We start from the raw sequence: 72,089 nt of genomic DNA, 5'->3' as shown, positions 1-72,089 counted from the left end.
GAGCCCGTCCTGCATCAGACCCTCCCCTCCGAGCATTCTAAACAGGTAACCCTCTTTATTATATTTTGATATGATTTTCTCGGCATTTTACTCTCCACCAACACCTGACCCTCTCCTGGTTCGTATGCTACCCCTCCCTCCCCCCACTTTTGGGCAACGTTACCCACCCGTCCCTCCCCAGCCACCCTCAAACCCGCAAAGCCCCAAGCAAAGGCAACCCCTTGCCCCCCTTTTATCTCTTCTTTGTGTTCATACTTACCACCATCTCGTCTTAAATTCCACCCCTGCAGACATTGGCTCATATCCTTCCTCCACCCTCTGATTTCCTGCAAGCCTATCGTTCAGTCTCTTGCTATCTAGGGCAGCTTGTTTATTTCATATCATTGAGGTCATGTAGTATTTGTCCTTCAATGTCTGGGTTGCTTCACTCAACATAAGGTTCTCAAGATTCATCCATGTTATCACATGTGTTTGTAGTGTGTTTGTTCTTACAGCCGAGTAGTATTCCATTGTGTGTATATACCACATTTTATTGATCCACTCGTCTGTTGATGGGCATTTGGGTTGATTCCAACTTTTGGCAATAGTGAACAATGCTGCTATGAACATTGGTGTACATATATTGGTTTGTGTTCTTGTTTTCAGTTCTGCTGGGTATATTCCCAGTAGTGGTATTGCTGGGTCATATGGCAAATCTATGGCTAGTTTTTTGAGAAACCGCCATACTGTTCTCCAGAATGGTTGGATCCTTCTGCATTCCCACCAGCAGTGGATGAGTGTTCCCCTTCCTTCACATCCTCTCCAGCACTTGTATTCTTCTGTTTTTTTCATAGCTGCCAATCTTATGGGTGTAAGATGGTATCTCATTGTGGTTTTGATTTGCATTTCCCTGATAGCTAGAGATTTGGAACATTTTTTCATGTGCTTTCTTGCCATTTGTATTTCTTCTTCGGAGAAGTGTCTGTTTAAGTCTTTTTCCCATTTTTTAAATGGGTTGTTTATCTTTTTATTTTCAAGATGTAGGAGTTCTTTATATATGCAAGTTATAAGTTTCTTATCAGATATATGATTGCCAAATATTTTCTCCCACTGTGTGGGCTCCCTTTTTACTTTCTTGACAAACTCCTTTCAGGTGCAGAAGGCTTTAATTTTGAGGAAGTCCCATTTATCTATTAGTTCTTTTGCTGCTCGTGCTTTTGGTGAGATATTCATAAATCCATTACCTATTACAAGGTCCTGTAGATGTTTCCCTACACTGCTTTCTAAGGTTTTTATGGTCTTGGCTCTTATATTTAGGTCTTTGATCCATCTTGAGTTGATCTTTGTATAAGGTGTGAGATGGTAATCCTCTTTCATTCTTCTACATATGGCTATCCAGTTCTCCAGACACCATTTGTTGAATAGGCCACTCTCTCCCAGTTGAGAGGGTTTGGTGGCTTTATCGAATATTATGTGGTTGTATATGTGAGGTTCTATATCAGAGCTTTCAATTCGATTCCATTGGTCTATATGTCTCTCCTTATGCCAATACCATGCTGTTTTCACCACCGTAGCTTTATAGTATGTTTTGAAGTCAGGTAGTGTGATTCCTCCAATTTCGTTTTTCTTTTTCAGTATGTCTTTGGCTATTCGGGGTCTCTTTCCTTTCCAAATAAATTTCATAGTTAGTTTTTCTAGTTCCTTAAAGAAGGCTGCATTGATTTTTATTGGGATTGCATTGAATGTGTAGATCAATTTTGGTAGGATAGACATCTTAATAATGTTCAGTCTTCCTATCCATGAACAAGGAATAGTCTTCCATTTATTTAGGTCTTCTTTGATTTCCTTGAACAATCTTGTATAGTTCTCAGTGTATAAGTTCTTTACCTCTTTAGTTAAATTTATTCCTAAGTATTTGATTTTTTTATTTACTATTGTGAATAGTATTTGTTTCTTGATTTCCTCCTCATCTTGCTCATTATTGGTGTACAGAAATGCTACTGATTTTTGCGCATTGATCTTATAACCTGCGACTTTACTAAACTCATTTATGAGTTCTAGAATCTTCATTGTAGATCTCTCAGGGTTTTCTATGTATAGGATCATGTCATCTGCAAATAATGAAATTTTGACTTCTTCCTTTCCAATTTGAATGCCTTTTATTTCTGGTTCTTGCCTCAGTGCTCGAGCAAGTACTTCTAAGACAATGTTAAATAGGAGCGGCAACAGTGGGCATCCTTGTCTTGTTCCTGAGTTTAGAGGGAAGGAGTCTAGGATTTCTCCATTGTAAACAATATTGGCTTTAGGTTTTTCATATATACTCTTTATCATGTTCAAAAAATTTCCTTGTATTCCAATCATTTGGAGTGTTTTTATCAAGAAAGGGTGCTGTATTTTGTCAAATGCTTTTTCTGCATCAATAGATATAATCATGTGATTTTTTTCCTTCAATCTGTTTATATGGTGTATTACGTTGATTGATTTTCTTATGTTGAACCATCCTTGCATACCTGGGATGAATCCCACTTGGTCGTGGTGTATAATTCGTTTAATGTGTTGTTGAATACGATTAGCAAGTATTTTGTTAAGTATTTTTGCATCTAGGTTCATTAGAGAAATTGGTCTGTAATTTTCCTTTCTTGTGATGTCTTTGTTTGGCTTTGGTACTAGGGTAATGTTGGCATCATAGAAGGAGTTGGGTAATGTTCTTTCTGTTTCGATGGTTTGGAATAGTTTCAGCAGGATTGGTGTCAGTTCTTTCCAGAATGTTTTATAGAATTCACCTGTGAAGCCATCTGGCCCTGGGCTCTTCTTAGTTGGGAGATTTTTAATAACTGATTCTATCTCTCTGCTTGTGATTGGTTTGTTAAGATCATCAATTTCTTCTTTTGTCAATATGGGCTGTTTATGTGTTTCTAGGAATTTGTCCATTTCCTCTAGATTGTCATTTTTGTTGGAATATAGTTTTTCAAAATATCCTCTTATGATAGTCTTTATTTCTGTGGGGTCAGTGGTGATATCGCCTTTCTCATTTCTTATTTTGTGTATTTGCATCTTCTCTCTTTTTTTCTTTGTTAGTGTTGCTAAAGGTTTGTCAATTTTGTTAATCTTCTCAAAAAACCAGCTCTTGGTCTTGTTTATCTGTTCAAGTGCTTTCTTATTTTCTATTTCATTTAGTTCTGCTCTTATCTTTGTTATTTCCTTCCTTCTTCCTGTTGGGTTACTTTGTTGTTGTTTTTCTAATTCCTTCAAATGTGCAGTTAGTTCTTCAATTTTTGCTCTTTCTTCTTTTTTGATATATGAATTTATGGCTATAAACTTCCCTCTCAGTACTGCTTTTGCTGCATCCCATAAATTTTGGTATGTTGTGTTATCATTATCATTTGTTTCAAGGTAGTCATTGATTTCTTTTGAGATTTCCTCTTTGACCCACTGTTCTTCTAAGAGTGTGTTGTTTAATTTCCAAATCGTGGTGTGAAATCTGGGCTTCTTTCCCTTGCAAATCTCCAGCTTGACTCCACTGTGGTCAGAGATAATGTTTTGTATGATTTCAATCTTTCTGAATTCGTTCAGCCTTTCTTTGTGGCCTAGCATATGATCTATCTTGGAGAATGATCCATGTGCGCTTGAGAAAAATGTATATCCTGCTGTGTTTGGGTGTAGCGATCTATATATGTCTATTAGATCGAGCTCCTCTAATATACTATTCAGATGTTTTGTTTCTTTGGTGATTCTCTTTTGAGATGTTCTGTCCAGAGTTGATAGTGGTGTATTAAAATCCCCCACTATAATTGTAGATGTATCTATTCTTTCACTTAGTTTTTCCAGCATTTGCCTGACGTATTTAGAGGCACCCTTGTTAGGGGCATAGATATTTATGATTGTTCGATCTTCTTGACAGATTTTCCCTTTGACTAAAATGTAGTATCCTTCTTTGTCTCTCACAATTGTTTCACATTTAAAGTCTATTTTGTCTGATATTAATATAGCTACTCCTGCCTTTTTTTGGTTATTGTTAGCTTGTATGATTGTTTTCCAGCCTTTCACTTTCAATCTCCATGCGTCTCTGGGTCTAAGATGTGTCTCTTGTAGACAGCATATGGATGGGTCATATTTCCTTATCCAGTGTCCCAGTCTGAATCTTTTGATAGGTGAGTTTAATCCATTGACATTCAGTGTTATTACTGTCAAGGAATTATTTGTGTTAGCCATATTTTGATTGGATTTGTGTTTGTCATATTTTGTTTGTATATTTTTTTTTTGTCTTTTTTGTTGTTGTTGTTGGTCTTATACTCTCCTCCAACTTTGCCTTTCCTGTTTTTTCCTTTCTTCCTGCAGAACTCCCTTTAGAATTTCTTGAAGGGGAGGTTTCTTGTTGGTATACTCTTTCAGTTTCTGCTTGTCTGCGAATATTTTGAACTCTCCATCATGTTTGAATGCTAGTTTAGCTGGATAGAGTATTCTTGGTTGGAAATTTTTTTCCTTTAGTACCTTGACTATATCATACCACTGTCTTCTTGCCTCCATGGTTTCAGAAGAGAAATCAGCACTTAATCTAATTGAGCTTCCCTTGTATGTGATGGTTTTCTTTTCTCTTGCTGCTTTTAGGATTTTCTCTTTGTCTTGAGCATTGGATAATTTGACAAGTATATGTCTTGGGGTGGGCCTGTTGGGGTTTATGACTTGTGGAGTGCACTGTGCTTCTTGGATATGTACATCTGTCTCTTTCAGTAGATTTGGGAAGTTTTCAGCCATTATTTCCTGCAACACTCTTTCTGACCCCTTTCCCTTCTCTTCACCTTCTGGAATGCCTATAATACGTATGTTTGAGCATTTTGCATTGTCATTCAGGTCCCTAAATCCTAATTGGATTTTTTCTATCTTCTTATTGACCCCTTCTACTATCTGTTTGATTTCTGATGTACTGTCTTCCACATCACTAATTCTCTGCTCTGTCTCTTCTAGTCTGCTGATATTTGCTGCAAGTGTATTTTTGATTTCTTGAACTGTGGTGTTCATTCCCATCATATCTGTTATGTTTTTGCGTATGTCTGCAATTTCCCCTCCAAGTGATGTCTTCATGTTGTTAACCTCTTTCATTACTGCATCAAATTTGTCGGTGATAAATGTTCTGAGATCTTTCATTGCTTGTGCCAAGTTTTGCTCCCCTTCGTGATTATTGGTTTGTTGATTGGATTCAGCCATGTTTTCCTGATTATTGGTTTGGTTCGTAGATTTTTGTTGCTTTCTGGTCATCTCTTTATTTTGACGAATTTAATCAGTTCCTTAGCTTCCTTGTCTGCTCTTGGAGGTTAATTAGTTGTTATTTTTGCACAGGTGTTATATCTTCTCTTTGTCACTTTTTTCTTCTTATTCTAGTTACTTGTTGTTGGTTAAGTTCACTTTAGAGGAAAGTATTAGTGTTGGGGAAAGGCAATTGTGTAAGCAAGGGAAAAGTGTAAAGTTGTATTGGTGATGTATGTTAATAAAGCAGGAATATGAGATCTGGAAGGATGGAGGTTAGATTCATGTAGATTGTATAGAGTTATAGCTGTAGGTAGAGTACCTTTTATGAAGTTGATGACTGAATTTGGGAGGAATATGGTATGAACTACACAGCTATTGTTTTCATGAGAGAGGGAAAAAGAAAAGAAAGGTAATAGTTTCAAGAGTGGATAATAGACAGAAAACAGAACAAAGGTATTAGAAATTAAGAGTTAGACACTTTGTGGATCAAAGAACGGGAGGTGGGGGGTGGAATATAGGAGAGACAGTAGATGATAGTGGATATCAAGATGCAGGGGAAGGGGGATAGTGTAGGTAGCCTAAATCAGTTCACACAGAAATGAGGCAGTGGAGGATGGGAAAACCCAGCAAATGTGAGGTGTTCCCTGTAGCACCTATTGTATACTTGAATTAAAGTAAAAATAAGTGGAAGATGAGGGACAAGAGGGAAAGAGAAAACCGAAAAAAAAAAAAAAACAAACTAATTATAATAAAGAAAAAAGAAAGGCAAGAAGAAAGGAAGAAAGAAAAAGAGGATGGGCAAACGGTGGGGAACGGATAGGGAGAAGAGAGATACAGGTACACACGTGTCACAATTGCAACACTATCTAAAACAACAACTTCCCCCCGCTTTGCCCTAAAACCCCCCGTCTGTCTGCCCAAATGGGTCTGCAAGCACCTCCCTTCCCACAAACCCCCAATAGGCCGCCCAGGGCCCACGAACTCCCCAGTACTGCAGATGCTCAAAAAAAAAAAAAAAAAAAAATTAAGTAAAATTAAAAAAAAAATGAAAAACAAAAAACAAACAAACAAACAAACAAACAAAAAAAAACAGAAACCCCTCCGCAGGCCCGGCTCCGCCCGCCGCGGAGGCTTGGACTGGCTCTGCCCGGCTCCTCACGCCGCCTTGGCCTGGCCTGGCTCCGCCCAGCTCCGCTCGCTACAGCGGCCCAGCCGGCTCCGGCGTCCACCTCCCGCCACCGCGGCCTGGACCGGCCCTGCCCGGCTCCGTACCCACCACGGCCTGACCCGGGCCCGCCCGGCTCCAAACGCTACCGCGGCCCGCAGCCGGGGCCTGAACCGGCCCCGCCCGGCTCCAAGCGCTACCGCGGCCCGCAGCCGGGGCCTGAACCGGCCCTGCCCAGCTCCAAACGCTACCGCGGCCCGGCTCGGCCTGGCTCGGCCCCGCCCGGCCCCGCTCACCGCCGGCGCAGCGCGGCCCGGCTCCGGCGTCCGCCGCTGCGGCCCGGCCTGGCTCAGCCCCACCGAGCGGGGCTAGATGCCTCGTCTCCGCCTACCCAAGAAGGGAATCCTCTACAGGTAGCTGGGATCTCCGTGTATATTTCACAGACGAATCCTCTCTGTTACCTTCCCTCCAAATCGATGTCCAGACACCTCCGGACCAGCAAAAATCCTGAAACAATCCGGTCCCAAAGAGTCTCCAACGCCGCCCAGCTGATTCCCTGCAGAAGACTCTAACAGGGATGTTCACTCAGCCGCCATCTTGCCCCCTCTCCCACCCTTAAGCTTCTTACAGGAGTTTTCCTGTTTCTTGTTTTGGACTTGCTTTTCTTTTCATCTCTCCCCCTGTTTTTTTCCCTACTCAAATTCAAGTTCCCATTCTCAGTTTGAACTGGTTTTGGGAAGATTCTCCCAGTTTCTTGCTTGTGCATTTGCAATAAATCACCTTCTCACTGAGAGATGTGTTTCTCCTTTGTGGTGCTGGAACAGGCATGCCGTTCTGTTGGAATGGCCATGCATACGTCAAGAGAATCAGAGCTATGAATTTCAAAAAGTGAGCAGGCACCTAGGTGGAGGAAATTCAGTATAGCACCTGTCCCTCTAGTGATTTTAGGTTCTAGAACTCCAGATCAGGGTTTTCCCATAAGCGGACTTGCTCCCATTCAGTGAGCCTCCCAAACCTCTGAGTGCTAAGGAGAAAGAAGCATGTGCTATCAGGACAGTCCCTCTCTGAGGAAATCACTACCAGAAATTCAGCCAGACTCAGTATTTGGTGAAGGCATTTGGTCAGCCTCTTGACCAAAGAACTGGTGTCAAGGAATTCTTTGGAAAAAATACCCCTCAGCATGCTCACGAGCAGATAAGGGATGTTCTTTTGGGTAAGTTCTAGGCATCACAAAGGCATCATGAAGGTGGTAAGTTCTTAAGATTATGTTCTGCATCATCTCTTCAGACTGTTACCAATACTACTATTAGTTCTAGTACTATTAGTGACAGAGTAACATATACCTAATTGTATCTCTTCTCCTTCCCCTCTTCAGAAAGAAACCACCCTTCATTGAGTGTTTTACTGAAAATAAATAGCAGTCACTATCCATTCCATGACCATGAAGTATTCATGGGCTCTGAGCAACATCGTCACCTCAACTTTAAAATGAAGAGCTGAGGGTTCACCGTGAGGAATTAGAGAAGATGAATTGGTTGAGCATCTGAGTTTACACAGTTTAAGAAAGAGTCATAAAATCCAGGTAAACCCAATCTCTAAAACTAGCTGAAGTTTTACCACAAGTGCCCTGGAAACATTGAATCAAGTAATGAAAGCACAAGACCTCTGGGCTGGTAGGAGCTTAGAGGCTCTGGGCTGGGACAGTTAGAGTAACTTCCAGGCTGCCTCACAGGCAGGCTGTTTCACTGCTGACTTGGCCACGATGAACTCTACCGAAAAGTTTTTTTATGTTAGACCATTGATTCTAACTGTCCCCATAGGATCTCATTTACTCCAGGTCATATTCTTCCAGTAAAATCATAAGTTCCCAGGTGCCTGAAGTAATGACAAAGGGTGGAGACAAGCCTCTCTACACTACCACACAACGTAAACCCGCTACCATTTAATACACTTGTTATGTTGCTTTTTTCTAGAGAGAAACTCTTTCTGCATCCAAACTTTCTCATACCTATTGTAGCCCTCTCACATATCTAAGGAGACCCCTTCCTCAACTCTAAGTCTTGGCTTTCCAACCTACCCCACTAATTTCCAGGTGAGAGGTTCTTAGTGGAGTCCAGTGATTTCTCCTTCCTCGAGATTCATCTCAAATCTTGTTCCAAGAAGATGGGCCAAATTTGAATTTCTATGGATTTGAAGGATGTCAGGGACCCTGATAACACACCACCTTATCCTAAGTGCTTACCTTTTGAAGTCACCTCAGTACACTTGGACACTGACCACCACTATCTGACATCCTCTAGCAAAGATTCAATTCTATGCCCTGAGAGTGAACCGCCCTGAGAGTGAGCCGCTGCCAACAGATTCTCAGGAATCCACGGAAAGGGTGGAGAAGTTTGAATCTCAACAGGACTAGAATGGAGCACTCAGACATTCTACAGGGGGGAGGGGCAGAGGGCAGGTGGGCTTGAAGTGGGGGAGGGTATAACCTCATCCAGGACTCTGACAGGGGAAATTGCAGGTGGTCCCTTCAGAGTATACTGGGACAGCACAATTATTAGGGACTTTGTTAGAGCAATTTATTGAGTCTTCCTAATTCATAGCACAAAGATTTCTTCCTAGGTTCTATACTTAAATTATTTATAAATAAACATTGGTTTGTGCTGGAAAGCCCCTCCACATCAAAGAACTCCAGGCTTGTATGCTTACAGGAAAAATCAATGCTTTTTTCTCATTAATTGGTTGTTACATGTTTAAAATTTACATTTCAATGATTTTGATTGCTTTTAACAGGTAAACATTGCATGGTGTGAAAGTCAAATTTTGCACAATGGAAAATGTAGTGAGAAGTCTTCCACCCACCCACTTCCCCTGGCATCCCAGTCCACATCAGCAGTGGACACTAATGTTTTTGCTCCTTTTGCATCTTTCTGGGAAAATATCATGCAACTAAAAGCAAACACGATGTAAATTCATTATAAACATTTTATGTTTATTTCTGATTTTAAACAGTTTATACAAGAGTATATATTTGTTATCTAGTGTCAGTTTTACTGCAATTACTGTCTTTCGGCTGGTAGCTTGTTTTCAGCTCTTCTTTCCTTAGCATATGCTACAAGAAGTTCTTCACTTAATAAAACCTTTAAAATATCCCTAAGAATAATGCTCCCAGTTGTAGCAAATAAAATAATAAACCCCAGTAAATTTTGAAATTCAGTAAACAATGAATTATATTCTAGCATAAGCATGTCTCAAATTGTATATGCCAAATATGCTAATACACATTATTTTTATGAGATTTAAGTTTAACTAGGTGTCCTCTATTTCATCTGGCAATGCTACATAAGAAGTGTAACCCATTACGTTTTTAATGGTTACCCCATAAAGAAAAAGAAACCACTGAACCTACAGTAAAGACAACTGAATTTGTATCTGTGCTCCACCAAAACCCGTGATTTTTACATTTCTACTGAATCAGAAAACAGTCACAGGAAGTATTACAAAGTCTGGATTTTTATTCTACTTCATTGCTAAGAAGCCTGCTAAGAATTTCGCCTCAAGTTTAAGGACTCAAGAAAGCCATGAACTAGTTTCTGGACTCAGATTACCAAATGTCCTATGAAAGCTATAAAAAAAAATAACCTTCAAACAAAATCTTACTGAGTCCACATTTACTGTACATATTAAATAAACTCACTAAAAAATATTCTAATATGGGAAAAGTCCTAGGATACAACTAGCAATGGAGTTCAGAGGAAGCGTAGCTTTGAAGGAGTTTCCAGATCCCAAATACTTTGCCAGGATGGTTCTATAAGGAACCCTGCTTCTGAATAGAAAAAGGGCATATTCTTTGAAAGGCCATGAGCCAGAAGAAAAGAAATGCAGCCAAGGCTTGCATAAGCAATCCTTCCAATCTGAGGACATGGCCCTAGGCTAGACCTCTTCTAAAACACTTCACGGAGGACCCTATCTCAGGGCATGGGACTGTCTTCCACATCTGTGAGTCTAAACATCATGAGTGGTCCTTTCCCACATGCTTTCTCCCAGAGCCAGGGATGGCTGCTCGGGTTCCTGGAGAAGAGGCATGACCTGAACACGCCTCACAGAGCCTTTAGGCTTCACCTCCTGCCTCTCCTCCATGCCCCTCCCAGGACCTGGTCCCTGCAGGACCTGGCAGATTGGTGCTTGGGCACGTGGCTGTGGGGCAAGGCTCTGTCACGTGTTCTCTGGTGCTCCAACCACCTCTGATGTCAGTTGGGAACTGGTTTCAGAAGGGAAATGCATGTGCACAGGGAGGAGGGTGAGTCCATAACTGTGAACCCCAGGGTCTGTGGGGCAGGGGTTGTCCCATCACGCTAGTCCCACCACTTCCACCTGCTTTTCTATGTCAGTTGTATAAAAAATAAAGGTGAAGAGTGCGCCAACTCGTGACTTTCTAGTGGTGTCTCTGGGCTCAGGACTTTGTGTGCTCCTGTGAATCAGGAGCTTTTCCCTAAGGCTGTGGCTCTGCCCTCATTTGTCCCTTCTACTGTGGGGGGAGCATCTGTACCGTGGGAGGGAGGAGCACTGCAGACCAGACTGGCTGCATTTGTTCAACTAGATGGTATAGAGTTAAATTAACTTTAAATTGTTAATAATGTGACCTAAGTCTATATCTGTTACATTGTGATAATACAAAAAATGAGGGAAAATATTTCAGTATATAAAATACCTTCTATTGAGGAAAGAGGGAACACTAAACATTAAGTGCAAATCCAGCATATCTTGGATATTTCACTATATTATTTTTAAAGTAGAAATATTAACCAGTGTTCCTGAGGAAACCATTATTTTATCACGAACGTGAGAGTCTTTGCTTCATGGAATAATAAACAGTTTTTCAAGGTCTGGTGTCAATTGTGATGGATTTTCAAGCACAGATTATATATAATAGATATAAGATTTGGGCAAAAATGGACAAAAGTATGTGAGTCAATTGACTAAATGCAATTTACAAAAGATAATGTGTGTTTTCTAACTACTTGTAAAATTTGTGCTGCACATGCCATATGCTATTAAATGATTGAAATGTATTCTCTATATTTATATATATACACACACAGAATTATTTTAGAGAGAGTTGGTTCACAGTGTTAAACCTGGCTACATACCACTACATACATAACTGGGGCTTTAACTACTTTTATGATTGTACCCAGGAGCTGAGTTCCTCCGGGTGGAAGTGTGATTCATGGGGTTGTTAGCAAGTCAGTTAGTGTATTTGAGGATAGAAGGATGTTTTGTACCTGATTGTAGGTATGCAGAGAAGAGGTTGATTGTGTATCTGAAAATGTGATATTCTATACATGTATTGCTGGGCCTCTTATGGACTGTAGAAATTCAGGGTGTGTGAGCTCTATTGTGCATGTCTTTTGGAAGTGTGTTCACATGAATTGAAAGTTTGACACTTGTATTTGCATTTCATAGGTTGGGTGGAATGTGATAGATACCTTGAAATCTGTGAATCAGTGGTGTCTGTGTGGATATTTGGGGTGAAGTGGAGGACCTGACTATTTTTTCAGTGAGCCTGAGGCTTTGGGTTCTTGGATCCTGTGAGATGCAGTGCATGTATATCAAGGAATTGGTGTTATGTATTTGCAGTTTGAGGCTATGGAAACATTATATGCTGTGTGTGCTTTCCCCATGATTCTTTGGGAATTTTGTGTGTTTAAGTTTGGAATTGCCTCTGCATATGCATATGGGCAATGCTAGGGAACATGTCAGTACATTAGTTGGTAGTGACTCTGTATCTTCTGTATATTGGTTGGATGTGTGGGATAATTGAAATGTACTCAGGGTACGTTGAGTGGTGATGTATGTTTGGGTGACTTTCAGGAGTTGTGCATAGATATTTTGGTGTTGAAGGGAAACTGTATAATAGTGTATGAAGCTGGCAGATGTATATGTTCAGATGGAAGGATTGTTGGGTTTCACGTGCCTATTCTGGAAGATGCTGGAGATAGGTTGATGATCATTAGCAACTGTAGGGACTAAGTAAATGCCAGAGCTGTATGTGTATTTGGTGATACAGGGTGGTATTTTTTCATATTTGTATTGTATAGGGGAATTGTGGGTAAAATTGAGGCATGTGGTACATTTTATATATAATGTGTGTGTACTCTGGGTCACAGTAATTTGGATGTATATTTCCCAGTAGTATGTTATTGAAGCTTTCAGTAGAGAGTTATTAGTATGTCTTGTGGACACTTGGTATGTGTATATATATCTCATTGAATGGTGGGGTTGTGTGTTTATACGTGGAAGTGAACATCTACGTGTGCTTGAGCTGATCTCACAAATCCCACACCATGGTTTTGCTTAAACAGCATATGTTGGTGTCTCATTTGAGACTGGAGTCCAGGTCAAAGTGTGGGGAAAACTTGCTTCCTCTGAAAGCCTGTAACATTCTGGTGCATCTTCTGGGAATCCTTGCAGTTCCTTGGATTGTTTCTCAGCCTCTGGTCAGTTGGTGGTATCCTTTCCTTCCAAGCTTCTGTGACTTCTTGCTTCTCTTCCTCAGGCCTACAGCCATGTGGAGCAGGACCCACCCACCATTTAGATGGGCTGTGCATGACCTGAAAATGAAAACCAGAGGAAATCCTGTTAACACTGGGTTGACAGCCACAGGAAAGTGGATTAAGGTTAAACACAGGTCAAATTGCCGGACCTAATTCAATCTACCACAGTGGGATGATTGTATGTATTGGAAGTATGTCTAAATTTTCGAGTTATGGGAGTGGGGGTATCTAAAACCCCCACATGAAAACCACAAAGACACAATGTGGGGAGAGACTGAGGGTGTACCTTGACCTGGGAGGATGGAGCGCGATCTGAGGGCTGCAGGCCCCAGCCTGGCATTGCTGCCCCCATGTTGGATGTGAAGATTGAGGCCCAGAGGCAACAGCCCTCAACCTAGGGGCAGAGCATGTCTTACCCTCCTCTTCCCATCTTAGGTCTTCACTGAGTGGCCCTTATGGACAGGCTCCCTGATGCCCCAGACTCTTCTACTTTCCAAAGGCTGGTGACAGGCCCTGTTCCCTTCAAATTCTACACCAAGGCATGGGGTCACATGGGCCCTGCCGTAATGCACTGGTAAGGTCTGAGGAGACTCTGAAGGTTATTTTGCCACCACTGGGAAACTGCTCCTAAAAGGAAGTCTTTCTGATTTCTGCTGCAGGAATGTGGGACTGAAGGTGGAGGGTGTGTTCCAAGAGTCAAGGAAGGAGGTCGAGGACCTGCAGATGTGGAAAGCAAAGCATGCTGGATGGAGCCCAGACAAGGCCTGACAGAGGCCAGGCATCAGGGGTGAGGTCAGAACAAGGTTTGGCTCTGCAGTAGCAGGTGGAGAGAGCATGTGAGGGATGAGAAGACCCCCAACCCCAACCCTAACCCTAATAGTCACACCTCCCCTTTTCCCAGACTCACCTTCTGGCTGCTGCTTCCTCAAGCAGGAATCCCTGTGGTATCATCAGCCTAGAGCTTACTAGTCTAGGTTCTGGCTGCAGGCCAAGTTCCCTGCTTACCCATCCTTCCATCAGCAAATATATCTTAATATGATGGCCCCAGATGACAAATGGGTATTAAAGCAAACCCAGTATCTCATCATTGGACATCTAGAAACCATAAAGTTCAGAAACCTGCTGAAACATTGGGACAGATGTGGCTGGAGGCAGCCCTAGCATGAACTAGCCATGGCAGAAGGGGAAGCAGCAGCGGGAGATGAGAGTATCCTCCAGGTGAGGAAACTGCTGCCCCTGTTGAGAGGGGTCACCTGGAAAAGGCTTGATGGAGAGGTCCTGACCTTGGAGGGCCAGGCTTGTTGGAGGTAGCTCCATCCCAGGGAGGAACCTGAGCTGTCCTTCCTGTAGTGGGTGCCTTCTCTGCATTCTATCCTTCCCCAGCTTCAGGGAACACAAGAGGGAGCCTGGGGTCAGGGCTAGAGCAGAGCCTCTGCTTCCAGAAAGCCTGGCTCAAATTTGGTTCCCCCATGTTGATTCCATGCCCTTTATGACTGTTTTAATAGTCTTCCCCCTCTGAGCCAGGTCTCAATTATTTGTGAAATGAGGATAACACTGCTAGCTCTGTAGAGCTGTAAAAATTATAGTTAGTACATTCAATTTATAGGAGCTGTTATTGGCATATTGTGAGTTCTCATAAAAAAGTTCCTTCTTACTTTTACTAGTTAGAACACAACTGCCCAGTCCCCTTATGCAGTCCACTCTGATTCCAAACAAAATTAATTACAAAACCCCCTATGTGATTTCAGTCATCTAGCACTGGGACCTGACCCATTCAGCTCTGAATTCTGCACAGCAGCCTTCACAGTGTTTGCACAAAGGACGCCACAAGGAAGTGTTTGCTGAATAAGGATTAGATGACCTGAGGATGTGTTTTTAGCTGCTTCCAAGGGTCAGAGTGCAGTAACTTGCAGTAACAGTCTCCTCTAAACTTGGTGAGTTAGAAGTCACAGCTACCTGTGGCAGAAGGCAAATGACAGAGTGCTTCTCTCCAGGCCTCCTTGCCCTTCCCCTTGTCACACTGCAATGCCTCCTGCTCTGCCTCTGGGACCCGGTTCTGGGCCTTCCCCTTGCACATCAGCCAGTGACAGGTGCATGTGCTCATGCTCTCCTCCTGAGGGTAAGATGTCGGCCAGACTGCTTTTCTTTAGTCAACCCTGACATGTGAAGGAGCCTAGATCAGAGGAGAACTTCCAGAAGAGCCAAGCTGCAAACCCCCACCCTCAGACACCTGAGGGAAATCTACACCTATGGCTGTAATCACTTGAGCTTTGCAGTAGTTTGTTTATCTGCACTATTGTGGCAGTGGATAAGTGGTATACCTGGAAAATATGAACCTCAGTGCCCAGATGCAGATACCCCAGGAAGAGGATTCCAGTGTAAGGTAACTATTTTTATGTGAGGAAATTGACTCTCCCCTTGAGCATTCAATTCTTCTCTTACATTTTCAATCACGGGTTTTTTGTTAACATTCAACCTTATTTTCATTCCCTAGTTTCTATCTGCAGAGCCCACTAGGATTATAGCACTAAATCTCATTGCTGAATGTACATTTCAGAAAATCAGTTTGCATGTGAGTCCAGGCTAGAGATATTTGTTTATAGCTGGTTTCCTGCACTATTATACAAGACCTGCATGAGGCATCTTTACCATGACATTGATGCTCCACAAATAATTGTTGAGTGAAGAAATGGGATGTATCTGTTTGAATCTCTAAAATGCAATCTGGGAGTCAGAGGTTATTGAACAAGATGGTTAGTAAAGAATCTCTATAAAAAGATGCGTAAATGGGTATGGGCAGAGGGAGTAGTCAAATTGTGACATAGACCCCAAAACTGTCTCAGCTGGCCAGGTGGATTGTGGCTCTAGAAAGCCTGCCATTTCCTCAGTTGAACTGAGTTATCCAGACGTTTCTCACTTGCTTCCATCAGGCAATGGATTATGAGCCTCCTGGAAAAGGGTGAGGCCTGCAGAAAGTGGCTCCCTGTCCTGACAATCTCTGCAGGTGCTGCCATCTAGGCTGTCTTCCACCTACATTCCCATCTACTAGAGACTGGAGGCCTTCCGTGCAGATGCAGAGAGATCTGTGGCCCACAAAATGCATCCCTTTTTAGGTTTGGAGCCATTGCTTTATAGGCATTATTTTTTAATGTATTTTCTTGAAGATACATATATTATGAATATTACATTTAAAAATATAAGAGGTTCTCACTTACACCAACCCACCCCTCCATGCATTCTGAGTGTGTGTGTGTGTTCTCCAGGTTGTGTGAATGTCAGTGTGTTTATGGAGATGGGAGTTTCTGTGTATATAAGATGCACTAGTGTATGTGAATTCAAAAGGTGGGGACCACGGGTGTGTCAGAGTGAAGTTTAGATGGTAAATACATGTGTGGGGTGGTGGAGGTTTCTATATATACATGAAGACTTGTGGGCTGGGTGTCCTAGGGCTGTGGACAAATTATGTGAAAATTCAGGGAGTTTGTAGGTATATTCTACATGTTTGGAGAATGCAAGGAGCTCAGGTGAACTCTGGAGTGTGTGCTAATTCACAAGTCTATGTTTACCCTTCTAATGCATTCATTGGAGGATTGGCGATTAGTAATTTGTGGGTATTCATGGAACAAAGCAAGTCAAATGGCCACCTATGGGTTGAACAGGGAGGAGATTGTAGTATTTTCTCATCAAAGACACTGTAGAAAGGAACACCAAATATTCTGCCTAGCAGCACAGTGGACCACTTTGGAAACTTTTGCATATGTGTGTTTTGGGGTGGCTCTGTTTATTTTGAGGGTAAAGTGACTTATTGTATATGTGTCTCTTTGTGAGGTGCGAATTGGGTCTGTGTCTATTCAGAGCATATGCATTAAATACGTGCTCACGCTGCCTGGGTGGGAGTTCAGGGCGGTTTTTTTTTTTTTTTTTTTTTTTTGGTGTGGACCAAATTTGGAAAGGAGTGACTGGATTTTGTGGGGGGCTGGGTTTGTGAAGGTGAACATATTATCGGGGCGTGTGGGCACATTCTGTTCATAGTTTGTCAAGATGGAGGCTTGTGTGAGTTTGTATTTGGGGTATGAGGTTATTGTGTCCATTTAGCTGAAAGAGGGGCTGTCGTGTGTGAGATTTAGGAGAGTGTGGAAAAGTTGCTCTTCGTCTTCAGGTTCTGTGGCATCGTACCTTGGTGTGTGTTCACAGGATTTGGGGGACTGACTGTTCCTTAAGTACTTGATAATATCTGAGTTTATTGTGAATGCATTTGATTGTTGTCAGAGTCTATGGGATTGATTTGGGGGTTTTGTGAGTTTTGGTGTATTTTTTATGGGATATGAGGATATGTTTACTACTAAGTGCTTGTTTGTCCATGGATGTTTAGAGATTGTGTTTTTGTACTAAAGATTATTTTTTACTGGGAATTGTGGGGTTTATATAAATATATTTTTAAAGTTACATTAAAAAAATATGGGGTCCCATATAGTCCACACCCCCTCACCCCGCTCCTCCCACATCAACAACCTCTTTCATCATCATAGCACATTCACTGCACTTGGTGAATACATTTTGGAGCACTGCTGCACCACATGGACTGTGGTTTATATAGTAGTTTATACTCTAACCCAGTCCACCCAGTGGGCCAGGGCAGGACCTACAATGTCCAGTCACTGTCCCTGCAGTACCACCCAGCACAACTCCAAGTTGTGAAACTGCCCCCACATCATATCTCTTCTGCCCTCTCTCTACCCTCAGCAGCTATGTTGGCCACTTCCTCCACATTAATGGTACATTTTCCTCCATTACTAATCACAACAATTCCAGAATAGAATATCAGTAAGTCCACTCTCATGCATACTCTATTCCTCCATTCTGTGGACCCTGGGATGGTTATGTCCACTCCACCTCTATATCGAGATGGGGCTTAGATTCCACATGGATGATGGATGCAATTCTCCTGCTTGCAGTTGTAGGCCCTCTTGGCTCCCTGGTGTGGTGGTTGACCTTCTTCACTTCCCTGTTTGCTGGCTGATATAAGTTCATTAAAATAGAGGGTAGGAGCTGCAGGTCTGTTGAGGCTAAGGGCCTGGCTATCACATGGACAGTCCAGGGATTCAGGTCCCCTGAGCATACTCCAAACCCCAGTGCCAACCACAGGTCCAGTAAAAGTAACAGGATTGGCTTCCGAACTCAGGTTCAACTCCATCCCACTCAGGAACACCAACTCCAAAGTAGGGCCAACAGACATGGCACTGAACTCCATTGCCATGACCATAGAACCTTGAGGTCTCTGGAGCCCTCAGAAGAACCAATACCTGGGGTTGTATCTACTTTGGCTGTCTCTGGGACCCTGCTGAGGCATGCATAAGAGTGACCCCTCTGATGGTCTCCTGACTGTTTTGGAGACTCATAACCATATAAACTCATATTTTTTGTACAAGGGACTCTGATTGTACATTGGAAGTTCTGGCAAATATATAATTAGTGTCAGAGGTTCTTCAGGCTTCCGTGCATTTGTGAGATTGTTACCATGTATATCCATTAGGCAAGGGAGTGTCTTGCATGTGTCTGGTTGTTGTGGGACTGCAGTTTGTGTGTCTGCAGATTGTAGGTAGATGGTTGTTATGCTGGCACAGGGTGTCTTTTTTGTTTAATATTATTACTATTGAAATCATGGAAATGCTCTAATAATGTCGAAGTGATGAATGTAAAACTTTGTGATTATACCAGATACCACTGATTGTATGTTTTGGATTACTTGAATGATTTGTTAATACATATTAATACAACTGACTCATTTTAAAAATAAATATTATCCATGTATGATTCCCCGCTATATAAATAGAAGTGAAATACATTTTTCTGAAAACTGCTTTAATATAAGTTAGAGTGCATGTGGAGGAAAGGGATCCATCATTAGCTGATGGTGTGAGGGGAGAATGGTGGAGCCCTTGTGGAGGACAGTTTGGCATTTCCTCAGCAAGCTAACTACAGAACTGCCATGTGCTCCAGCAATCCCACTTCTGGGTATATAACAGGAAGAATTGAAAGCAGGGACACGAACGGATCTATGAACACCAGTGTTCATAGCAGCGTTATTCGCTATCGTCAAAAGATGGAAACAACCCAAATGCACATGAACAGAAGGATAGATAAGCAAACAGTGGTGTATACATACCATGGAACATTACTGAGGTATAAGGAACAATGCTCATTAACACACAGGATAACCTGGATGAATCTTGAAGACCTCATGTTAAGAGAAGTGGGCCAGGCACTGAAGGGCAAATATTGCATGACCTCACTGATTTGAATTAAGCAGTTTGAGCAGTCTCATGGAGCTAGTGTCTCCAGGGGACACAGAGGGAATAGGGGTTGTGAGCCTATGCCCATATGAGCAGTAAATAGGATAAGGTGGAAGGGTGTAGTTGTACAGGGGATGAGGATGACAGTGGTGTGGTGATGATATTGAGATCAACAGTGCTGGTCTGTGAGTCGGGTAGAGTGGGGGTTTGTACTATCCATGGGTTGGGAGGAGGGTCGAGGGAAGGAACAGATAAACTCTGGGGATTTGCAGATCTGTGCTTAAAACTACAATGTTGGGAATATTTGCGACGGTTTGCTCGGTCAGTAGAGGTGGGGTCTGGCTGCGGACGAGGGGTCGGTCCAGCTCTGGATGAGGGGTTGGTCCCGCTTGGGACGAGGGATCGGTCCCGCTTGGGACGAGGGGTCAGTCCGGCAGCAGACGAGGGGTCGGTCTCACAGGGGTTGCGTGATTCGGCTGACGGGGTCGCCCAGCGAAGCCGGCGATGAACGGGTCGCCCGGCGAAGCAGGCGATGAACTGGGGACAAGGGAGGCCAGGCCCTTGTTGGGGGCCCTCAGGACTGGAGGGCGCATGGCAGAAGAACTACCGTGGAGACAAGGTAAACACGCAAGTCCACTTTATTGAGGGAGAGGCAACAGTTTTATAGGGGCTGGGGAAGGCTGATTGGTCGAAGCCACGCCCTGTTCTGATTGGTTGCCGGCGAAATGTCAGTGGGCGGTACTGGATGGGGGAGGGGTGGTGGTTAGGGATTGGCTGTCGCTGTTGCTGGGGAAAGGGGCAGGGTTTAGGGATTGGTGGCTGCTGTTGCTGGGGTGGAGGGCAGACTTGAGTTTCCCGCCCACGCCTGGCTGTTGTTGCTGTCGGGGGAGGGGAAAAGGGCAGACTGGAATTTTCCACCCTGCGCCTGCGCAGGGAGAAGAAGAAGGGTGCCGCCCCACAAGGCATGTGTGGCGCCATCCGGGAGGGGGGGCAGCCGCGGAAGCATGGCTGCCGAGAAGGGGAGACCTGAGGGCACTCTGCGCCCATACCGAGCTCCCTTCAGGGGTGGTGGTGAGTCCAACCAGCCACCCTATTATGGGGGCAGTGGCTTGGCCTGCCGTGGCTGCTCCCCCGCCAGCAAACCACACTTCAGCCCGAGGGGTGACCGCAAATATTCTTTTAGCAAATATGGCAGGGAAAGATTACTGGTATAGGTATTGGATGGGAGTGGCATACAGGAGAGGTTGTACCTGGGGCAGGTTTCTCTGGAATATGTAAGTGCTCATCTTGTCATTATGTGTTATCTCAGTGGGTGGAGACCCACACAATAAGCAAGAAAATATTAAATCCCAATCAGGGGAGTCATGTTATCTTCTCAAATAGAGGGGCAAGAGACTCTCGAGAACGTAGGCAGTGTCTAATAAAAGAAAAGAGACAATTATGTCAAGTACTCAATATTATTGCAAGTAATTATGAGTCATACTCTTCAGAAAGTGAAACAGTGGGTACCACAGGTGCTGGGGGTGGGGGAACAAAGGACAGTTTTAGGGCATTAGAATTGTTCTGCCTGATCTTTCATAAGGGGAGACTCTGGAAATTTAGGGTACTACATAGTAGAAGACTTCAGAAAACAGAAAAATATTTATTATTGTGTTTTGAATTTTGATTCCCAATACGAAGAACTTTTAATGAATTTGAGTACGTTTTGGTCAAAATATGCCAAAACCCAGAGGCTAAATCACAGAAATATTTCATACACTGAAATATCCTCATACTAAATTACTCTTTATGCATGCAAAGTATTTTGGTTGATTGATGTTTTAACAGACAGCCTTACCCCGTCATTGATTCTCATAATTCACTGGTAGATTCCAGGTGGTTTCTTTGGCTATATGATGATTGTGCACGTGATTTCCAAGCTTTAAAACACATTTCTTTTTAACTTTTTTTTTTTAAGATTTATTTTTATTTATTTAATTCCCCTCCCCTTCCCCGGTTGTCTGTTCTCTGTGTCTGTTTGCTGCGTCTTGTTTCTTTGTCCGCTTCTGTTGTCGTCAGCGGCACAGGAAGTGTGGGCGGTGCCATTCCTCGGCAGGCTGCTCCCTCCTTCATGCTGGGCGGCTCTCCTTATGGGTGCACTCCTTGCGCGTGGGGCTCCCCTATGCGGGGGACACCCCTGTGTGGCACGGCACTCCTTGCGTGCATCAGCACTGTGCATGGGCCAGCTCCACGTGGGTCAAGGAGGCCCGGGGCTTGAACCGCGGGCCTCCCATGTGGTAGATGGATGCCCTAACCACTGGGCCAAAGTCCGTTTCCCTCTTTTTTAACTTTTTAATCTCCATTGTAAAGACCTGTATTGCACTGTTGAATAGAAATGGTAATGACTGCTGTTCTTTGTCTTTTTCCTAATGTTAGGGATATGGTGCTAGCATGTGGCTGGTACTTGTGATGTTTGCTCTAATTTGTGTTGGATGTATTTCTTTTAGTTTGTGGAAGGTCTATTGATAATAAGTGGAAACTGTTACCACAGGTTATTTTCATCTGTTTATGTTTTCATAAACATTTTTTTATAAGTGTTCTGTAAGGATAATATTTCTAAAAATTTCATCAGAAGTATGAGGGATTTGCTTATAACCCACCCTTCCCCCTCCCACAAGTTTCCCTCTGAGTAATGTCTTACAATTGTGTGGTACATTTATTACAATTGATGAATAAAACATTAAAACATTACTACTAACCAAGGTCAATAGTTTACACTGCAGTTTACACTTAATTCCAATGCCTTAAAAATGCCCTATTTTCTACCTAGTATTCCCAGCCCCTCCCCTCAGAACCTCTGCTAAACACTATCTTTGCATCAATGTTACTTGTTCTTCCATTGTTACAATATTAGGTCAGAGGGGGCAAGATGGCAGCTGAGTGAACTTCCCTGATAGTATCTCCTGCAGGGAGTCAGCTGGGCGGTGTTGGAGGCTCTTTGGGACCAGGCTGTTCTGGGATTTTTGCTGGTAGGGAGGTGTCTGGATGTCAATTTGGAGGGAAGGTAACAGAGAGGATGCATCTGTGAAATATACACGGAGCTCCCAACTGCACGGGGAAAATTCCATCCTTGGGTGGGCAGAGCCACGGCATCTGACACCGGCGCAGCACAGCGTGGGGAGCCGCCAGTGCAGCACAGTGGGGTTTTTTTTTCTTTCTTTTTTTTTGAGGCTCTGCGGTACTGGGGAGTTTGTGGGTCCTGGGCGGCCTATTGGGAGGTTGGTGGGATGGGAGGCGCTTCCAGACTGATTTAGGCAGACAGACGGGAGTTTTAAGGCAAGGTGGGGGAATTTTTGATTGCGGACACAACAATAGCATTTCCCCTAGAGTCACGCCCTCCCCCAAGCCCGGCTACTGATCTATAGTGGTCTTAAAGTGATAGCAACAAAGAGACGCTACCAGGGTCTCCTGGGTGGGAGACATTTGGAAGCTGATTAGGGGAATATTTTGCAAAGCGTGAGAATTTCAGGTTTGGACTCTGTAATTAGCACTTTGGGCTGGAGCCCCTCCCCCAGACCTGGCTATTGATCTGAGTCATTAAATTGGCTGCAGCCTAGAGGCGCCCCCAGGTGGCCATTCCTGGGGACCACAGGGTGGGAGGGTTCCTGAAGTCAATTGGTGATATATCCATGCAATAGACCCTAGTGAGTGAGTGAATTGTAGGGTACAGAACACAGGATAGAGCTTGTGGATGTGACCTCGCCCATAGGGCTAGCACCCAGCTGTGGGAATCCCAGAAGGCTGTGATGCACTGTGGTGCTCCCAGGCTTCCTGTTAACCGGACTTGAGGTTGCCAGGTCTGAGTCCCCTGGACTCTGGTGGCCCACACCCCAGAGACTCACACCTCTTGAGTCCTCAATATCTCAGACTTTCCATCCCTGAATCCTCCATGCCCTGAGGCCCATCTGAGGTCCTTGAATGTCCTAACCCTTAACGTTTGCGGTTTTTCTTCTTTGGTTTGTTTTGTTTTTATTTTTATTCTATTTTTATTTTTTATTCAATTTTTTTAATGTTCTGATTCCTGGCATTGCATTATCCCCTAGTCTTTTCTCCCAGTGTATCCCAAAGTCTTTTTTTTTTTTTCCTCTCTCTCATCCACCATCCTCTTCTATTTTACCTTAACAATACAATAGGTGCTGCAGGAAACACCTCACATTTGCTGGGTTTCCTCATCCTCCACTGCCTCATTTCTGTGTGAATAGAGTTTGGCTATCTACACTATCCCCTTTCCCCTACATCTTGATATCTTTCATCATCTACTATCTAACCTATATTCCACCTCCCTTTCTTTGATCCACAAAGTGTCTAACTCTTAATTTCTAATACCTTTGTTTTGTTTTCTGTCTGTTATCCACTCTTGAAACTATTACCTTTCTTTTCTCTTTCCCTCTCTCATGAAAACAATAGCTTTTTAGATCATACCATATTCCTCCCATATTCAGTCATCTACCTCATTATAGGTACTCTACCTACTGCTATAACGCTACACAATTTACATGAATCTAACCTCCATCCTCCCAGAACTCATATTGTTGCTTTGTTAACATATATCTCCAATACTACTTCACACTTTTTCCTTGCTTACACAATTGCCTTTCCCTGCCACTAATACTTTCCTTTAAAGTGAACTTAACCAGCAACAAGAAATTAGAATAAGAAGAACAAAGTGACAAAGAGAAGATATAACACTTATGCAAAAACAACAGCTAATTAATCTCCAAGACTAGACAAAGAAGCTAAGGAACTGATTAAACCCATCAATATAATATGATGACCAGACAGCAACAAAAATCTACAAACCAAACCAGTAATCAGGAAAACATGACTGAATCCAATCAACAAACCAAAAATCAGGAAGGGGAGCAGAACTTCGCACAAGCAATGAAAGATCTCAGAACATTTATCACCGACAAATTTAATGAAGTAATGAAAGAGGTTAACAACATGAAGACAACACTTGGATGGGAAATTGCAGACGTGTGCAAAAAGATAACAGATATGATGGGAATGAACACCACAGTTCAAGAAATCAAAAATACACTTGGAGCAAATATCAGCAGACTAGAAGAGGCAGAGCAGAGAATTAGTGATGTGGAAGACAGTACATCAGAAATCAAACAGATAGTAGAAGGGGTCAATAAAAAGATAGAAAAAATCCAGCTAGGACTTAGGGACCTGAATGACAATGCAAACACGGAAACATACGTATTATAGGCATTCCAGAAGGAGAAGAGAAGGGAAAGGGGTCAGAAAGAGTGTTGCAGGAAATAATGGCTGAAAACTTCCCAAATCTACTGAAAGAGACAGATGTACATATCCAAGAAGCACAGTGCACTCCACTAATCATAAACCCCAACAGGCCCACCCCAAGACATATACTTGTCAAATTATCCAATGCTCAAGACAAAGAGAAAATCCTAAAAGCAGCAAGAGAAAAGAAAACCATCACATACAAGGGAAGCTCCATAAGATTAAGTGCTGATTTCTCATCTGAAACCATGGAGGCAAGAAAGCAGTGGTATGATATAGTCAAGGTACTAAAGGAAAAAAATGTCCAACCAAGAATACTCTATCCAGCTAAACTAGCATTCAAACATGATGGAGAGTTCGAAATATTCGCAAACAGAAACTGAAAGAGTATACCAACAAGAAACCTCCCCTTCAAAAAATTCTAAAGGGAGTTCTGCAGGAAGAAAGGAAAAAACTGGACAGTCAGAGTTGGAAGAGAGTATAAGAACAACAACAAAAAAAGACAAAAATAGAAGGGAAAAAATACAAACAAAATATGACAAACACAAATCCAATCAAAATATGGCTAACACAAATAATTCCTTGAAAGTAATAACACTGAATGTCAGTGGATTAAACTCACCTATCAAAAGATTCAGACTGGGACATTGGATAAGGAAATATGACCCATCCGTATGCTGTCTACAAGAGACACATCTTAGACCCAGAGATGCATGGAGATTGAAAGTGAATGGCTGGAAAACAATCATACAAGCAAACAATAACCAAAAAAAGGCAGGAGTAGTTATATTAATATCAGACAAAATAGACTTTAAATGCGAAACAATTGTGAGAGACAAAGAAGGATACTACATTTTAATGAAAGGGAAAATCTGTCAAGAAGATCAAGCAATCATAAATATTTATGCTCCTAACAAGGGTGCCTCTAAATACGTGAGGTAAATGCTGGAAAAACTAAGTAAAACAATAGATGCATCTACAATTATAGTGGGGGATTTTAATACACCACTATCTACCTTGGACAGAACATCTCAAAGGAGAATCACTAAAGAAACAAAACATTTGAACAGTATATTAGAGGAGCTGGAACTAATAGACATATATAGATCATTACACCCAAACATAGCAGGATATACATTCTTCTCAAGCGCACATGGATCATTCTCCAAGATAGACCATATGCTAGGCCACAAAGAAAGGCTGAATGAATTAAGAAAGATTGAAATCATACAAAACAATATCTCTGACCACAGTGGAGTCAAGCTGGAAATTTGCAAGGGACAGAGGCCCAGATTTCACACCACGATTTGGAAATTAAACAGCACACTCTTAGAAAAACAGTGGGTCAAAGAGGAAATCTCAAAAGAAATCAATGACTACCTTGAAACAAATGATAATGATAACACAACATACCAAAATTTATTGAATGCAGCAAAAGCAGTACTGAGAGGGAAATTTATAGCCATAAATTCATATATCAAAAAAGAAGAAAGAGGGAAAATTGAAAAACTAACAGCACATTTGAAGGAATTAGAAAAACAACAACTAAGTAACCCAACAGGAAGAAGGAAGGAAATCACAAAGATAAGAGCAGAACTAAATGAAATAGAAAATAAGAAAGCACTTGAAAAAATAAACAAGACCAAGAGCTGGTTTTTTGAGAAGATCAACAAAATTGACAAACCTTTAGCGAGACTAACAAAGAAAAAAAAGAGAGAATATGCAAATACACAAAATAAGAGATGAGAAAGGCGATATCACCACTGACCCCACAGAAATAAAGACTATTGTAAGAGGATACTTTGAAAAACTATATTCCAACAAAAATGACAATTTAGAGGAAATGGACAAATTCCTAGAAACACATAAGCAACCCATAGTGATGAAAGAAGAAATTGATGATCTTAACAAACCAATCACAAGCAGTGAGATAGAATCAGTCATTAAAAATCTCCCAACTAAGAAGAGTCCAGGGCCAGATGGTTTCACAGGTGAATTCTACAAAACATTCTGGAAAGAACTAACACCAATCCTGCTGAAACTATTCCAAAAAATCGAATCAGAAGGAACATTGCTGAACTCCTTTATGATGCCAACATTACCGTAGTACCAAAGCCTAACAAAGACACCACAAGAAAGGAAAATTACAGACCAATTTCTCTAATGAACTTAGATGCAAAAATACTTAACAAAATACTTGCTAATCGTATTCAACAACTCATTAAACGAATTATACACCACGACCAAGTGGGATTTATTCCAGGTATGCAAAGATGGTTCAACATAAGAAAATCAATCAACGTAATACACCATATAAACAGATCGAAGACAAAATATCACATGCTTATATCTATAGATGCAGAAAAAGCATTTGACAAAACACAGCACCCTTTCTTGATAAAAACACTCCAAAAGATTGGAATACAAGGGAATTTTTTGAACATGATAAAGAGTATATATGAAAAACCTACAGCCAACATTGTTTACAATGGAGAAATCCTAAAATCCTTCCCTCTAAAGTCAGGAACAAGACAAGGATGCCCATTGTCTCAGCTCTTATTTAACATTGTCTTAGAAGTACTTGCTCGAGCACTGAGGCAAGAACCAGGTATAAAAGACATTCAAATTGGAAAGGAAGAAGTCAAAATTTCATTATTTGCAGATGACATGATCCTATACATAGAAAACCCTGAGAGATCTACAACAAAGCTTCTAGAACTCATAAATGAATTTAGTAAAGTCGCAGGTTATAAGATCAATGCCAAAAATCAGTAGCATTTCTGTACACCAATAATGAGCAAGACCAGGAGGAAATCAAGAAACAAATACCATTCACAATAGTAAATAAAAAAATCAAATACTTAGGAATGAATTTAACTAAAGAGGTAAAAAAACTTATACACCGAGAACTATACAAGACTGTTCAAGGAAATCAAAGAAGACCTAAATAAATGGAAGAATATTCCTTGTTCATGGATAGGAAGACTGAATATTATTAAGATGTCTATCCTACCAAAACTGATCTACACATTCAATGCAATCCCAATAAAAATCAATACAGCCTTCTTTAAGGAACTAGAAAAACTAACTATGAAATTTATTTGGAAAGGAAAGAGGCCCCGAATAGCCAAAGACATATTGAAAAAGAAAAATGAAATTGGAGGAATCACACTACCTGACTTCAAAACATACTACAAAGCTACAGTAGTGAAAACAGCATGGTATTGGCATAAGGAGAGACACACAGACCAATGGAATCGAATTGAAAGCTCTGATATAGAACCTCACATATATAGCCATATAATATTTGATAAAGCCACCAAACCCTCTCAACTGGGAGAGAGTGGCCTATTCAACAAATGGTGCCTGGGGAACTGGATAGCCATATGTAGAAGAATGAAAGAGGATTACCATCTCACACCTTATACAAAGATCAACTCAAGATGGATCAAAGACCTAAATATCAGAGCCAAGACCATAAAAACCTTGGAAAGCAGTGTAGGGAAACATCTACAGGACCTTGTAATAGGAAATGGATTCATGAATATCACACCAAAAGCACGAGCAGCAAAAGAACTAATAGATAAATGGGACTTCCTCAAAATTAAAGCCTTCTGCACCTCAAAGGAGTTTGTCAAGAAAGTAAAAAGGGAGCCCACACAGTGGGAGAAAATATTTGGCAACCATATATCTGATAAGAAACTTATAACTTGCATATATAAAGAACTCATAAATCTTGAAAATAAAAAGATAAACAACCCATTTAAAAAATGGGAAAAAGATTTAAACAGACACTTCTCCAAAGAAGAAATACAAATGGCTAAAAAGCACATGAAAAAATGCTCCAAATCTCTAGCTATCAGGGAAATGCAAATCAAAACTACAATGAGATACCATCTTACTCCCATAAGATTGGCAGCTATGAAGAAAACAGAAGAAAACAAATGCTGGAGAGGATGTGAAGAAAGGGGAACACTCATTCACTGCTGGTGGGAATGCAGAAGGATCCAACCATTCTGGAGGACAGTTTGGTGGTTTCTCAAAAAACTAACCATAGATTTGCCGTATGACCCAGCAATACCACTGCTGGGTATATACCCAGCAGAACTGAAAACAAGGACACAAACCAATATATGTACACCAATGTTCATAGCAGCATTGTTCACTATCGCCAAAAGTTGGAATCAACCCAAATGCCCATCAACAGATGAGTGGATCAATAAAATGTGGTATATACACACAATGGAATACTACTCTGCTGTAAGAACAAATACACTACAATCACACATGATAACATGGATCAACCTCGAGAATCTTATGTTGAGTGAAACAACCCAGGCATTTAAGGACAAATACTACATGACCTCAATGGTATGAAATAAGCAAGCTGCCTCAGAGAGCTAGAGACTGAACGGTAGGCTTACAGGAAATCGGGGGGTGGAGGAAGGAGGTGAGCCGTTGTCTGCAGGGGTGGAATTTATGATGAGCTGGTGGTAAGTATGAACAAAAGAAGAGATAAAATGGGGGCAAGGGGTTGTCTTTGGGTTAGGCTTTGTGGGTTTGAGGGGGGCTGGGGATGGGCAGATGGGTAATATTGCCCATAAAGTGGGGAGAGAAAGGGGTAGCATACAAACATAGGAGAGTGTCAGGTGTTGGTTGAGAGTAAAATGCTGAGAAAATTGTATCAAAATATAATTAAGAGGGTTATCTGTTTAGGATGCTCGAAGGGGATGGTCTGATGCGGGACGGGCTCCTTGGGAATGTCTGAATGCTCATTTTGCCAGAGTGGGTGGTACCATTGGGTAGAGACCCAAGTAGTGAGAGTGGGGGTGGACCCACATCCTGGGGAGGACTAATGCCATCAAATAGAGGGAACTGTATCTCTCGAGAGAAAGGGTGGCTCCCAGGGCATTGGGGCAGTTGAGCAAGTTAGGCCCTGAACACTGTTGCAAGTATCTCTGGACGTGGCTCCTTGGGAAACGGAGGTTGGCTGTCACTGTGGGCACCAAGGGGAGGGGAAAATGGATGTTAAATGTGTGGAACCAAGGTAAATGTGGGGTAAGAGAGGAGTTTCCCGAGAGTACACGAGGATGAATATAAAACATGTAATATTACACGATAAACATATAGGGGACGACAGACTGATAATGTAAACCATAATGTAAAACATAGGATAACTAAAAATTTAGAAAACTGTGTGTCCTAAAGTATGCACCACAATGTAAGCATGATGTCACCTTGTTTGAAAGCTATTGTCTCAGACTCTGTACACCACTTTAAGTAAATATGATGTGAATAGGTTGTAAGAGTATCGCTGTGGAAGGGAAAAGGTTTTGTGGTGGATGTGTGGGAGTGCTGTATATTGTATATATGAATTGCTGTGGTCTAGGGCTCTTGTGAAGAGAAGTTCAATAATTAAGGAAAAAAAAAAGGATAGGATGTAGAAATTTTTCCAAGTCAACACGTATTCTATATCTAACCTTTAAACCCATCGCTATATGCCATTTTGCTAGTAAGGGATCCTGACATTATATTGGGCTTCAATTTTCAGGAAGTTCTGGATCACAGAGTGGTTCAACAATGGCAGTGGAGGAATACTGGTATAGGATACTATTGACAGGTGATATATGGCTGACAGGGAGCTATACAGGGCATATGTCCAGGGTGCATGGTAATGTTTGGATATACTCATAGTGGCAACAATTAAAAACTACAGCTGGGTGGGTACTGGGTGCCTGGCCGGGGGTACTCTGTTGTGGTCCCTAGGGGAACAGCAGCAGTCCCCCAGATGCAGCAGCAAGGACCGGGAAGGAATGAGGGTCCAACAGTGAGCCCCTGATACTAATGACTATGCTTATGAGCCTATATGTCTGAAATAAGAACAAGGCCTAGAGCAGCACTGTGCCTGGGAATTTCCTCCTGACAGCCTTCATGTTACTCAAATGTGGCCAGTCTCGAAGCCAAACTCAGCATGTAAATGCAATGCCTTCCCCCCAGCGTGGGACATGACACCCGGGGATGAGCCTCCCTGGCACCGAGGGATCACTATCCACTACCAACTGATGATGCAACTGGAAAATGACCTTGAATTGAAGGTTCGATGCGGATCAACAGAATATCCCTGTCTACATATAATAACATGACTTTAAAATGCTGTTTGACCTAATGTAAGGGGGAAATGGAAAGGAGAAATTAGTTTATATGGCTACGAGTCTCTGAAAAAGAGTCTGGAGGCTGTCAGAAGGATTGCCCTTATGCACAACTGAGCAGAGTCTAAGAGACAGATAAAGTAGATACAATCCCCATGTACTGGTTCCTTGGAGGGCTAAAGAGACCCACGGGTTCTATGGTCATGGGAGATGGGGTTCACTGCCATGTCACATGGCCCTTCTTTGGAGCTGGTGTTTCTGCGTGATAAAACTGGACTCAGATGGGATCTCTTTTCATAAGACTTTCATGCTACTTTACTGGAATTGCAGTTGGTGTTGGGGTTTAAGATATATTTAGGGAATTTGAATCTCTGGACTGACAGTGTGATGGCTGGGCCCTGAGCCTCAGCAGACTCCAGCTCCTACAATCTGATTTATTAGACTCACCTCACTCAGCTAAGATGGAGTTGAAGAAGGACGGCCGCCACACCATGGAGCCTAGAGTGCCTACAACTGAGAGCAGGGGGATTGCATCCAGTATCCATGTGGAATCTGAGCCTCCTCTTGACAGGGAGGTGCAACGGACACAACCAATCCAAGGTCCACAGAGAAAAGGTGGCTTTCGAGTGGGAAAAGTGGACATGGTGGCTGAGGGGTGTGGGGAGTGGCAGGAGGAGATGAGATGTGGGGGTGCCTTTGGGACTTGGGGTTGCCCTGGATGGTGCTTCAGGCACACCGGACGTTGTGAGTCCTCCCAGGGCCCACTGGATGGAGTGGGAGAGAGTGTGGGACTTGATGTCGACCATTGACCATGGGGTGCAGAGATTCCCAGAGATGTACTTACCAGGTGCAATGGATGTGTCATGATGATGGGAGTGAGTGTTGCTGGGGAGGGGGGAGTGGTGGGGTGGGGGTGGTGGGGTTGAATGGGACCTCATATTTTTTTAATGTAATATTTTTACAAAATCAATTAAAAAATAAATAAAATTAATTGCTACCTTAAAAAAAAACAAAGAAAAAACAATATTAATGTTTACTTTGTCCATGGTTACTGATCACCTTAATTGGTTCTTTCCTACACCGTACATTTTTTGGTGTTTTGATGGCCACTCTCTCAGATTCAGAGGTGGTTTAGATCTTATGGGGCAGATGGAAAGGGCTGTTTTGCTTGCAGTTGTAAATATTCTATTTCAGATGACAGTTGTCCTTCATCATCATTTTGTCCGGTGTCTTTGGTAGACCCCTATAGGTGAATCACAACACTGACCTTAGGATTTTGGAGTGAAACCCTGCCATCCTCTGCAGATAATGACTCCCCTTTTGAGAAACAGCTTTTGGCCTGCTGCTGGGCCTTAGTAGAGACCGAATGCTTAACTATGGGCCAAGTTACCATGAGTCCTGAACTGCCTATCATGACCCACCAAACCATTAAGTCGGGAGGGCATAGTAGCACTCCATAATAAAGTGGAAGTGGTATATATGAGAAGGGCTTGAGTGGGTCATGAATGCATGAGAAAGTTACATGGGGAAGTAGCCCAAATGCCCATGATCACCACCGCTGCCATGTCACTTTCTCCTTCCCAGCCCACAGCTTTGGACTCTTGGGGAGTCCCTTACAATCATTTGACTGAGGAAGAGAAAACTCAGGCCTGGCTTACAGATGGTTCTGCACGATATGCAGGTACCACCCAAAAGTGGACAGCTGCAGAATTGCAGCCCCTTTCTGGGACATCACTGAAGGACAGTGGTGAGGCAAATCCTCCCAGTGGGCAGATCTTGGAGCAGTGCACCTGGTTGTTCATTGTGCTTGGAAGGAGAAATGGCCAGAGGTGCATTTGTACACTGATTCATGGTCTGTTGCCAATGGTTTGGCTGGATGGTCAGGGACTTTGAAGAAGCATGATTGGAAAATTGGTGAGAAGGAGGTCTGGGGAAGAGTTATGTGAATTGACCTTTATCAGTGGGAAAAATACCTGAAAATTTTTTGTCCCATGTGAATGCCCACCAGAGAGCAACTTCAGCAGAGGAAGATTTTAATAATCAAGTGGAAAAGATGACCCAGTCTGTGGCTAATGCTCAGCTTCTTTCCCCAGCCACTCCTGTTATTGCCCAGTGGGCTCATGAACAAAGTGGCCGTGGAGGTAGGGATGGAGGTTATGCATGGGCTCAGCAACACGCACTTCCTCTTACCAAGCCTGACTTGGCTACATCCACTGCTGAGTGCCCAATCTGCCAGCAGCAGAGACCCACACTCAGTCCCCAATATGGCAACATTCCTTGAGGTGACCAGCCTGACGCCTGGTCACCATGACCACCATGACACTACAGCCTGACACAACTTCCGCCATGCAAGGGGCAGCGATTTGTTTTAACTTGAATAGACACATACTCTGTATATGAGTTTGCATTTCCTACATGCAATGGCTCTTCCAAAACTAGCATCCGTGGACTTACTGAATGTCTTATCTACCGCCATGGCATTCTACACAGCATTGCTTCTGCTCAAGGAACTAATTTCCCAGCAAATGATGTGTGAGAATGGGCACATGCCTATGGAATTCCCTGGTCTTACCATGTTCCCCTGCAGCCGAAGCAGCTGGATTGATAGAATGGTGGAATGGCCTGTCAAAGACTCATTAACAGTGCCAACTAGCTGGCAATACCTTGCATGGCTGGGGCAATGTTGTCCAGAAGGCTGTGTATGCTTTAAATCAGCATCCACTTTATGGTGCTGTTTCTCCTACAACCAGAATCCATGGGTCCAGGAGTCAAGGGGTGAAAATGGGAGTGACACTGCTTGCTCTTACCCCTAGTGACCCACTAGGACAATTTTTGCTTATAATCGTTTTGCTTCCATAGTCTTAGTAGTGATGTTCCCATCCTTTCTCCTGGTTTTGGTAATTTAGTTCTCTTTTACTTCAGTTGATCTCAAGATTTGACTATTTTATTGATCTTTTCAACATAATATTGCTTTTTATTGGTTTTCTGGTATTTCATTGGTTTCCTTTCTGATGTTTATTATTTCCTTTCTTCTCTTTGCTTTGGACTTAGTTTTCTTTTCTCTACTATCTTAAGATGAAGTTTAACTTACTGATTTGAGGTGCTTATTTTCTGATTTGAGCATTCAAGCAATAATGTTCACTCTGAGCACTACTATAATGTGTTACATGTGTTACTCTCAACCCTGTTCATTTCCACTCTATTACAATTAACCTAATTATATCGCTACATACATCAGTCATCAGCTCCCATTCTCAACCCGCATTCCATTTCTTAGTAATCCATACTCCAGAGTTTATTTCCATGAGTTTACTCATCCCTGGGAGTCATAAAGCATGTTGGAGGGAAGTTATTGCATTTATATGCTGAGTTTGGCTTAGAGAGAGGCCACCTTTGAGCACAGGGTGGTTCCCACTAGCTAACTCTTAGGCACCCTACAATAGGCTAAGTTTCAATTTCAAGAGTGAAGGCTCACAAACAGTCATCAATATCAAGGGCTCATCAATGGACCATCCTCCTTCACTAGTGATTGCCTCTGTGACTAGTGGGGGATTCTTGCTCTTCCATTAGAGAAAGTGGCAGAGCTCCCCACAATGAGAATTTGATATTCTTTAGTTATTGTGTGAATCTCCACTCACTGTAAAAATGCCCCATGAACACTAAAATACATTTTATGCCTTATATGTATGCCCAGGTGAGCTTCCTCTCATATATCCCCCACACTGACACCCCACACCAATGCTCCTCCCCCACCATAGTTGAAACCCTTCTGTGACCCAAAACTTCCTTAAAAATGAAGCCAAGGATATCACCAAGTATAATTAACAGGAAAATGAAATAACAATAGGTTTAAATGTAAGAAATAAAATACATAATAATTTAGAGAAATTAAAATTTAAAAATTGGGATATTAAAAATACAGTGAAAACTATTTTGTTTAAAATTTTGTATGTTTTTCCTTTCATCACTGTAATATATATCGTCCTGCATGTACAGTGATCTTATTTTCTTCCATTCCTCCAGTGTCTTTCTTTTTTTATTTTGTCTTCAAAGAAGTTTTAGGTCACAGTAAAGTCACATACAGAATACAGGTGTATTAGCGAAAGGGGTGCTGATTCAAAATACCGGAAATCTGCTGGGAATTATAGCGGGTATTTATTTGGGGTAGGCGCTTACATATACCAGACTATAAAGCAGAAATTACTTCCCTCACTAAAGCTTATTGGAGGAAGATGTCTCACAATGTCTGTGAGGGTTTTGGATTCAGGGTTTCCTATGTTCCTGGGGCTTGCTTTTTTCTGGGTTCAAGGTTCCCTCCTGGTGCTGGCTTCCCTTTCCTCTGGGTGCTGACTTTCCACGTCTTCAGCATCAAACTCTAACATCAGAAATCCCAAACTGTTCTTCACCATGCCTTTTATCTGTGAGCCCCCACCCACCAAGGGGTGGGGACTCAATGCCCTAAACATAATTCAATCATGCCCATGTACAGATCAGATTCCAAGCATAATCCAATATTTCTTTTTGGAATCCATCAATTATATCAAACTACTACAACAGGGGACTCCCATATAACCATCATCTTTCCCCCTTTACCCCTTCCCATATTAATAACTTTTTTATATGTGGATGGTACATTTTTTACACCTGATGTACCAATATTGAAATGTAGCTACTAAGGGTGGTCCATGGTTTACATTATGGTTTACATTTTGGACCATACATTTTATAAATATTTGATGAAATTAAACATGGCCTGTATCCATCATTGCAATATCATGTAGAACACTTCCATTGCTCCCCAAACACCACCTGTTTCTTCTCTTCTTCCTTCCCCCTCCCCTTGGGGCCCATGGTGAACACCAGGCTTTACTTCTTGAAGGACAAGATTCAGTTACTTGCAATAACACTGAGGGCTTGACACACTGGTCTGTCCTTCCCTATAAGGCACCACCCATACTCTCAAGGGACTCCCACCCATCTGTTTGAAAACATAGCAGGCCTCCCCGCGATGGGAATCCAACAACATCCTGTGGATCTTTACCCATTGAGAGAACACACTATGGCAAAATGATCTCCTGAACACTCCCAAAAAGCCTGCCCCAGGTATGCCTTGCCCCAAATGCCCTTCCATCCAACACACTAAATTAGCAACTCTTCCTTGTAAAATTGACAAAAGAGCTTTCCCAACATTGTACTTTTAATCACATCCCTGCCAGTCCCCAGTGTTTACCTGCTACCTTCTTCAGCCATCCCCCAGTTCCAAGGACTGTCTACCTCTCCCTCCCCATCCTACCCACTGTCAGATCTGCACCAAACCCAATAGTATCACTACACCCCTGCCATGTCGTTTCACTGCACAGCTACACATTTCCACCTCATCAGAGATTTCATCCATATAGGTTTTGGCTGACAATCTTCTTATCCATTTCTATTTCCTGTACACCTATCTTCCAGATGCTTGCTCTGTGAGTCAGCTCAAATTGCTTAATTTATATCAGTAAAGTCATGAAATATTTGTCCTTCAAACCCTGACTTGCTTCACACAACATAAGATCCTCAAGATTCACCCATGTTGTATTATCCGTTGTGTTAGTGCTATATTCTTTCTTCCAGCTGAGCAATATTCCAACGTATGTATGTTCCACATTGTTATTATCCATTTATCTCTTGATGGGCATTTGGGTTGATTTCAACTTTTGGCAATAGTAAATAATGCCACAATGAACATTGGTGTTATGTATCCGATGTGTCCTTGCTTTCAATTCTTCTGGGTATGTATTCAGCAGTGGATTTGCTGTATCATGTGGCAGACCTCTAGTTAGTTTTTTGAGAAACTGTTGAATTATCATCCAAATGACTGCACCATTCTACATTCCCACCAGTAGTGGATGAGGGTTCCCTTTCCCCCACATCCTCCCCAATACTTGTAGTCTTCTGTTTTTTTATATGGTTGCAAGTTTCATGGGTGTAAGATGACATATTGTTGTAGTTTTGATATTCATTTCCCTAATAACTAGTGATGTTGAGCATCTTTTCATGTGCTTTCCAGTCATTTGTATTTGTTTTTTTGGAGAAATATCTATCCAAAGCACTTGCCCATTTTTGGAGTGGGTTTTTTGCCTTTTCATTTTCAAAGTGTAGGATTTCTTGATCTATGCTGGATATTATGCTCCTATCAGATAGATGGTTTCTGAATTTTATTCTCCCAAAAGTAGGTTGCCTTTTCATTTTCTTGACAAACTCCTTTGAAGTGCAAAATTTTAGTTTTGAAGAGGGCCCATTTATCTGTTTTTTCTTCCTTGCTTGTACTTTGGGTGTGAAGGTCATAAAACCATTTCCTAATACAAGCTCCTTTAGAGGCTTCCCTACATTATCTTCCAAGGTCTTTATGGTGCTGGCTCTTATATTTGGATCTTTGATTGATCTTGTCTTAATTTTTGTATAATATGTGAGATGGTGTTCCAGTCTCATTCTTCTGAATATGGAAACCCAGTTCTCCAAGTACCATTTGTGGAAGAGGCTATTCTCTCCCAGTTGAGTGGGCTTGGTGACCTTGTTGAAGATCAGATGAGTGTATGTGAAAGGATTTATATTAGAACTCTCAATTTGGTTACATTGATCAGTGCGTCTTTGTGCCAATACCATGCAGTTTTGGCCACTGTAGATTCATAGTATACTTTAAAGCGAGGTAGGGTGAGAATTCGGATTTAAGTTCTCTTTTCCATACGTTGCTGGTTATTCAGGGCCTCTTGCACTTTGAAATAAATTTTTGTAGTTTTTCCAATTCAGCAAAAAAAATGCTGTGGTGATGTTTATTGGGATTGTGGTAATTCTGTAGATCAGTGTGGGTAGGATAGACATCTTAATGATGTTTACTCTTCCTATCCATGAACAGGGAATATTCTTCCATTAATTTAAGCATACTTTGATTTCCTTTACAGTGTTGTGTAGTTTTCTGCATAAAAGTCATTTACATCTTTAGTTAAATTTATTCCTGGGTGTTTGATTCTTTTAGTTGCTATTTTAAATGGTATTTTTTTTCTTGATTTTCTCCTCAGATTGCTCATTTTGGTGTGCAGAAATGTTACTGAGTTTTGCACATTAATCTTCTAACCTGTGGCATTACTGAACTCATTTATAAGCTCTAGAGGCTTTGTTGTCAATTTCTCAGGGCCTTCTCTATATATAGGATCATGTCGTCTGAAAATAGTGAAATTTTTACTTCTTCTTTTCTAATTTGGATGCCTTTTATAGGTTTTTCTTCCCCAAGTGCTTGAACAGGTACTTGTGAAACAGTGTTAAATAGGAACAATAATAGTGGGGGTCCTAGTCTTGTTCCTTATCTTAGAGGAAAAACTTTTAGAATTTCAGCATTTTATATTAGGATAGTTTTGGGTTTTTCATATATACCCTTTATCATGTTGAGATAGTTTCTTTCTATTTCTATCCTTTATAGAGTTTTTATCAGGAAAGGGTGCTATATCTTGTCAAATGCTTTTTCTGCATCTGTAGAGATGATGATGTGATTTTTTTCCTTTTGATCTGTTTATATGGTGTAAAACATTGGTTGATTTTCTTATGTTGAGCCATCCTTGCATTCCATGGATGAAGCTCATGTGGTTATGGGGTCTAATTCATGATGTGTTGTTGAATATGATTAGCATGTATTTTGTTAAGGAATTTAGCATGTAGGTTCATTACAGAGATTGGTGTGTAGTTTTCCTTTCTTGTGGCATCTTTGTTTGGCTTTGGTATTCGGGTGATGTTGGCATCACTGAATAAGTTAGGCAATATTCCTTTTGCTTCTATTTTTTCGAAGCAGGATTAGTGTTCTTTCCAGCATGTTTAGTAGAATCTACCTATGAAGCCATCTATTTCTGGGCTCTTCTTAATTGGTAAGTGTTTGATGACTGATGCTATCTCATTGCTTGTGATTTGTCCATTGAGTTCATCAATTTCTTTATTTATCAATGTAGGCTGCTTGTGTGTTTCTAAGAATTTGTCCATTTCCTCAATTATCCATCTTTTTGACATACAATTTTTCAAATTTTCCTCATATGGTACTCTCTGTCTGTGGGATCAGTGTTGATATTCCCTTCCTTATTTCTTGTTTTGCATATTTGCATCTTCCTTTTTATTTTTCCTGGTCTATTTAAGGGCTTGGTCTTCTTGAAGAACCAGATTTTGTTTTGTTTTGTTTTTTTCTACTACTTTTTAAATTTTGATTTTATTTAGAGCTGTTCTAATCTTTGTTATTTCCTTCTTTATATTTCCTTTGGAGTTAGTTTGTTGTTCTTTTCCTAATTCCTTCTGGTGTTCAGGTAGGTCTTTAATTTTAGCCCTTTCTTCTTTTTTGAAATATGCATTTATGGCTCTGAATTTCCCTCTCAGCACAGCTATTGCTGCATCCCATAGGTTTTGATACGTAGTGTTGTCATTTTCATTCATTCCAAGGTAGTTACTGATTTCTTTTGAGATTCCCTGCCTAATCCACTGTATATCTAAGAGTGCATTGCTTAACTTCCATATCTTTGTGCCTAATCTGGTTCTCTGGTCCCTACTGATTTCCAGCTTCATTTCATTGTAGTCAGAGAGATTACTTTGTGAAGCACTGTCCTGGTCTGCTGTACCCCATTGCAGGTCAGCAAGGCAGCCTTGACTCCCTCTCGGTTGTTACAGTGAGAGCTAAGTTTTATCTGCCTAGCTCATTGGCCATGTTCATATCATCCTCTTGTTCTTCTTTTTAAATTTTTTTTTTTTGGTCTATTCATGCCCTCTTACCCTTCCAAGTTAGCTAGATGTTCTAGCACAATATTGAATAGCAGTGGTGACAAGGAGCATTCTTGTCTTGCTCCCGATCTCAGCAGGGAATGTCTCAGTATTTCACTGTTCAGTACAGTGCTGGTTTTGAGGTTCTCATGTTGGAACTTTACCATATTGAGAAAGGTTCCTTCTATTCCTATGTTTTGAAGATTTTTTTTTTTTAATCAAGAAAGGGTGCTGTTCTATGTCAAATGCTTTTTTACAGCAATCAGGAGGGTCATATGAATTTTCTTCCTCAAATTGTTTTGTGGTATATAAAGGGAATTTATTTTCTTGTGTTAAAACGCCCTTTAATCCCTGGAATAAAACTCACTTGATTGTGGTGTATAATTCTTTTTTTCTTTCTTTTTTTTTTTTTTTACTTTTTTTATTGAAGTTCATCATTCATACATGAACATCCATACACAAAAAGTGTATAGTATAAGTTGTGAACTACAAAAAATATGCATATCATCATACAGGGCTCCCATACATTACCAACGCCTTGCATTTTTGTAAAAGAATCATTACAAACTATGAAAGAGCATCATCAAAATATTGCTAGTAACTATAGCCTATATCTTACATTTGGTGTATTTTCCTCCAACCTATCTGGTAAATTGCAACCTGTATTAGCATTATATACTTGTCATAGATCATGAGAGAATGTTCTTCTATGTGTTCTGTTACCCACAGTCCACCTTCCACCATAGGATTCATTGTGATTTATAGTCTCATGCATTGTACAATGTTGTTTGTTTGTTTTCATTATTATCTTTTTTTAAAGAAACATAGATTACACAACATGTTACATTAATAAATATGAGGTTCCCATTTACCCCAGTCACCACACCCCCCTCCCACTCCTCCCACATCAAAAACCTCTTTCATCAGTGTGGCACATTCATTGCATTAGATGAATACATTTTGTAGCACTGCTACACAGCATGAATTATAGTTTACATTGTAGAGTACACTCTCCCAGTCCATTCAGTGCATTTTGGCAGGATATTTAATGTCCTGCATGCCCTTGCAATATCATTCAGGACAACTTCAAGTTCGAAATATACCCCCATATCACTCCTTTTCTGCCCTCTCCCTTCCCTCAGCAACTCCCATGGCCACTGTCTCCACATCAGTGATACAGTTTCTTCCATAGCTAGGGTCACAACAATTGTATACTAGATTACCGGTAAGTCCACTGTAATCCATAATTTATTCCTCCATCCTGAAGTTCCTGGGATGGTGGTGTCCACTCCACCTCAAAATCGAGAAGTGTTTCAATCCCACATGACGGGTAGATGGGATTCTCCCACTTGCCATTGTAGACTCGTTTCCATGGTGTGGTGGTTGACCATCCTTACCTCCCTGTCAGCTGACTGGTATAAGTCCAACAAACTGGAGAGTAGGTGTTGAAACTCTGCTGAAGCTCAGGTCCCAGCTGGCACATGCACAGTCCTAAGATTCAGGTCTCCTGAGCATACACTAACCCCAGCACGATCCTCAGGTTCAGGAAAAGTGACATAAGAGGCATGCACAGAGAAGTCACATCTGAGTCCAACTCCATCACACTCAGGATTGTAAGTTCCACAGTAGGGCCCACTGACAAGGCACTGAAGTCCCAAGTCATCTGTCATGACTGCAGGTCCTGGGTGTCCTCCTAATTGGGCCCTTTTTAAAATTGGGTTGCTTTTCCTTACATTGATGAATTGTATGATCTCTTTATATGACATGGATATCAAACCCTTGTTGGATATGGGATTTTCAATATTTTTCAATATTTTCTCCCATTGAGTAGGCTGCCTGTGTATAACTTTTTGTGTGTGTGTATAATTTTTAATGTGCTTTTGGATTCTGTTTGGAAGTATTTTTGGAACTTTGCTACATATATATTCATTATAAGTATTGGTCTGTAATTTTATTTTTTGTAACATCTTTATCTGGTTCTGATATTAGCGTGACGTTGGCTTCATAGAATGTGTTCTTGTTCTCTCCTGTTTGATTTTTTGAAACATCTTGAGGAAGACTGGTATTAGATCATCTTTGAATGATTGCTTGTTCTATCACAATGCCTCTTTGAGTTTTGGTTCACCTCATTCTGAGGCTTTTAAATTGCCAACGTTATGTAACCAAAACCAGGCCAGGGATACATTAATGGGGTACAGATTTTTTTCCCCCGGGTTTTGGGAAAAAAAGTGACCTAAAAGCAGTTTTTCTCATTGCTGTTATCCAACTCGCTAGCAGATGGCGTTCACTGGCAAACACTTCCAAGGAAGTGCCACAATCCCCAGCCTACCCTTGCTTCTGGTCTGGCTCTGCTAGTCAGATTCACAGAAGAGAAACCACTCTGTCATGTGCCACATCCTCCCTCTTCCCTCTCAGTCAGCTGCACTTAGCCATGGGTTTTATCAGGCTTCATGCCTTGAAAATGGGCACTGGGAGCCCTTTCCTCCTGCCAGGGGTGTTTAGAACCTCACAGTTGACATTTCAGGCTCTTTGGCTCTCTGTCCCTTGCCCTCCTGGGCCTTGGGCAGTACTGTCCGGGTTAGTTATTCCCCAACACAAGTCCCTCTGACATCTCCTTGCACTTCTCCATTGCTTTTGTGAGCGTTGAGCCCTGCTTGTGTACTCTGATGCCATCTTCCCCATAGTCTGTAAGCTTTGCTCTTTGATGCATCCCATAGGTTGTGATATGGTGTGTTATTTTTTAGATCAGATTAAGGTATTTAGCAATTTCCCTGTAATGTCTTCAGTGACCCATGGGTTATTCCAATGGTCATTAACTAGCTTCCAAATATTGGGAGGTTTTCCGGACCCCTTTCAATTGTTGATTCTAATTTCATTCCATTGCAATTGGAGAAAATACTTTGCATAATTTTAAAGTTATACAGACTTTGCTTTGTTGTTTTTTCCATTTGAACAGCAGAGTTTCTATTCTGGAGAACATTTCCTGTGAACTTGAAAAGAGTGTGTGTACTGCTGCCAATGGATGGAATGTTTTGTTCACATCAATTAGATAGAGTTGGTTGATAATGTTGCACAAATCTTCTATACCTTGCTGAATTCATGTCTAGTAGTTCTATCAATTATTGGGAGTGGGTATGGAAAACTTAGACTATGACTGTTCAATGATCTCTTTCTCCTTTCAAATCTCTCAGGTTATTTCTTCAGGCATTTGAAGTGTCCGTTGTTAGGCATGAACATATTTTATAATTGTCATGTCTTTAAGATATAATAACATTTTAATCATTATGAAGTATTTCTCTTTGTCTTCATAACATTTATTGCCTTAAAGCATACTGCCTTAGTTTGCTAAATCTGCCAATGCAAAGTTACCAGGAATGGGTTAGTTTTTACAAAGGGACTTGAAATGTCCAAATCAAGGCACCAGCAGAGATATTTCCTCAACAAATGTCATCTGCTGGCAGATCCTGGAGTCTTGCCACGTGGCAAGTCAAGATGGCAGCTAATCACTGCCATTCCTGAAGTCTTCTCTCTCAGATGGCATGGTCAAAGTGGAGGCTCTTTTTCTGAGTAGCTCTTCTTTCAGTTCTCAGTTTAAATAAGACCCAACAAACGGGTCGAGACCCAACCTGGGTCATGCTGCACTGATGTAGCTCAATCAAATGGCCCCACACTCATGGGAATGGATGAGTTCAAGAACATAACCTTTCCTAGCCTTCACAATATTTAAACTTTTCACTTAGTATATTGGAAAGCAAGAGACACTCCACCTCTTTTATGATTGCTGTCACATGATAATCCTTTTTCATCCTTTTACTTTCCACCTTTTTCTTCCTTTGAATCTAAGGCATGCCTTTGCAGATTACACTTTTAAGGATCTGGCCACTTTATCGAATGTATCAATCAGACCAATGCCTATTCAAATAGACACAGCTCTCCATTTATTCTGAATATGAATTTTTCTTCCCTGAAAACATTAACCGTGACAAAACTACCATCTGTGGACTTACAGAACATCTTATCCTTCATCTTGATATTCCACACAGCTTTGCTTCTGTTCATGGAACCCGCTTCATGGTTAATGAAATGCAGTACTGGGCATATGCTAATGGAATTCCCTCATCTTCCATTTTCATACTGGAGCAGCTGAATTGACACATCAGTGGAATGACCTTTGGAAGATTCAATTATGGGGTTAGCTGGGTGGCCATACCTTGCAGGTCTAGATAAATGTCCTCCCGGAAGCTGTATATACACTCAATTACAGTCTAATATATGGTTCTGCTTCTCCCAAAGCTGTGATTTGTGAGTCCAGAAATCAAGGGATGGCAATAGAGAAAACTCACTAGTGATCCTCTACCAAGTGTTTTGCTTCTTATCACCAAAACTTATGCTTTTCCTCCAGAAAAGAGAAAAAATGATTTCATTGAACTGGAAGTCAAAATTGCTGTGGACCACTTTGGTTTCCTCATGCCTCTGAATCAACAAGCAAAGACAGGATTGAATGTACTAGCTGAGGTTATTGATCCTGATTACATGGGGAAATTAGACTGCTACTTCAAAATGTAAGTAAGGAAGAGAATTCCAGAATACAGGATATTCCTTAGGGTATCTACTTGTATTTCCATTTCCTGTGATTAAAGTCAAAGGAGAACTCTAATAATCAATTTGCACAGGACTACTAATAGCCCATATCATCCATTAAAATGGTATGGGTTACTGCACTAGGGAAAGAACCATAACCAGCTACTTTGTTTGTTGAGGGGAAATGATTATGCATGTGTAATAGAAGTAGATGGTTGCAATTACCAGTTATGATCATGTGACCATTTGCCACAACGAGGACTATAATTGCTATTAATATTTATTTTGTTAGAAGCATTTTTGCATATGAATATGTGTATAAAGCAAACGTCTTTCTTTTCATCCCTCTCCTAACCCCATATAAGATTAGTTGTATTAACTTTGCGTCATAGTATTTATGTTACAGGATAGCAAGGGTAAGAGTGAATATTGGTTACCCAAGTGCTTGCATCCTATTTTGAGGAAACATTAGTGAACTTTCAGTAGTACACAGGATAGTTGTATCATGTCAGATGGAAATGTGATTTTGTTATTGTCTTTATTTGGAGATAAAGTATAGTTTATCTGAGATGTCAGTGGGTGTCCAATTGGCAATGGATAGACCGTTATGATTAGTTTTATGTGTCAACATGTCTAATTTGTGTGTTCAGTTGTTTGTCAAAAGCTGTCCTAGTTGTCCCTACAAAGTTACTTCATAGATGGGATTAGTGACTAAAATGATTTGACTCTAAGCAAAGAAAGTTACAATGAACAACGTGATTTGGACTAATGCAAACAGTGAGAGGTCTCAGAAGGGAGAAGTGGGTATTCCATGTATCATAAGGAGTACTTCCACAAGACTACACCTTCCACTGCCTCCTCTAGTTCCAGCATAAGGAATACAGACAGAAGATTTCAACTACCCTTATACTGGAATTTCCAAGCTTTTCACCTTCCTTCAATCAAAGGAATCAATTCCTTAAAAGGAATCTCTTCCTGTATATATATTTCTGTGTCACTGGTGACCCCTGATTGATCCTGACTCTCTATAGAGCTTCCAAAGAAGAGAATGGGACTGTGGAACTCTCTTTATTTTTCCATTTTTAAAACAATTTATTGAAGTATATCATTCCTACATGAACATACATAAACAATAAGTGTATAGTAAATTTGTGGACTTAAAAAACAAATATGCATAACATGACACAGGACTCCCATAGGTCATGTATCACAAACACATTGACTTGATGTGAAATGTAATAAATTTTGTAAGAGTGTGGTCTAAGTAAAATTATACTAAGTATAATTTAAGTATAATTATAGTAAGTATAATTTGGAAGATTTTCAGTGGTATAATATCTGAAGGAAGAGAAGATATTTGAAGAGGGTTGAACTAGTTTTGGGAAGAGATCCAAGTTGTGGTCACATATTTGAAAAATACTGCAATTTTAGTTTCCCAGCTACTAAGAAAATATCATTCAATGGAATGGCTTCAGCAATGGAAACTTACTGGATCATGGATCTCAGGCTAGAAGTCAAAAATTGAGATGTTAGCAAGGTGATGCTCTCCCTTAAAGACTTTTGCCTTCTGAGGCAGGCTGCCAGGGACCCTTGGTCCTTGGCTTATCTGTCACATGACAATGCAAAGCACATCACCTTCCCTTTTGTTTTCTGAGTTCAACTGACTTGCAGCTTCTGGCTGTTGACCATGGCTACTTCTTCTGTGTCCATTTTCCTTTGCTTTTAAGGCATTCAGCTATTTTGGAATAAGTCCCACTCACATTCACTTTGTATTCCATTTGGGCATACCTTTATTCATACCATCTTCAAATATCTTAATTACAAAAGGGTCCACACCCATGGGACCAGGGGTTTGGACCTGAAGTTGCCATTTGTAGGGCACATGATTCAGTCCCCAATACCTTCCTTGAGAAGGAAGTGTCCACCCCATATGGACAAGAATTCTATGGGAACCTGTGATAAGCAGAATTTTAGGATATCCCCAGGACTTCCCACCCTCTCGTGTCTAGTGTGTGCATAAGTCCAAGCTCTCTGGATGAGATGAACTTCACTCCTTTGAATATGCAGTAGATCAGGACAAGAACCAGAGACTCAAGGCTCCTGAAGGAATTGCTACACCCCTATGCAGTCAGCTTGTAGCTTTATATCTGCTCCATAATGACATGCATAATGCAAGCGCTCTTTGGTAGAATGCAACCTGCTATAAAATCTGCCCGTTCTGAACTTGTGGTAGTTTGATCAGTAGGACAGAGAATCTTGTGGAGGTATTTTCCTGGGATCCTATGACCATCAATACCTACCTGTGTTCTGAGATGGTTCAGCTAATCATGGAGATATGAAGAGATGCAAAGAGGACACTTGTGTCATTGCCAATGACTTTGCCTATCCTTTTGTAATTGCCAGTGGCTTTGCAGCTTTTGTCAGCCTTCATGGTGAAGAGGCTGTGAAAGGGATATTGTAACACCGATTGTAAGCTGACTCCACCACAAAAGAGTTATACTCAAAAAGCCAGTGGCAGGGACCTTGAATGTTTCCTTTAACAGGTTTATTCTCTTACCAGAGCTGCCCCAGGCCCACCAATCCCCAATGCACAGCAGGTCATCAGAGTGACCAACACCATGGCTTTCCTTGAAAACTGATGGGGCATTCTGACCTCAAGATCCACCTTCAGAGTCCTGAATACTAACAAATAAAAAAATGTAAAACTTTTATTTTCAATTTACTGGGTGCATTATACACTTCAGCCTTCCTTCCTAAGTATGTGATAAAGTACATATATAACATGAAGTATATTATATATATAATATTATATTATATATAATATTATATATATATATATATATATATATATTCCTTAAAAAGTATGCTGAATATTTTGAAACAATTCTCGCTTTGTATTATTTAACCATTTGGATGGGCCACATTGGTGTTATGTGGTTAGTTTGTATTTCCTTTTGACTTAAAATATAGCTCTCCTGTTTAATGTAGAGCATTGGTGGTCAGCTGTGTTTTCCTTGCTCTTTTCCCAAAACACACATGTCAATCCCATCTATACCATTGATTGATAGTTGTAGTGATTCATTTAGAAATTGAGGAAATGCACAATTGCTGGGTATTTGACAATTGCTGGGTATTTGACTCCTCCTCTTTTCCCAAAACACACATGTCAATCCCATCTATACCATTGATTGATAGCTGTAGTGATTCATTCAGAAATTGAGGAAATGCACAATTGCTGGGTATTTGACAATTGCTGGGTATTTGACTCCTCCTCTTTGGAGAATATGCTCTCTATGTCTTCCCACCTCCTGAGAATTATTGATGTGAAATACTAAAACATAGCTGAGGGAACAGTATTTTAGTCTGCTAAGCTACCACAATGCAACATACCAGAAATGGACTAGATCTTACAATGAAAATTTATTATCTTACAAGCTTAGAGATTTGAGACTGAGAAAAATGTCCAAATCAATGTGCCATCAGCTGAGAGAATGTCCCTAAAGACCAGCTGCCAGTGATCTTGCTTCTTTTGTCACATAGCAAGGCAATGGTGGTATGTGCTGGGCTTTCCTTTTTCTCTGGTTTTAATTGCTTCAGCTTCTTGCTTCTGTCTTTCTCTCTTAGCTTCTTGGTCTTTCTCTTTATTTCTCTCAGTGTATTCACCCCATTTATAAAGGACTCCATTAAGAGGATTAAGAAACAGCCTGGGCCACACCTTAACTGAAGTAACCTGATCAAAAGGGCCCACCCTCTGTAAGTTCACACCCACAGGAATGGACAGCTTTAAGAACATGATTTTCTGGGGTACATGCAGTCTCAAATGACCACAAACAGTTTGTTAGCTTTAGACTTTTTTCTGATGCTGTGAATGCATTCTCTGTTGGCAATAGATGACTTGGATGTAAAAGAAAAAAATTAAGATTTATTTTATTTATTTCTCTCTCCTTGACCCCCACCCCAAGTGTCTGTTCTCTGTTTTCTGTGTCCATTTGCTGCGTATTCTTCTTTATCTCCCCTTTTGTTGTTGTCAGCGGCACAGGAATCTGTGTTTCTTATTTGTTGTTGTTGTGTCGTCTTGCTGCATCAGCTCTCCATATCTGCAGCACCATTCCTGAGCAGGCTGAACTTTCTTTCGCACTTGGCGGCTCTACTAATGGGATACACTCCTTGTGCATGGGGCTCCCCTATGCGGGAGACAACTCTGTGTGGCAAGGCACTCCTTGAGGGCATAAGCACTCTGCATGGACCAGCATGCAGATGTCTAGGAGAAGTGTTAAGTTACTCCTTCCTTCAGCAGACGGGAAAAGTAAGTGCAAAGTGCATGATATTGGAAAAGAAACTATTAGATCAGTGATATGCTTGTACAACTATCCTGCCTCCTGTTGTTTGCTAATATTTATTCCTTAGTTTAAATTCTGCCTTTTAAAAAAATACTGAATAGCCAAACTCACACTTTTTTGTATGACAGCCTTCAGAATATTTGAACTTGCTCATTTATCTTAAGTTTAAACGTTCTCTACTTCATCACTCTGCATGTGCTCCACAAATATGGTTTCTTTTTTTAAAGTTTTTTTGAAGATACATAGATCACACAAAATGTTACATTAAAAAATAGGTTCCCACATACCCCATTCCCCACAACCCCCACTCGTCCCACATTGACAACATCTTTCATTAATGTGGTACACTCATTGTAGTTGATGAGTACATTTTGGAGCACTGCTACACAGCATGGATTATAGTTTATATTGTAGTTTACACTCTCTCCCAGTCCATTCATTGGGTTTTGACAGGATATATAATTTCCTGCATCTGTCCCTGCAAAATCATCAAGGACAGCTCCAAGTCCCCAAAATGCCCCAGTATCACACCTCTTTTTCCCTCTCCCTGCCTTCAGCAACTCCCATGGCCACTGTCTCCACATCAATGATATAATTTCCATTGCTAGAGTCACAATAATTCTGTAGTAGAATATAGTACAATACCTCTCTGTTATGAATTAAGCAAATCAAACTGTCTCAGAGAGTTAGAGACTGGAAGACAGGCTTACAGAAAATAGTTGGTGAGAGAAAGGTTGTGAGTTGACACCCACATGGGGGAAACCTATGATAAATTAGAGGTAAGTAATTGTGCATGAAGGGATACAACAGGGGCATAGGGACACTACCGGGTCTGGCTTTGGATGCTTTAGGTGAGGATGGGTCAGATGGTCCAAGGAATTGGGGGGAGGGTTGGGCGGAGCAGGAGAACAGAAGAGATTGTCAGGTAGTGGTTGAAACTGTAATCATGAGAAACCTCTTTAGAAAATATAATAAGGAAGGGTTACTGGTTTAAGGTGTTTGATACATCTTCTGGCACAGGGTGCACCTGGGTCAGGCTTCTAGGGAGTGTGCAAGTGCTCATCATGTCATAGTGTGTTATATAAGTGTGTGTAGACCCATACAATGAGTGGGAAGGTGTTATGACCGCATACGGGGGAGACCTGATATTCTCCCACAGAGGGGAGGGTGTCTCTCGAGCATAGGTGGCTCCCAGTGGGGGAGGACAGACCAGTGTGTCAAGCCCTCAGCATTCTTGCAAGTATCTACAAATCTTGTCCTTCAAGAAGTGAAGCTTGGGTGTCAGTGTGGGCCCTGAGGGCAGGGGGAGTGAAGAATAGAGTAATTGGGAGAGGGGATCACTTGGGGGCAAGGGAAGTGTTCTGCATGATCCTCAAATGATGGATACAGGCCATGTTAGATATCACCAAAAATTTATAAAGCGTTTATAGCCTAAAATGTAAACCATAATGTAAACCATAATGGAACCATGGCTGGTACCTATCTTTCAACATATGTAATTGGATTCTTAAAAAAAGGAGCACACTATTGATGTATGCAATAGTTTGGATGTAACTTAAGGACTTTATCCTGAGTGAAAAAAATTGAGTTCTATACCTGTATATTTACATACAACTCTGGAGTGAACAATTGCAAGCGTTGTTTACTATGAAATATAAACCCTGGGGAGGACATTGATAGTGTACAGTGAGGTGGCTGTGGACAGTGGAATGTGTGTGTGTGAAGATGTGTAGTTGGGGTGTGTGTGAATTTGTAAACGTCAAGCAGACATGAGGGCAGCAAGTTGGACTTCTCCTCCAAAGGCTTCCTCCATTGCTGGCCATCTTGGGAGAATATTCAACACTTCAAGTCACAAACTCTGCCCTTCAGTATGTTCCCAAAGAAGAGATAGAAACCAGGAGAAGAAGTAATAATTTAGTGGAATGAAAGCCTAGTACGTGCCAACTCTTCTGGTGGGCTTTGGCACATGGTTGTCAGATGGTGGTCAATGAGGAAGTTCAGGCAGGATGGCCCTTCAGGCAGTTCTCACTCTGCAGGCTCAGGGACACATTTTAGGGATTGGGCATGGAACAGTGTTTGAACAACACCAGAATTTCCCACCTGCTGTCAACTGTTCAACCAAAACAAGATGGGAGATGGAGATGACACCCAGGTATGTAAAAACATGAGAGCAAAGCCAAAAAGCCCTGGACTAAATGTGATGATGAATTCTGTCCCTGACTGAGAAGAGAGACCACAGGAGAGTTGAACTAGTTTCTTACAAGCAGGATTCATTTACTAGTTCAAACATCCTGAGCTGAACTATGTTACATCCATTTTCCAATAAAGAACTTGGAGTGGAAAGGACTTGGTGACTTTCCCAAAGTCATACAGCAGTGAATGGTGGAGCAAGGGCTCTTTTGTTCCCTCAATATATTATCAATTAATGACTGATGTGGTCACTGATTTAAACACCAGGAAGAAGAAGTATGGGAACACATGATGAGGATGCTCTACCCAAGTGGAGCCTGCATGACATGGCGCTTAGGAATCTTTTAGACATTTGTTGCTTGGTGCCCAGCCCTTATACTGCCTCTGTGACATACAGCCTATGAGTCCCACAACACTTTGGTGAGGTCCAGCTTGGAACAGAGAGAGGGCATCAGCTGGGGAAAGCATGGCCAAGTATAAAATTCCATTACAGAAAGGACAGTAGAGGGCAGACAGCCCCTGGATACTGCTCTCTTTGGAAAAAGAAGTAGAGGTGAAGGAGAAATTGTGGGCAGAATTGTGGGTAATATGTGAAGATGACAAGAGGAGAGGGTCCTGAAATGTGACTGTTTCTATCCCAAGCTCTTTGCCAGCAGCAAGAATGGGTGCCAGGAACCCTTGGCAAAAGGGCAGCCTTATCACCATTTTGCCTATGTGATGGGACATCACCCTGCAATGCAACCCCAGCTGTGTGCTGAGCTGTCCCAGAGGACACACCCTGGGAGTCATGGATTGTCTGAAACCACAAAGTCAATGGGGGGAGGAATCAGAACTAGAACTTAGAGAAGGCAGCACTGGCCAAGAACAAGGGTGTGTGTCAGGGAATCTCAGAGTCTGTCAGGGCTGACAGGATGAGTCGAGAGACTGGACCATGGACACCTCAATTTGAGAGGTTAATTAGAGATTGGAGGGTGACAAAAAAACTTTCAGTACAGAGAGGTGTGCACCGTTATCTCCTTGATCTCAGGTGCGACGGCTTCCTCGGTCGGTAGAGGTGGGGTCTGGCTGCGGACGAGGGGTCGGTCCAGCTCTGGACGAGGGGTCGGTCCCGCTTGGGACGAGGGGTCGGTCCCACTTGGGACGAGGGGTTGGTCCGGCAGCAGACGAGGGATCGGTCTCACAAGGGGTTGCGTGGTTCGGCTGACGGGGTCGCCCGGAGAAGCCGGCGATGAAGGGGTCGCCCGGAGAAGCCGGCGACGAAGGGGTCGCCCGGAGAAGCAGGCGACGAACTGGGGACAAGGGAGGCCAGGCCCTTGTCGGGGGCTCTTAGGACTGGAGGGCGCACGGCAGAAGAACTACCGCGGAGACAAGGTAAACACGCAAGTCCACTTTATTGAGGGAGAGGCAACAGTTTTATAGGGGCTGGGGAAGGCTGATTGGTCGAAGCCACGCCCTGTTCTGATTGGTTGCCGTCGAAAGGTCAGTGGGTGGTACTGGATGGGGGAGGGGTGGTGGTTAGGGATTGGCTGTCGCTGTTGCTGGGGGAAGGGGCAGGGTTTAGGGATTGGTGGCTGCTGTTGCTGGGGTGGAGGGCAGACTTGAGTTTCCTGCCCACGCCTGGCTGTTGCTGCTGTCGGGGGAGGGGAAAAGGGCAGACTGGAATTTTCCGCCCTGCGCCTGTGCAGGGAGAAAGAAGAAGAAGGGTGCCGCCCCACAGGCATCGTGTGGCACCATCCGGGAGGAGGGGCGGCCGCGGAAGCATGGCTGCCGAGAAGGGGAGACCCGAGGGCACTCTGCGCCCATGCCGAGCTTCCTTCAGGGGTGGCGGTGTGTCCGACCAGCCACCCTATTATGGGGGCAGCGGCTTGGCCTGCCGCAGCCGCTCCCCCGCCAGGCCAGCAAACCACACTTCAGCCCGTGGGGTGACCGCATCAGGTTTATTTTCCTGATTGTATCCTCATAGGACACTTACCGCTTAATTCAGGTCCAGAACATGTCCACCCAGTGCTCAACTAAACTCTCCACACCCCCCAGAATCAAATCCTAGCCACTAAATCCCACATCCCCAGGCTGTCTAACTGCTCTAACCATGGGCCTGGACAAGAGCCAAGGTAGGGGGGTGATTGAGTGCCTCAGCCCTTCTCCACCTTCCTCCCAGCTTAAATATACCCTGGACATGCAGGGCAGCCCAAGGCATGCTAAACAAATCAAACCATTTATTTTTCTGTTTCTTTTTTTACAATGAAGTTGGTTTGACTTTCATTGGAAAGAAACAATTTTAGACATGACTGTAATTTTCTGTGTTCCATATAAAAATTTCAGTCATTATTTGGGGAGGAGAGGGAGCAGTGCTTGTGGAGTGATCCTTGGAAGAGCCCAAAGGTTCCTGATGTCAGTCATCTTGGCCACAAAATGAATCTCTCCCCAGCTACTTGGACAAGACTCATTCTTGCACCAAAATACACAAAGCGACTTCATATCCTCTGTCCCTATATCATATTGCATACAAATACATTTTGAGGGACTTGTGAATCTTCTTTTACCCCACATTCTTTTTCTGTCCTTATTAGCATTAAGAAATAGGCCAACTCAAATAACACATTCAGTAATCCTGAGTCTTAATGTGCTCTCTCCTCCATAGAGGTGGATATACACAGATTCATGCCCCTGGGAAGCAGACTTGGGGATGTCTACTCAAACCAACCACACAACACATGGCCTGCATGTGCTGAGGACCATGGAAGCGCCAATGTCTACATCCTTTAGGTAAGGAAAGCACAAGAACGCTTGGGGAAGGTGTTGACTTACATATCAATTATAGAAAATTAGCTGATATTCCAGAAACTGAAAAAGTAGAAGAGCAACTTTCCATGAGGAAAGTATTAGGAGATACAGATAATTTGCTGATGACCATCCACTGATGACCACCTACAATGGAGCCAGGGCTTGTGAGAAGGCATAAGGAAAGACCAATGGGGACTTGTCACTAAACAGGAAGACCATGAAATTTCTCTTTTCCCAGGAGCAGGCTCAAAGAATATAGACTGAAGCGGGAGGGCAGAACTAGGTCAGTCACCTGTGGATCCACCAAGACTGCAGCCATCCATTTTCCTCCACCTTCAACATCCTGCCATCCCTGAAACAGCAATGTTGGACATATACAATAATGCAGAACTAAGAGCATTTTAAATAAAAACTAACTTTATATAAAATTTCTATAAAACTCCCAAAACTCCCACTCCTCCTCCCCTACCAAGGGTATCATAGTCATATTGGAAAGTCTTTGAAGGCCCTCACTGTCCTCCCCATAGTCTCTAGAAATGCCAAGGAATAACAGTAGGACCAGGAAGCAGCATGTAGAGTCATTTGGTTAAAGCAAGAGGAAATCTACTGTGGGGGTCCACAATGGAAGGTCTGTTATGTGGAGAGTTTGGCCCCCTGCTCCCTACTCTCCACATCAGGGCTTCTTTCTAGGATCCAAAAGTTGGTCACACCTTCTTTTTTGTGAGTGAGAGGATTGACTGGCACCCAGCACCAACATTTGCCTCTGAGAAGCCCCAAAGTCAGCTATGAGGTGGGATTTTCTTCCAACAGAAGATGGACCTTCAACTAAAGCTGTGTCTGGAGACTTGATATCAGGATAAGGAGTTTGATTGTGACCTCTTTTCAGAGATGATATAGACAGGGATAATCCACGTGCTTTCTTGATTCCAGAGGTGTGATGGCCTGAGTGAGTGAGGGGACTCTTGACAAGTCCCGATGGCAGCAGTTGATATGGCGGTTTCAAGAGGAATGCAAGGCTGGGGAGCGCCTCATCCTCCTCTTCATTGGACCCATCTGCGGGCTTGGATTTGGTACTTCTAGGAAAGGTTTCTTGCAGACCACCTCATCTCTGCTTCCGAATCTAAGGGAAGAGTGTCTTTGGTGTTGGTGATGATAAGACATTTGTTTCTTTATGATTTGTGGATCATCTTGACTCCTTGAAGAGACAGCAATGTCCTTAGGGAGGTCCAGGCTGTTGTCTGCTCTGCCATCCCAATGTAGGGAGTCAGTACTGACTTGAATCCCCGGAAGTTGGCCATGATCAGCTTTACTCTCTGCACCATTGCTGTACGTGCATGTGGAAGGAACTGTGTCCAATTCAGGTATATCATACTTTGGAGGTGCTTCCATACCCTCTACATCTTTCAAGGACAGCAGATGCTTCTCAACCAGCTGTTGTCAAGGAAATAGACAATTAATGACTGCAGATGTTTCTCACATGAGGTGGCTGAGTGTGTGGTGAAGATGACTGCACTCGAGCAGAAGGCAGGTAGGTTTTGTAGACATATATTATAGCTTATTCTGCCCATCTTCCTATGCATTGTTCCCAGACTTTCAGTCCTAACCACACCCAGCCTGTACCTCTCCATAATTTCCTCCCTACTGGTTGTCCATTTGCCTGCACACCTTCTGCTATTTTTCTCCAGAAGCCATGCCACCCAAGAAAAGTAGGTTAGACAAGGTCATGTGGATTACATGTTGTGAGCCCCTCCCATCCTCGGTTTACCTGGGTGGGCATGAGTCCTTCCTCTTGCTGCAGCTCCTCTGTTAAGGACAAGAAGTCTACATGTGCTCCTGGGGAAAGGAACTCTGCTAGGAATCGAGGATGAATGACAGCTTCCACCTGGGAACAGTAATAAAGGGATTGAGCACACTTGAGAAGGAGCCACCTGTTTGTTTTGGAAGCAGGAGGGAAAGCATTGACACTGCACCTCAATCTGCAATCTGTGGATGTTTGGGATCATGACCTCCACCAGGTACACATAGAGACAATCACACATGCACACACACACAAAGACTCAAAAACACATACATGTACCCACTGCACACTGCTCAGGAGATAAGGAATAGACCCAAGTTTCAACAGACTGGGAGAGAAGCACAGACCCGAACATGCTGACAGTGGTAAAAGTAAGGACTCTGCTAGACACCTCACCTAAAATCCACCCACCTTGGTGTTGAAGTCTTCCTCTGCACACAGCTGGTGGATGTAGTTGAGGAGATCCGGGTCTGCATAGATTCCATCACATTCCTGCTGTCCATGTTCTTCCTCTTCCCATTCTCCATCTTCCCCCTCAGAGGCTGAGTGCAAAGGCCCTACCAGCCCATCCATGAGGTCAATGTACTCTTTTACAGCTTCGGGTAGGATCTCCTTGGGGGCCTTTGTCTTCAGAGCCCGCTGCTGTCTGCGTTCCCTCTGGCTGGAAACCTTGGCTTTAGGCCCTGACTTTTTTGGATTGGACACTAAATTTAGGGACAGAGGTCAAGAAGTAAAAGTGGAATGAATCTCCAGCTTTTACTTTCCAACCATATATCAGTTAGAGTAATATTTGAGGGATAGAAAATGCTTCCACTTGGTTCAGGCTAATCTGAAACTACATGAACATTCATAGGATAAAATTTAAAAGATGAATGGTCTTAGAGAAAGTTTCTCTTCAAGAAAAAGAGGAACTTGTGATATTCAAAGCTATCCCTTCATCCATCCCCTCATCATCAGGAATATTATATAAATATGTCCCTTTTGACAGTGAAGATGGGAGTGCAGTTATGACAGCTGACAAAATTGACCTAGCCCATGACAAAGGGTAACTGAGAAACTAGGTTCTTGATGGGTTTCTCCTTTGGAAATACAGAAGGCAAATCTTGAAAGGAATGTAGCTCATGAGTCCTATTGCCTTCTCTCAGTCGCCTTTGCACCTAGTCTTCTGTTGGAATGTGACGAGCCATACCTGGCTTCTGGCCTTCCATAGTGCCTGGGGGCACCTGTGGATGAAGATTTGGAGGGGCTGGAGGTGGAGGGCACTGGAAACCATTCCTCTCCTCCAACATCTGAATCTGCCTCTCCAATTTCAAACTCCTTGAACCTAGCATGGGAGGAAGTCACAGGCAATGTTGACAAGATGGCCTGGCCCACTGTGATGCCTACAAAAAGAGATCAGCAACAACAATAGGGGAAACTAAGTGTCTTGGGAGGGATATCAGGGTCTTGGATAAGTGCTTTTCCAAGAGGGATTTTACTCCTGGCAGTACAACCACAGTTTGGGGGTACTTCATGAGGTCCCCACATCATCCATTCACCTACAGCAAAATGAATCAATTTGGTACTTGGCAGATTTTCAAAATTGGGTCTACAAGTTGTAATTGCTTGACTATACACTCTTTTAACTAGGATCGAGTGGGCTTCAACAATCTTGATATAGGTTCTTGAGTTAAATTTGTCAGTGTGGTACATGAAAGGATCACAAAGGTGGCCATCATCCCCAAGTCAAGGATATCATAGCAAAAACTATGCCGATGAGCTGACAGTAATCACATGCTGGGACCTGGGATGTTAATATTATAAATAAAGGAGGGATCAGTGCCCAGGTCTAAGAATCCTAGAGCCTTGGAGCAGTAAACTGAATGAAGACATAGGGTGAAGAAATGCTTGGAAAGAAAGTAGAAGGAAACATTATGGAGGGGATTCAATTTCCAATGCTGTCCTTTTTATTTTATTTTATTTTTTCATTGCTTTGTGTTTTCATCAAGAGTTTAACATGCAGTTGAATAAATTGTTCACAGGATATCTGAGATCCTGGCTTCCCCTAACCAACCTCATCCAACTCTAACTCATCTGGAATGACAGGGAGCCATTTGGACATTATCTCATGAGGAGATGTGGGCCCAAAGTTCTATGCCAATAGGCTCCAGCCGCCCAGACACCCAGACCGGCAGAAGCATGCCTTGTAAAGCATGTCACCCCTGCAAAGTACCTACAACCTAGAGGCTTAATGCCATCAGGATCTGTAGGAATTACCCTCAACCCCATCCCAAGACCTTCAATTCCATGACATCTGCAGACCCAGTGTCAGAGAAGGGTTGAGCATCCTATGAAAGAAAGGTGAAAAACTGTCCAGTACTAAAGGTGAAAGTGACTGCACAGAGGAGTTGGTCCTTCAATATCCAGGGAATAGTGACCTAGTTGACACCCCCTCTAAGTATCCCTTCTATTGACCAGCAACAAAGCAAGACTCCTGCCTGGCTTCATCCTCCCCAATCACATGCAGGCACAAAACCTCGCAAATTAATAAGGATCCTTGGACTCACCTTGCTGCCATCTCGTAGTAGATCATCCAATCAAAGTTGCTTGTGTGCCGCCACTCCTGCACGGCCCTCTGCAGTCCCTCGTCCAGGGTCATGGTAGGCTTCTGACGGGCCAGTGATCGAAGCACTGGGCTAAAATTCCCCGTGTCAGTAATATTCTACATGCACCTTCTCCTACCCCTTCCTGATATTACCCAGCCAACATCACCTGAACCCCATCCCATCTATCCACCATCTGCCCCTTCATGATCTCCTTTCTATGTGTACCCTGTGATTTTAAGTGCATCTGCCTTGTACGATCCCTGACTGAATAGTGAATATCAATACAAGGATTCATTTCTGAAAGTCCAGCTCAATGAAATGATTGTTTTGGAATCTCTGACTTCCCTCTGTATCTTCAATGGCATTGTGTAGTGAATGAACTGGGAGAGCACTTTACAAGGAGATTCTGGGCCTATTCCCAGGGCTCAAAAGCTAAGTAAACAACTTCCCAGGCGACTATTAGGTGATTAGTGCTTTGGAAAACAGAGCATCAGAATATGAAGAGGAGTTAATATGCAAAGCCAAGGGTTGTTAAAGCCCATGCCCATGGACAGCCATGGGCTGCCTCAAGGTACAGAAGATCATGCTGCTGATTGCATTTGAAAGTTTGCTCCAAGAGTGTTCAAGAATGTGGGAGAATCATTAAGACTCTTAAGCTGGAAATTTGGGGGACTTCCTTGAATTCTTCCCTGGGGCAGGAGATATTTTTGGGAGGTCAAAAATTGAAAAGCATTGTGTAAATAAAAATTAAGTGTCTTGTTATTTGATATAGGCTCTATTGCGGTTGACACATAATTTTACTGGGGGCAGTGCAGAGCAGAGATAGATGGCAGTTCACGGTGTGAAAAGAGGAAAACATTATCATCACGGTTTCTGTCTCACAGTCACAACAGCCCATGGTCTTGGGTCACATTGCTAATCATTCATTCACACTCTTTAGTTAGGATAATTTTGCCTTTTGTGAGCTCTTTTGCTCTTCTTGTCCTTTCAAAATCTTAAAATGATAATATAAAAATTTTTAAAGTAAGAATTACAATAAAAAGGAAAAAATTAGTTATCATGTAATGTAGGAAAGCATGAGAAATTGTGTCTATGAATACTTTGTCTATTAGCTCATGTAAGCATCTCAGCAATACTCTGAAATAAATGGAATAAACCCTTACAGGTAAGGTTACCAAGTGAGGTAACCTCTCCAGGATTACAAATCGAGTTGGAGCCAAGTACTTCACAACTCTACAGTTTTCCACCTCCCAGTTCTAACTGGAATTCCCCAGAACAATTCTGGGGGCAAAACTAGAGTTATTTGCCTGATCTCTGTGGATTTTGCTTTCTTGGGACAACACATGCTCAAATCTTGTGCTGGAAGGTAGAGTGCAAGGGGAAGAGTGTGGTGTTTGTAGTCACACTTCAATTCAAGTCATGGCTCCTCACTCGATGACAGGACACCTCTTGGATTGTTATTTTTTATATAAATGGTTACTAGGATAATGATACCAAAGTAGAGAATGGCTGGACCCCCAATAGAGGGAGGTATCAATTGAGATAAGACACCTGAAATTCAGTCATAAGCCAGAAATAGATCTTCTGTCCTCATGACCTACTGTCAAGAAATTCTGGAGACATTAACCTGGGGTATCCATCCCCTAGTCCTCTGTATCTGAATGGTGCAAAGCAGTCAAATGTGTCTCCAAGAAGAAGCCACTCACTCAAGAAAGCAGGAAAGAGCTTCAGCATCAGGGCTTGGGTGAATGTGCCTCCGGGCCAAGGACTTGAACTACTGCCAACATCGGAAGTTCTGGTAAACACTCTTGGGCTTACAGGAGTCATCCTTGGACTGGGTGGAGGGAGGACCTCTATCCATGGAGGCCCCCTGTGGCCTGAAGAAAGCATTCCCTGGAGGAATACTGGGGGCCAACTGGGCAGCTCATGGTGGAGCTTGAGGAGGAAGGCCTGGGATCCAGCCTCCCTCAGCAGACTGGGTGCACCTCACAGCTGAGGCTGGGGCCAAGGGCTCTAGAGCAGAGGCCCTCAAGATCCCAGGAGGGGCATGCTGAGCACCCCCACAGAGGATCCTTGGGTCACTTGAAATGTGGGGCATCTGAGGAAGGACAAAGGGCTGAGTAGGAGGGTCTCTGCTGGTCCCACTAGTTTTCTGATTTGAATAATGATCTTCTCACCTCCAGTCCCAGTGGAGACAAGGGCCCCCTTTCCTGTCACCAACTGCGGTCTGGGGAAAGCAGGCAGCAGCAGAGAGCTGCCAGGAAGGAAAGATGGGGGTAGGTGCTGCCCCAGGGAGGTGGGAGTGGTGGGCCAGGAATGGGTGAAGGGATTGGCAGGGCAGTGCCAGGATACAGGGAGACTCAAGAGTTCATGGTCTTGTCTTGTCCCAGCAGTGGAGATGCTGTAGAGATAAGGAAATGGGTGAATTTAGAGGTCACAAAGGCAACACTCTTGAGGCTCTCAGGAGCTGTCCTTTACTCATTGGGAAATTGAGAGCTGGAAAAAGTGCTTATTAAAAATTTCTTCACCTACACAGCTCTGGATCTACCCAGGCATAACTAAGATAGTTTTCTCTTAATCCAATCTTAATAGTTATTCTTTCTTCTTAGCTCCCAAGAGGACATCAACCAGATCTTCCCAGTTCTGGTTACAGGAACAAGAAGAGTGAAATATCAACTGAAGGCAAAACCAGAGAATAGCATCAAAAGCACCAATATCTGAATCTAAACTGTCACTGATAAATCACTAAAACTGAGTGATTAAGAGTTTAACGTGCTTGAGATGACACAGGACTGGAAAATTGCAGGTACCCTTCTCACAAGACCCCTGGAAGGTCTAAAGTCATCACTTGTTTCTTGTTTTTCACTTGCTTTTCTTTTCATCTCTCCCCTAGTTTTTTCCCTCTACAAATTCAAGTTCCCATTCTCACTTTGAACTGGTTTTGGGAAGATTCTCCCAGTTCCTTGCTTGAGCATTTGCAATAAATCATCTTCTCACTGAGAGATGTGTTTCTCCTTTGTGGTGCTGGAACAGGCATGCCATTCCGTTGGAATGGCCATGCATACATCAAGAGAATCAGAGCTATGAATTTCAAAACGTGAGCAGGGACATAGGTGGAGGAAATTCAGAATAGCTCCTGTCCCTCTAGTGATTTTAGGTTCTAGAACTCCAGATCAAGGTTTTCCCATAAGAGAACTTGCTCCCATTCAGTGAGGCTCCCAGACCTCTGAGTGCTAAGGAGAAAGAAGCACGTGCTATCAGGACAGCCCCTCTCTGAGGAAATCACTACCAGAAATTCACCAGACTCAATATTTGGTGAAGGCATTCAGTCAGCCTCTTGACCAAAGAGCTGGTGTCAAGGAATTCTTTGGAAAAAATATCCCTCAGCATGCTTACGAGCAGATAAGGGATGTTCTTTTGGGTAAGTTCTAGGCAGCACAAGGGAGTTATGAAGGTGGAAAATTCTTAAGATTATGTTCTGCATCGTCCCTTCAGACTGTTACCAATACTACTATTACTTTTAGTACTATTAGTGATAGAGTAACATATACTTAATTGTATCTCTTCTTCCCCTCTTCAGAAAGAAACCACCTGTCATTGAGGGTTTTACTGAAAACAAATAGGAGCCACTATCTATTCCATGAATGTGAACTATTCATGGACTATGAGCAACATCTTCACCTCAACTTTAAAGAGCTGAGGGTTCACCATGAGTAATTAGAGAAGATGAATTGGTTGAACACCTGAGTTTACACAGTTAAAGAAAAAGTCATAAAATCCAGGTAAACCCAATCTCTAAAACTAGCTGAAGTTACCACAAGTGCCCTGGAAACATTGAATGAAAGGAAACATCCACCAGGAGTGAAAGCAAAAGGCCTCTGGACTGGTAGGGGCTTAGAGGCTCTGGGCTGGGACAGTTAGAGTAACTTCCAGGCTGCCTCACAGACAGGATATTTCTCTGCTGACTTCGCCACGATAAACTCTACTGAAAAGTTTTTTTACGTTAGACCATTGATTCTAACTGTCCCCATAGGATCTCATTTACTCCAGGTCATATTCTTCCAGTAAAATAATAAGTTCCCAGGTGCCTGATGTAATGACAAAGGGTGGAGACAAGCCTCTCTACACTACCACACAACGTAAACCTGCTACCATTTAATACACTTGTTATGTGGCTTTTTTTCTAGAGAGAAACTCTTTCTGCATCCAAACTTTCTCATACCTATTGTAGCCCTCTCACATATCTAAGGAGAACCCTTCCTCAACTTTAAGTCTTGGATTTCCAACCTACCCCACCAATTTCCAGGTGAGAGGTTCTTGGTGTAGTCCAGTGATTTCTCCTTCCTCGAGATTCATCTCAAATCTTCTTCCAAGAAGATGGGCCAAATTTGAATTTCTATGGATTTGAAGACTATCAGGGACCCTGGTAACACACCACCTTATCCTAAGTGCTTACATTTTGAAGTCACCTCAGTACACTTGGACACTGACCACCGCTATCTGACAACCTCTAGCAAAGATTCAATTCTACACCCTTAGAGTGAACCACTGTCAACAGATTCTCAGGAATCCACGGAAAAGGTAGAGAAGTTTGAATCTCAACAGGACTAGAACGGAGCACTCAGACATTCTACAAGGGGGAGGGGCAGAGGGCAGGTGGGCTTGAAGTGGGGGAGGGTAGAACTTCATCAGGACTCTGACAGGGGAAATTGCAGGTGGTCCCTTCAAAGTATAATGGGACAGCAGAATTATGGACTTTGTTAGAGGAATTTATTGGTTGGTGGTAAAATTCAGGTAAAAGGAAGAGGTTGGTTTTATTTTAAAGAGCAGAACCAATTATATTATTTCCATAAGAAACCCACTTTACATTTATAAACACAGGTTATCATGTAAAGATCTAAAAGCAGAAATTTGGAATGACTGTGTTAACATTAGAAAAATATTTTGGAGCAAAGAAAATTACAAGGGATAAAGAGCAACATTTCAATATTAAAAAAAGTTCAATTCATCAAGACTATATATTGTTTAATTCAAACCACGAAAAACTATTGCTACTAATGAATGGAAAAACAGAAAAATCAACAATTTTATTTGGCTATTTCAAAACCCACCCTAAAAAATAATAGAATGTAAGCAGAAAGTCATTAAAAATATAGAGAAGACTTGACGTATCTAATCAACAGCATAACCAAAAGATATTTATAAAACACTCTACCAAAGAACTGTAGAATAAAATGTCTGAAGTATTTGAAGAGAGTATATTCTGAGTCATAAGACAAATTTCAAAAATTATAAGTAATTGAAATCATGCAAAATATATTATTTTAACCTACAGAAATAAACAAGAAAACTATATGGACCTACTTCAGAGTGACAGGAAGCTCAGATCATAGACAGTGGTTTCATTTCATTCTTGTACTTCTTGATACCTTGTATACCAGTAGTATGTAGCAGCAGGGTCACTTTAGAACAATGAAAATGGGCAGCACTCCCTCTGTTATCATGTGAAATTCTACCCACTATGTCAATACCCAACAAACATCCAAACATATGTTCATAACTTATATGCATGCCCTGGAAAACTCCCTCCCACCCATGCATTCTCCTTAAATGACATCCTACATCAGTGCTCCTCCTCTGCCATAGTTGAACCCCTCTGTGATTCAAAACTTTTTTTTACTTTTTGCCTTTCATCACTGTATTAGGTGTTGCCCTGTATGTACAGTGGCAAGGCAATCTTTTCCATTTATTCCTGTGTCTGCATCCTTTTTTAAAATGATGTTTTCAGAAAAGTTTTAGATCACAGTAAAGTCACATTTAGAATATATAGGACTCCCATATACACAACATCAAACCCTTTTTCTCCTTCCCTAGCACTGATCTCTTTACACATGGATGTCACATTTGATGCAACTGATGTATAAATATTGATACATAGCTGCTAACCATGGCTTCATTATGGTTTACATTTTAAACTATACATTTTTATAAATTTTTGGTGAAATTTAACATGGCCTGTATCCATCATTGCAGGATCGTGCAGAGTACTTCCATTGCCACCAGTTAACCCCTCTTCCATCCATTCTATTCCTCTCTCCCTTTCCATTGGGGCCCACAGTGACAACCAAGCCTCACTGCTTGAAAGACAAGATTCATAGATACTTGCACCAATGCTGAGAGCTTGACACACTAGTCTGTCCTCCCCCATTGGGAGCCACCCATGCTCTCAAGAGATACCCTCCCCTCTGTTTGAGAATGTCAGACCTACCCAGGATGGGGGTATAACACCTTCCCACTAATTGTGCTGGTCTCCACAGACTGATATAACACAGTATGGCAAAATAAGCACTCACATACTCCCTAGAAGCCTGCCCCAGGTGAACCCTGTGCCAGTTGCCCCTATCAAGCATATAAAAAGAAATCCTGTATCTTGAAAATAAAAAGACAACCCATTTTAAAAATGGGCAAGAGATTTGAACAGACACTTCTCCAAAGAAGAAATACAAATGGCTAAAAAGCAAATGAAAAGGTGCTCAACATCACTAGCTGGTAGAGAAATGCAAATCAAAAGTACAATGAGATACCATCTTGCACTCATTAGACCAGCAGCTGTTAAAAAACAGAAGACTATAAGTGCTGGAGAGGATGTGGAGGAATGGAAATCCTCATCCACTGCTGGTAGGAATGTAGAAGGATCCAGCCATTCTGGAGGACAGTTTGGTAGTTACTCAAAAAACTAGCTATAGATTTGCCATATGACCCAGTAATTCCACTGCTGGGTATATACCTAGAACTGAAAACAAGGACACAAACTGATGCATGCACACCAGTGTTCATAGTGGCATTATTCACTATTTGCCAAAAGTTTGAATCAACCCAAATGCCCATCAACAGATGAATGGATAAACAAAATGTGGTATATACATATAATGGAATACTACTCAGCTGTAAGGAGGAATACAGTACTAACACATGGGATAACATGGATGAACCCTGAGATGAAGCAAGCCAGGCACTGAAGGACAAATACTACATGATGTTCCTGATAAGAATTAAGCAAATCAAGCTGTCTCAGAGAGCTAGAGACTGGAAGATAGGCTTACAGAAAATATGGGGGGAGAGAAAGGTTGTGGGCCAGTGCCCACACAGGCAAAATCTATGATAAAGTGGAGGTACGTAGTTGTGCAATGAAGGAATAAGACAGGGGCATAGGGATACTATTGGGTTGGGTTTTGCAGGCTTCAGGGGGGCTAGGGTTGGGAAGATGGGTCAGATGATCCATGGAATTGGGGAAAGGATTAAGGGGTATCATGTGAACACAGGAGATTGTCGGGTATGTGGTTGAAACTATAATGTTGAAAAAAACTCTTTAGAAAATATAATAAGGAAGTGTTACTGGTTTAAGACATGTCCTATCTCTATTTTAGCATCTCCTGGGAGTTCATCAAAGACCTTCACTGGAACCCCTGGTTTGCTGCCTGCCCTGAAGAATTTGGACTTATGCATTGCCATGGTTGCATGAGGCAATTTTATAAAACCTCAAACTATTTACAGATATCGTCTGTTGGTTTTGTTTCCCTAGAGAATCTGACTAATACAGGCCTCTATACAATTTTCAATTTTGGAACCTTTACTTAAACATGGGGACTTCATAATCTAAATTGACAGAGTTGCCGACCCGAAGGGTACTGGGAATGAAAGACAAAGAGAGATTGGGATCAGGGGATCTGAAAGCATTGAAGACGCAAGCTCATCAGACAACTTTATTGTTTACAAGGGGCTCTTTATATGCCCCAGTGTATGTGCCAAGAAGCAGGCAAAGCTAGCCTACATGCCAATAAGCACAAACATAGCATATGTGACATTAAGGAGCAACACATATTAACTATCAGCATTACCCATAGTCTAAGGAATTTTAAAAAATCTTATCTTAGGGTACAAAGTCTAAGTGTTCCATTCACTACAAAAGGTATGTGCTCATCTTTTCTTTCAGCCTTTAACAGCTTCATCCCATTTTCCGGGACTCTTAATTACTACATTCCTTAGGTTGCAAGCATAGCCATGGAGACAGCACTAGCATGGAGACAGCACATCTCTCCTTGAGAGGCCACTGTGCCTCAGTTTCCAACACCTCCCCCTTTTTGTTTTAGTCAAGGTGACTGTGCCTGTCTTAGATTGCTCTCTTCTGAGAGTCTTACCCGTCATTGACTACCAGCCAAGCTCTTTGACTTGGGGAAATTACTGAAGTGCTTTTGCTAGCACCCAATTATTTGCATGTCCCATGGCTGTTACACTTTGCAATTTTCTTTGAAAGCACTGTCTGGCACAGGCGAGAATCATGAGCAACAGAACAAATATGATTAGCCCTATTCCTAAAACTGACAGGAAATGCTGTGATTTCCACCAATTAACTGAGTTAAATTTTGTAATATGTGAAATCAAATCTGAGAAAATATCCTTATCATTGCCTACATTAATTTAATTTTGAGACATTTCTAATATTTTCCTTTGTAATTGAATTATTTTCAGAGAGATATTACTTTTATGGCCTAATAAATGATTCTTAATTTTTTCCATTCTATATTGGATGAATTATAGGCAAGTGAAGTTATACAGAAATTACTTTCATTCCAATCACATTTCAATCCCCTTAAGTTTAAATTATACAATTGATCTCCAATATGCAAAACAGCAGATTCTAAATTATTAACCTGATTATGTAAAGCTACCACAGCAGTAGCAGCAGCTGTCATGATTCCAATCAGTTCCAAAATACTTATAATAAGGAGCCCAATAAAGCATTTAGTCCATTTCAAGAATTCTTATGTAGCAATAATTGACTTTCAGAAGATGACTGCCAAATCTGCATCATTCTCACTGGTATACAGATGCATTTTCTTCTTCTGGCCATTACAATTGTTTCTTCATCCTGCAACACACTTTCTGATAGACTATACAAATGCACCATATTCATAATACACTGAGTCATTCTTAATAGTTATCTTACCAGTTATGAAAACAAATGGATCTCTAACACAGGCTTTAAAATGATATGTCTGATTAAGCATCAAATACTGTCTTGTCTTATTTATATTTCCAAACCATTCATAAGTAAGGGCAATTCCAAGAAATATTTTCCACAAATTCTTTTGTAGGTTATGACTATGAGTGTCATTAGTCCAAGGGGCTGGTATCTATTCTCTTTTGTAATGTTAGCATAAGGAGAGCGCACACAGGCCCAAAGTCCCAAAGTCCATAGGCAGACACAAGCTGTAAGTTCACAGTTCCAGAATTTGTAAAGTTAATGTGATGCATGGTAGCAATTTCCACAGGTTATCTAAGGGCTGATTCCTCTCAAGAGCAGGAGGGATCTGATGTCAGTCATTGGCTGTAACATGAAGGAACTTATGGGTGATGTCTGAGCTATTGGCAAGTAACAGGCAGCTGGAACTGCTGGGTTAGTCACCATAAGGTTTGGTACTCATGATGTTAATCTTTCTGGTGGAGTCACTCTCCCTTTTTTCAGGTTTCGGTGGTAGGGCCTGGATTTTTATAAAAGCATTTGCATTAACAGTCCTAAAAGGGATGTTAGAGGAGTGGCAGGGACATGACAGTCACCTGGATGTTTTTTCATAATCTGAGGGTGATTTATAACAGTCCATCATTTCTGTTTTGTTTTTAGTATTTGCAATCTACCCCTGGATAGGGATGTCAGTCTTTAGAATGACCAGACACTATTGGGTTAAGTCTTTCACTTTTAGCAGGACCTCCTATGCTGCACACAATTTCCTTTTTATATTTTGCTTTTGACATCTTTCCAGAATTGTGATTAAAACCCAAGGGGTACTTGTTTAGAATTTTGCTTTTGCCACAAACACCACCCAAAGCCAATATGGGTGCTTGCTACATCCAATTCACAGGCTAAGTTAATGTCCACAATTTACCTTCCTTTTATTATTATTAAAAGCAGCTTGCTGGAGGTATATCTACTTCCATGAAGGATTTTTCTCAATTATTACATACAATGGTTTTAATATTTGAGACTAAGAGATGAAAGATTTTCAGTATTCCAACAATATTACAAACTAAGTTAATGTGAGAAAACATTGTACTTTATCAATTACAGCAGGCTATAGTTTTGTTTTACCGAACTAAACATCATTGAAGAATTTGATAGAGCATCAGGGGCCCTGCAGCCTGTCCCAATTATTTGCTTAGTTCAGGCTCTTAAGGTACGATACTATTGTCTCTGATGTTTCTTTTTCATTCTGAAAAAAGGATTACTCATTAACATAATATCATCAGTAGAGTTTCAGCCACCGATTCTACACAGCTATATTATTATCATCTGCCAGGACAGATGGTTGGGCTATACACACAGCCTTGGGGAGGCACTGCAAAAGTCCATTGTTGACTTTTCTACAGGTAGGAGAATGCAGGCTGGCTTGACTTGCCTAAGGAAATACTAAAGAAAGTCTTAGCACGTTTTAAAACAAAGTGATAACAACACAGCTGGACCTTAACTTCTTGCAACAAACTAGCAATATTTGAGACTGCTGCATACTACAATGCTATTATTTTAATTTATAGGAGGTTGTTTCTGTGACACACACCTTTTTATAATAATTAAAACCATAATTAACCACATTGTACTTCTGTTTAATATTATGCTTGAAATACTGGTAAATTTATATGCTCTTAAGTACTCATTTGAAACTTTTACTCATACAACTTTAACAGGGGGTTAAAAATCTGGTTAATTTTATAACACTTTAAAACACTCTACTTAACTTATAACATATTAAATGAACTTAACTGTTACTTTAATTTTTCTTTCAAGGTAAAAGAACAAATCTCTTGTAATTAGTTTGAAATAAAAAGCTACTTTTCAGGATCTGATTTTAGAAAGCAGGTTTAAACATTATTTTCCTTTAAAAGAGATAAGACCCTTCTTCAAACACTGAGGAAATGATGAGGTTAATGCACAAGAAGCTATTTTGATAAAACACTTTCTTTGTATACTGATTATTCAGGAAACTTTTGCCAAAACAGACTAATAATGAGAGACTTTGAAAAAGGACAAAATTTTTATCTTTGCCTAAACCTTTTAAAACTTTATAGACAGACTCATCAAATTTTATTTAACTTTAATCATAAAAATTTCTTTTCCACAAACCTTTTGCACTTTCTATATTTATTCAGGTTTATTTCCACATTTTACATTTTCTTAGTAACCAATTATTTTACTTTAGGACAAAATCATCTCCTTTTTCCTTAACAATAAAAATACATTCCATATATTCTACATATTAAGTTACCAGGCAAACTTCTTACAACATATAATCACCAGCAACACCAAACAAGCTTGTTAAAATAATGAACTTTTCTTCACTTTAAATACTCAGTAATATGCAATACTAGAAACAGTCCCCTGGAAGCAAGTTGGCTGGGGAGGCTGGCTGCTGACAAGTTTTCCTGTTGTAAAATTATCTTTTATTATTATTATCAATTCAGTTTTTATTTAATAATGATTTTTTGGAATTAGCCATTTAAATACCTTAATTTAAACAAAGCTTCATTAAACTTCTTATAATTATTTATAACCATATAGACTATAATTATATTATTTTAAGACAAATTTTACCTTCACAGAACACATTCCCTTACTTAAAGTTACCACAATACCTTCTACAATTTGCCACATGAATTTAAGTTCCAAGAGTTTATGAAAATTAGCCATTCAGTTTAGGACAAAACACACCTTTTAGAAAAAACTTATTAAATTTCAGCCAGCATTCCCACAAACTTTTAACCTTTTTAAATATTCATTTAAGTTTTGTATCCTTCATTTTATCCTGTGAAGAAAAATAAACTTTTCATTTCAATCTAGGTGAAAACTATTTTTTTGAAGACTTCTAGTAATTTTGTTAATCGACTTACAATTTTTATCATTGTATAGATCTTATTAACATCTAAACTTATGTATTAATATAAGTGCCTATTTAATAATTTTTGGCCATTTGAATAGAGCTCTTTATATTTATTAATTTATATCACCATCTGGAGGTATCAAAATATACACTGACATTGAACAAACAGACAAACACAAAACAATTACAACACATTAACAGAAACACAGTTTACAATTGACTCATAATTCTTACTTTCTTGGTATAGTTGCTTTTAAGTTTTCTGTTTTATCACATCTTAGATTCTACTTTTGAAGAGGTAAGATTTCTTCTGGAATCCATGTTGCCTGTAACATGCAACCTTGTGCTTGGAAACATTTTTATTAGTTATCAGCAATCAGTTAAGATACTTGAGTAGCATAAATGTAGTTAAGTTTTTAGCATTTTAGACAGACTGTTAACAAACATTTTTGAATTACCACTCTGTAAGTACACCTCAATCTCCTGTTCTTATCCCAATTTACTTTGTTTCATTTCAAATTTACTTATGCAGTTAGGAAATACAGTAATTTCATTTTTCTCTCCTTCTTCAGACTGTAAAGGATCTAAAGCTGCCACTATCTGGTGGCATAAGGCCCATACTGATAATGGAATGAATTCCCTTTTTTTGATATGCTCTTCATAAAGCTTTCATTACACATCTCCACTCTTTCAAATTTAAAACATTTCTCTAGGCTGAAGCCAGTGACAATGCTTTTGTATGAAAGCTAACAATTCTAGTAATTCATAGCTTTTTACAGGTACCCCATTAACTTTCCCTAACACTTGTGACTATGCTTCCAAACATCCCATTTGATTACCTATTACCCTGATGAGTTTGTGGAAAATGTTACTTAAAAGAAGATGAGTCACTCTGCTTTGGATGTCACATGACCCTTGATGAGGTCTTTTCTGTGGTTCCCAATACTGATTTGGAAGACTCACTGACTTCTTCAGGTCCCATGTTGGGCGCCAGCTGTTGGAGTCATGGACCCAGAGGGTATCGGGAATGAAAGACAGAGAGATTGGGATCAGGGGATCTGAGAGCATTGAAGCCGCAAGCTCATCAGACAACTTTATTGTTTACAAGGGGCTCTTTATATACCCCAGTGTATGTGCCAAGAAGCAGGCAAAGGTAGCCTATGTGCCAATAAGCACAAACAAAGCATATGTGACATTAAGGAGCAACACGTGTTAACTATCAGCATTACCCATAGTCTAAGGAATTTTAAAAATCTTATCTCAAGGTACAAAGTCTAAGCGTTCCATTCACTACAAAAGGTATGTGCTCATCTTTTCTTTCAGCCTTTAACAACTTCATCCCATTTGCCAGGAACTCTTAATTACCACATTCCTTAGGTTGCAAGCATAGCCATGGAGACAGCACTAGCATGGAGACAGCACATCTCTCCTTGAGAGGCCACTGTGCCTCAGTTTCCAAAACTAAATCTCTATTCTTCTTTCCTGAAAAATTCTCTCATATCTCTTTTCTCACTGTGGCACCAGTTCATATTTGTTTCTGAATACATGGGTGAATCTCACCAAGGATGACTTGAGTTTGCAGTGGCTACTTGGGGAATGTTTGAATTCACCAAGGACAACCATTTGAGGTGTGCACTTGAAAAAGAAACTCCTGGTCTTCAACAAATTAGGGAGTGCATCATTTGATTGATATTCAGAAGCTCTAAAAGGCTTAATGATTCAAAAATAACATCTTTAAAAGATTCCTTATAGTGTGCTCCTAGATGTTTATGGTAGAAAAAAATAAGTTTTAACCTAATGAAAGGGAATCAAAATTTGATTTCAACAGTTCTTGAGTTTAGTATAAATTGCCAACTTTAGGATAGAGCCTAAGATCTGTTGATACCTTAAGACCTTAGGCTTATGCTAAATTGAGCTTGCATGAGGTAGAAGTTTAATTGATGAATTCAAAAAAGAAATACTGGATTATGCTTGTAATCTAATCTGTACCTGGGCATGATTGAGTTATGATTAGGGCTTTGATTGGACCACATCATTAGGGCATTGGGTCTCCACCCCTTGGTGGGTGGGGATTCACAGATAAAAGGCATGGCAAAGGACAGAGTTGGAGTTTTGATATGAGGGTGTCAGAGTCATGGACCCAAAATGTATCGGGAAATGAAAGACAAAGAGAGATTGGGATCAGGGGATCTGAGAGCATTGAAGCCTCAAGCTTATCAGACAAGTTTATTAATCTCAGGGGCTTCTTTATATACCCCAAGCAATCATGAGAATCAGCAACTATTCTTGCTAACTATTCTCATTACCTCAACCTGTGTAACACAATGGATCAAATGCTATGATTATAATTCAAAGTACAAAATTTCAATGTTCTGTTATATTGTTGAGAAAACATACCCATAAATCTTGTTGCCCAGGTTGGTCTATTCTACCTAG

General features: G+C 41.5%; 1 long non-coding RNA gene across 4 annotated transcripts; it reads left to right on the top strand.

Moving 5' to 3' along the window:
• The first annotated feature begins 13,673 nt into the window (after nt 1–13,673).
• LOC111759466 (uncharacterized) lies at nt 13,674–65,337 on the top strand. Of its 4 annotated transcripts, none has more exons than XR_009184624.2 (5): nt 13,674–13,737; nt 53,198–53,322; nt 60,333–60,529; nt 61,304–62,304; nt 65,151–65,337. It is a non-coding gene; the product is annotated as an uncharacterized lncRNA (long non-coding RNA). The 4 variants fall into 4 exon arrangements; XR_009184627.2 differs by lacking the exon at nt 13,674–13,737 and adding an exon at nt 43,837–44,007; XR_011648169.1 differs by lacking the exon at nt 13,674–13,737 and adding an exon at nt 52,242–52,383 and having other exon boundaries at nt 61,304–61,505.
• The last annotated feature ends 6,752 nt before the right edge of the window (nt 65,338–72,089 follow it).

Source organism: Dasypus novemcinctus, unplaced genomic scaffold (genome assembly GCF_030445035.2).
Source record: "Dasypus novemcinctus isolate mDasNov1 unplaced genomic scaffold, mDasNov1.1.hap2 H_1, whole genome shotgun sequence".
Lineage (NCBI taxonomy): Eukaryota > Metazoa > Chordata > Mammalia > Cingulata > Dasypodidae > Dasypus > Dasypus novemcinctus.
Note: the sequence above shows the minus strand (reverse complement) of the source record. Positions and strands in the feature narration are given on the sequence as shown.